This window comes from Xenopus laevis, chromosome 5L (assembly GCF_017654675.1).
Source record: "Xenopus laevis strain J_2021 chromosome 5L, Xenopus_laevis_v10.1, whole genome shotgun sequence".
NCBI lineage: Eukaryota > Metazoa > Chordata > Amphibia > Anura > Pipidae > Xenopus > Xenopus laevis.
In genome coordinates, this window is record NC_054379.1 from 83532795 (window position 1) to 83604883 (window position 72089).

Genomic DNA, 72089 nt, shown 5'->3' on the forward strand with positions numbered 1-72089 from the left:
AAAAAGAAAGCTTTGGTGGACAGGGCCCCCCAATATGTAAAAAAATATTCACAATATTCAATGAAACTTACCTTTAAAGGTCTTCTTCGTTTTCCTCTTCTTCATCTCCTTTTTTTCGGCTCCTTGCTGTGCCCCCCTGATGGCGGCCCTGATACCAGTATATAGCATGCTCTCAACCTCCGGCAATCTCCTTCCATTGTTCTTTCTGCCAGTGTATTGCAAAATTATAGGTTGATTATTATAGTGAACTCTATGGTTCTCCTGAGAATTGTTGTGTTTTTGATCAAACTATCCTTTCTTATATTTGCCCTTTCACTTGTCTCTACTGATCTCTTTTCTCAAACACCTACATTCTTGCCTGCCCTCCAAGCTTTTCCTTCCAGCCCTGCAGTGTACTGTTTTTTTTTTCTTCATCTTCTTTCTATCAATACACATTATTTTTTATTGTTTACCCCCTCCCCGTTTATTTCTTTCCTCGTTCACTCCCTTATCTCTTTAATTATTTTTTTTACTTATTCATTTTGACTTTTATTTCCAACATAATAGAATCATGGGCTTTTCTATCACAGCAGATCAGCATAGGTTTAATTGATGAGATAAAGGTATAGGATCTGTTATCCTGAAATCCATTATCCAGAAAGCTCTGAATTATGTGAGCTATCTTCCATAGACTCCATTTTAAGTAAATCTAATTTTTAAAATGATTTCCTATTTTTCTGTAATAATAATAAAATAGTACCTTGTACTTAATCCCAACTATGCTGCATGAATCCATATTGGTGGTAAAACTATTAGATTAACTTTATGTGTAAATGATTTTTAGCAGATTTAAGGTATAGAGATCCAAATGACAGAAATATACCTTACTTGGAGTACCCCATGTTCCGAGCATTCTGGATAATAGATCCCATAAACGTATGTGTTGCTATTTCATCATAATATCTAGTTTCTGAATACTAGGGCCTAAGTCCCAGCACAGTAACAAGATGGTTACTTATTGCAATAATCTGCATTAATAATAATAATTAATAAAGGGTGCCTCTGGGCAGATTGAAGTGGCAGACTAATGCCAGCAGAAAGAAAGGTTTTCACCTTGCCTCATTACAGAAGCGGCCCTGGCACTGCTATCATCTTCAAGGTGTCAATCCATGTGTGAAGATTGATATGACTGTCATCCAGCTGGAAGATGTAAGTTTGTTGGACCAGGAGCAGCGCCAGGGAATAAATGAGTACCAGTATTTTAATAAATAATATTGTCATGATATCCTCAAGGGCATTCATCATTACTAAAAGCAATTTCACCCCACTGACTGCTAGGTAACTTTTTGCACCTGCCTGTATACTTTCCCTGTGAAGGTATTATGCACAAAATGCCAAGCAATACACCCAAAGCTGATGTAAAGTGCAGTTAACTGCTACATAACAGACTTTGATTAGCACATTTTTCAGTAATGATATTTATAACTATTATTTTCTGACAGTATGCTGTTACTAGCTAAACTGAAATGACTATACAACATTTGACATTCCAGATGATGCCGAACTACAGCTTTCCCTATCCGTTGAGCAGGTGAAAGTGAAGGCAGGATTTGCACTTCTTTAAAGGGATACTGTCATGGGAAAAAAATATTTTTTCAAAATGAATCAGTTAATAGTGATACTCCAGCAGAATTCTGCACTGAAATCCATTTCTCAAAAGAGCAAACAGATTTTTTTATATTCAATTTTGAAATCTGACATGGGGCTAGACATATTGTCAATTTCCCAGCTGCCTCAAGTCATGTGACTTGTGCTCTGATAAACTTCAATCACTCTTTACTGCTGTACTGCAAGTTGGAGTGATATCACCTCCTCCCTTTTCCCCCCCAGCAGCCAAACAAAAGAACAATGGGAAGGTAACCAGATAACAGCTCCCTAACACAAGATAAGAGCTCACTGGTAGATCTAAGAACAACACTCAATAGTAAAAACCCATGTCCCACTGAGACTCCTTCAGTTACATTGAGAAGGAAAAACAGCAGCCTGCCAGAAAGCATTTCTCTCCTAAAGTGCAGGCACAAGTCACATGACCAGGGTCACCTGGGAAATTGACAAAATGTCTAGCCCAATGTCAGATTTCAAAATTGAATATAAAAAAATCTGTTTGCTCTTTTGAGAAATGGATTTCAGTGCAGAATTCTGCTGGAGTAGCACTATTAACTGATGCGTTTTGAAAAAAACATGTTTTCTGATGACAGTATCCCTTTAACATCTATAAAGCTGGAGTTAACTGATCCCTTGACTAAACCTTTAAACCTGACTGCATTCCATGAATATAGTTTTACATGGCAGTAGCACTGATGTTATCTTTATATATGTTTGTTTTCTGTTATTATTTACCTTTAACTAAGGTAACATCTTAAATATACAACATGAAGAATGTTCCTGGATGCATGCTAGTATTTGCTTTCTGACCTTCCACAAGGCTGCATAAAAAATAGTGCGTTTCTTCCAAAACTTGAGACCATATTTCATCCATGACAGGCTGTTATATTTAGACTTTTCTTTCATAATTGTTCTTACCTGATTGGCCTGAAGCCCCTCTCCTGGGAAGCTGTTTCCAGGATCCAACACCTGTCTGTGATAAAGTTTTTTATTAATACAAACCTTAATTCATTGGAATGACAGGGTATTTGCAATACTTGTCACTTCTGTATTTAGTATGTCATAAAGCCCATTAGTGCCTTATAGTATGTGCAGTTCCCCCTTTTTAACATTTCTTTACATCCTGCAGTACAACTACATCTCAATGCATCTGTTGTTACAACTCATATATGAATATGAAACTCAGCTACAGTTCTGAAAATTGCTCATGCATTGGCAGACAATTCTTTCTAATACAAAGAGCCTGTACATGGAGAGATATTGGTGTGTGTCCTATATATGCAGGGTTGGCAGACAAGGTATCTGCCTTGAGCACTGGGCAAGTTGGGGTACAGTCAGCAGTGTTCCTTGTAATTCTCTCCACATTTTACTTGTCAAAGTAATGCCCTCCATATACTAAAAAAGTGTGCTATACCACAGTCATGTTAAACTTGTGCTTGGCCCCTGGCAGGAGTGGTTGCTTTAACTATTGGTTATGCTTCCTCAATCTGAATTCGTATTGGTGGGTCTTCCTATAACTATGTACTGTATATCTGAGTCCAAAGTGATTATTTCTAAGTCTATTCAGATGCAAAGAAACTGGTATGGAGCACACTTCTTTTTAAAGTAAAAAGTGAATGTAAAAGAGTGCAAAAAGGACACAAGGAGGCATTACAGATTAACAGAGCATTTGGTGATATTTGAGAGAGCAGCCCTTGTGTGTGTGTGTGTGGGGGGGGGGGGGGTTAACTGAGCCAAACAAAATAAAAAGGAGAGAATGGTACATATGGAGAGAGAAGATGGAGAATAAGCAAAAGTGGTATGGGGTAAGGTGGAGAATATGTGCAAAGTAAGGAAAAAAGACAGGAGAGGAGAAAACAAAAAAGGAAGAAAACACTAAGGGGCAGATTTATTAAGGTTCGAGTTGTGTTTTCCACAAAAATGCGAGTTTTCGAGGTTGTTTTGCAAGTTTTCTGTTGAGGTCATGTAGAAGTCAATGGCAGAGGTCGATAGCCTTCATGATGTTCGAGGTTTTTTTCGGACGGTTTTTGCCCAAAAACTCAATCAATTCAAGCGATTCAAGGTTCTTTCTCTGGGTTTGTTAACACCAAAGTCATGAATCAGATTTATCCCATTCAAGGTTTTTTCTTAAATAAGAAACCATTTGAGTTCATTAGCAGTAAAAAAAACCTCTAATATTCCCCTTAAATTGGAAGGGTTTTAGGGTGTGATTCTTCTAGTAAAAAAAGTTTTAATATCTATTTTTTTCAGTAGTAGATAAAAAAATACATTGGGGAAAGGGAGTGCAGTTACTTAGAACACCTAGGGGCCCATTTACTTAGCCCGAGTGAAGGAATAGAGGAAAAAAAACTTTGAATTTCGAATGTTTTATTTTGGCTACTTCGACCATCGAAAGGACTACTTCGACCTTCGACTACGACATTGACTTCGAATCGAACGATTCAAACTAAAAATCTTTTGACTATTCGACCATTCGATAGTCGAAGTACTGTCTCTTTAAAAAAAAAACTTCGACCCCCTAGTTCCCCACCTAAAACCTACCGAAGTCAATGTTAGCCTATGGGGAAGGTCCTATCTTTTTTTGGTCAAGGAAAAATCGTTCGATCGATGGATTTGAATCGAACGATTCTAAGGATTTAATCGTTCAATCGAATGATTTTTCGTTCGATCATTCGATCGAACTAATTGCGCTAAGTCCTTTGATATTCGAAGTCGAATCCTATGCCAATCCTACGGAGGCACTGCAATGTTGTGAAGCTGTCATATACAGTGGCACAGTCAAAGTTGTAAACTATTCCTCAATCAATGAAGGATTTCTGAAGTAGAAATAATTCTAAAACAGAACACTTTTTCAAAGTTTAAAGGGACTGTTAAACTTTTGTAGGAGCACATAGGCTCCTTGGCCTCCAAAGCCATTCATTTATTGCGTTTGCTATAATGCAATTCTAAATGGTCCAAACTACTGACCTTTCAGAATACATAAAATGAGCATGAATTGCATTCCTGGATGGTTTGTATTGTATCAGTTCCCCCCCCCCAAAAATATATAATTTTATTAGATTACATAAACTGAGAATCCTAGATTTATTACTCATTGCTCATGAAAGCTTTGGGTCTTACTAAAACCTATTGACAGTTGGCTGACTTATACCTAAGGGGCATATTTATCAAGAGTCGAATTTCGAGGTGACAGGAGTTTTTTTTTAACTCCCATCAACTCGAAATTTGAAAAAAAAAAAGACCAATCAAGAATTTATTAAAAAACAATCTAAGTTTTTAACGTTGGGTGAATAAGCTGTATTCGAATAGTTCGAAACGAAGTTTTACTCCCATTAGATTTTTCAAAATCCACCAAATGACTCCTAGGAGGTCCCCCATAGGCTAAAACAGCAATTCGGCAGGTTTTAGATGGCGAATGGTCGAAGTGGAATTTTTAAAGTACATGATAAATTTTATATATTCGAATAGTCTAAATTCGAACTAATTTTGTACGATTTGATAGTTGAAGTACACTAAAGATAGCTCAAACATCTAATTTTTAAATTCGCATTTTCACTTCGACCCTTGATAAATCTGCCCCTTAGTGTTAGGTTTGTATTGTATCAGTCCGCCCCAAAAAATATATAATTTTATTAGATTACATAAACTGAGAATCCTAGATTTATTACAGCTTGCTCATGAAAGTTTTGGGACTTACTAAAACCTATTGATAGTTGGCTGTCTTAAACCTAAGTGTTAGGTTAGTCTTGAACATTATATTGTTTCATTCTGGACCTAGTTATTATTTCATTTTTATTTCATCTAGTTGTCTTATGCCAACAATCTGCTGGATTCATTTGTCATCTATGACATCTAGGGAAAACAGAAAATTTACATAACAAAAAGCTTCATATTTCTGCACAGTAAAGGCTGGAAAATCTGGCAGAATAGTAAATAAATGAATTGTTTAATCATTGTTTTTTTACCCAAGGGAAATCCAAATCATCATGGCCGCTTTGCTGTAAGACAAAAGATTCAGGGATGTTTGACACCAGCAGCTGGTTTAGTAATTGCTGTCTCCAAAAGAAACAAAATATTTATCACAATAGAAGAGTGGCAATGAATAAACATTTTTTTTTTACTATAAAGCAAAAAAAAAATTTGGGCACGTGTTTTAATATGTAATTACATAACATATCTGAAAATGGTTAAACAAAGTCTGTGATTTAACTGCTTTGTTTTCAGCATTTAACCAGTGTACTTTTATATCTAACATAAGTTTGGGTTTTTTTCTTTGCTCAAGTATATGGGCAGTTATTTGTATTGTATCACACTGTGCAACAGGAAACATCTTGCTAAATAAAATGAAAAAAGCCCCAGAGAAATAAGCACTGTGCTAAATGAGTTCTGTGTGTGCAAGGGATAATTAGAAATCAGTACAGGCAAGGGCTGGGGTGGGGAAATTAAATCATATAGATCTTGTTATCCAGTATCCATCCATTGCTAATTCTTGCTCCACAAAGCATATCACATGCAAAGATTGAATGGAATAAATCATTCCAAATCATAACAAATTTAAAGCAGGAATTTGTTACTAATTACTACTACTTACTAGTTACTAGACTTAATATTGTTAACATTCTTTTGAGATATATATATATTTTTAGGTGGTCTGTGCCATTTTGAAGCACCAATAAAGCCCCTAAAACAAACTTTTTCCACTTATTCATCTACTGAAAATAATGTGTTATGTTTGCCCTTAGGTGGAACAGTATTTTTAGGTTTGCCTATATGCTGGTATCTGAACACAAGCATGCACAACTAGCAGTGATGCCACTTTGCATATTTGCAAGGAAAAGAAGGCATAGAATAGAAATAACTGCAAGCAATATGAAGACAGGTTTTACTTTCATTATAAGTATGATGAGTAGCATATTGACAGAGCGCCAGACCCCTCCACAAAAAATCTTTGGAGGGACCCAGCTTACACAGAAACATGCAGGGGGCATTTGAATGCTGAAAAGAAGCAGTAAAGCAAATAATTCAAATACGGGTATGGGACCTCTTATCTAGAATGCTCGAGACCTGGGGCTTTCTGGATAACAGATCTTTCTGTAATTTGGATCTTGATTCCTTAAGTCTACTACAAAATCATATAAATATTAAATATACCCAATAGGCTGGTTTTGCTTCCAATAAGGATTAATTGTATCTTAGTTTGGATCAAGTACAAGGTACTGTTTTATTATTACAGAGAAAAAGGAAATCAATTTTAAAAATTTGGATAAAATGGAGTCTATGGGAGACAGCCATTCCTTAATTCGGAGCTCTCTGGACCTTAAGTAGACCTTAAGTCTACTTAAAAATTATGTAAACATTAAATAAACCATATAAGCTGGTTTTGCTTCCAATAAAGATTAAATATATCTTAGTACAAGGTACTGTTTTATTATTACAGAGAGAAAGGAAATCATTTTTAAAAATCTGGATTATTTGATTATGATGGAGTCTATGGGAGATAGCCATTCCGTAATTTGGAGCTCTCTGGATGATTGGTTTCCGGATAACGGATCCTATACCTGTACTAGAAAAAAGATAAAATTAGGACCAAATAAAGTTTTGCAAACAGGCTATTCTTTAATCTACCAGTAGTTAACCTGAAGCTGAAACACCCATTTAATAATAAACACAGACTGAGGCTATGGGTTCCAATATTAAAAATACCTTTAACTTACAGATCAGATCAACAAAGTTTTTAAATTCTCTGTGGTGCCCCACAAATGTGTATATTTTAATAATTAATGATTTAGATAAGTTGTTCTATGTGTACATGTGAATAGAGGAGCTATTTTATGTTTTTATTTGAGTGAATCAATGTAACAGACTGGTCAGTCACTAACTATTTATGTATATTATAATGGGTATTATAGCAAGATTCATATTACATTTTTTTTTACATTTATATTTGGTTTAGTGTTTGCGTTCGACAGATTCAAAATTATAACTCAGTATGCCTACTCTAGTTTCTGCCTAATAAGCATGCATACAAGCTAACCAATATCAAGCTGTTCTGATCTAAGACACTACAGCCTTGTTTTGGCACTTGAATTTGTATTATTTCAAATGCAAAATGCATACAGGAAGCCTATAGCAAGGCATAGATCCTGGGGAAAATGAGTATAGGAGAAACAAAGTCCCTGCAGTTTTCTATCAAGCAGGATCTCTGGGTAGGGATGGGGTGTTCAGCGTTATCCATAAATGTATGTGAACTCTGGAAATCTTTCCCTTGTCAATATAATTTCATTGTTGAAACCTCCTAATACAAGTTTAATTAATCTAAGCAACTGTAGTATATTAAGAGCTTTGAATGTTGCCTTTAAACCCAGTGCTACAGTTTGTAGATCTTTTACAAACGTTCAAGTGCATACTAGAAATGTAACCCTTTATCGACTGAAGGAACCAACTGTGATTCAGAAGGGTTACATCTCTTTTAGGCTTGCAACTGTTAACTGTAACCAAAGCATCAGTCACTCTGCATACGCAAAATCATCCGGTGAAAGATGCTGATTTTTATTGATGATATTTGCATCGGTTGCATTTTGTATAGCTTCTGGCTTATTATTTCCTTTTTCCCCATGTGTACAATACTGTGCATAAATCCATAAGTCAAATAGGAAATAGGGATTTGTACTGATATGTATACATTATAATATACTTGGGTAAACTTTTTTGAGAGACTGAAACAACCCAGCAGTTTATATTCATATTATTACGTGATTTTTGTTTTCTAAAAATGAATAGAAACAGAAGTGCTTTCTATACAGTTTATTTTCTGTCACAGAGATCAAGTGGAGATTATTCGTTCTGTATGTTATACTCTGTTCCTTGCTCACAGAGAAAATGTAACACTTAGGGGCAGATGTATCAAGGGTCAAAGTGAAAATTCGAAGTAAAAAAATTCGGATTTCGAGCTATTTTTTGTGTACTTCAAATTCAATTCAAATTTTTGAATATCGAAATTTATCATGTACTGTCTCTCGACTTCGATGTCGACCATTTGCCATCTAATACTTGCCATATTGCTGTTTTAGCCTATGGGCTATGCGGGGCCTCCTAGAACCTATATGGAGTCAATTGGTGGACTCTGAAAAACCTGTTTGTTTTTTTTGGAAAAACTTAAATTCGTACAATTTTGAATGAGCTATTACTCAGATTTGTACAATCCGAATTCGGCCAAATTCGAACTAATACAGACTATTCACCCGCAAAAAAACTTTGATTTTCTTTAATAAATCTCGGTTGGTCTTTTTTAATTCGAATTTCGAAGTTTTTCAAATTCGAAATTCGACCCTTGATAAATCTGCCCCCAAGTGTACTATTGAGGACATTCTTAAATAATTGTTAATTTTTTAAAGCTTCAATAGGTTTTTAATACAGTGCTACGTAATATGTTGGCGCTATATAAATACATGTTAATAATAATAATGATCTCACCTCAATCCCCAACTTCTACCTTGAGCTTGTATTGTGGATAGGGGTGACCAACAAGCAATCACCATATGATATACTTACAACTCTATGAATGCATTTTTGTTAAAACATTACATTTTTATGTTTTGCAGACATTTTTCATATACTGTATACAGCACATCTGGAAAAATGTACTTCACAATTTACTACATCTAATAAAAATCTAATTCATTTGCTCATACAATGCCATTCTGCCTCTTAGCTTTAACAATATCTCAATTAAAAGTTAATTTAATATGTTTATAATAATAAAAAAACACTGAAATGGAACATATTTTTTTTATAAAATATTCATCAGTAGAGTAATCATTCAAAATATTCTGTTGGATTTTTGTCTTAAAAACTACAGAGACACAAATTTATATAATGGAGGCTTACTATCACATAAGGCATGTGTAGGTGGTCATATATTGGGAAATTTGGCATGCCCATTTTCAGCTTTCTTGCAATGATGTACTATTATCCTGTATGTCTGTCCAAGCCTAAAATGCTGCCTGGTAAATCCAATTTGAAATCCTATTGGCCAATAAATGCATTATTATGGGAATCTGTTTACCAGCCAACCATTATTCTGGCCTAAATTACAAGTCAGATGAGAAAAAAAATATTTTATGAGCAATTGTTTTTTAAAGCAGAAATTTAGAAGGCAAGAATAGAAAACAAGGGTTTGATTGCTTCATTTTCAAAGCTCTGTCCCAAAAGAACTTTAAAGTATAATGATAATACAAAGATGTAGGTCGAGATTAACGGTCTATAGAAAAAAATATATAATTGTGTTTAAAGTGCACAGTGAAAATACAGGGAGTCCCCAGGTTACAAGCATCGACTTACATAGAATTCACACTTACAAACGGAGGCTATACAGTAATGTACTGTGGTTTGCTTTTCCTTGGCTTTAATAAACCACCTGCCCCAACCCCCTATGGCAGAAATGTAAACATAAATATGCACAGAAATGTAAAAATGAATACTACGTGTCACGATCGGTACCCAAAATCCAGAACAAATGCTAGGCTCCCTGGTCTCGACTCTTGCTTCCGCCTTTAACAGCCGCCTTTCACCTCGGAAGGAGCCCTTGGCTGATTGGATGCTGTCAGGTCTTATTAAGAGAGGAGCCAAGCTAAGGGTTCTGGACGAGCAGAGGGACACGATCGTTATCAAAGTCTTTTTAGGCAGAAAGTCACAGTTCAAGGAACCGACAAAGGTGTAGTCAAATCACCCCGGGTCAGTGCGGGCAGAATACTAGGAACTCGGACAGGCAAGGGTCAAAACCAGAAGATCAAATCAGAAGAGTCAAGCCAGGCACGGGTCAGATAACGGATTTCAGAATAGTTGGATAACAGGCCAAGGTCAGGATTACAGAAGTCAAGGAAAGTCAGGCAGGCAGGGGTCAAAACAGGATTCAGATGACAGAATAAATATCAGGAACTCACAAGTGGAACCAAACAATGGGCAAAGATTTGTACGATGACGCAATCATGCTAGCGTGATTGCGCACAGAAAATCCAGAAGTGCGTGCCACGCATGCCCTAAGGCAGAGAAACGCAAGACACCAAAGAGGCAACACCACACGGCGGCCGTCCCCGCCAGGGTGAGTGCCCCTTATACTATGTTAAGACAAACATCTGTCTAAGTTGTATTTAATGAGTAAATGTACTTGTTCCAATTTATATACAAATTCTCTCAAACCTACAGACCCTATCTTGTACATAACCTGGGGACTGCCTGTATGTATAATGGATTATATTCCTGAAACAAATTGTAAGCAGCTAATACACAATACTTATGCACTTAAGCAAAATTAATCTCTGTGTTTAAAGAGATTAGTTCAGTTTTAACAAGGCCATTAATTCTAATTTTCCTTGACTCTTGCCTAGAATAGTAACAATGGAGTTGCAGAAAGCATTATAATGCCTCAACCTGGAAATGTGAGGAATTTATTTGAAGAGTTGTTAAGGGATCACGTGTATTGAGCATTTATACCCCTTTGTCCAATATAAGTTTAATTGGCACAGCTTGTGCTCAACATACTTTTTGCATATTGTTTTTAATCACAAAAATATCTATGTTTTGTATTATTTCTTGAACTGGGCAAACAGGGATACTAAAGCTACTCCATGTTTGGTCAATGCATAATTAGATTACTAGTGCACATTATCTACCTTGCAAGTACATAACTCAGAGAACCTTTTTTTCTCTGGTTGCCCTGTTCAGTTCAAAAAATTACCAAAACCATTGATTTTTTTATGATAAAAATTAAAAAAGTGTGTATATGTTTATTGTACGTGTGTTGAACTAGGGGGTATACTGTCCCATTTGTCCTAGAAATGACATTTTAAGCAATAGTATGAAGTTATGGAGGAAATATGATGTCAAACACTTTTACTGGCTTTTATGATTAATAAATAGAAAGTTTGGTATTGATGTTGCAGTAGGCAAAAGTCTTCTTTTCTTGTGCCAAGGCATTTTGCTGAGGTCTTGCTGGTGTTCAGTGTGCACGGGTAGGGGCAGGGGCAATCCGCGGGCTGCTGCTGCCTGAGGCAGCAACCCCGATGCCGCCCCCCTCTCCCGTTCCGCGCTTAAAAGTTTAGCGTCGGAGCGGATCAAAAGGGGCTGCATCGCTAACGCAAAAGCACGTACTGCACTTTCTGCACTAGCAGAGCCGAATTTCCGGTTGAAATCTGTATACAAAAAAATATAGGGGGCATTTAAAGAAATAGGTTTGTGTTTGTTTAAATATGAAAATAATACTTAACCAGTAAATCCATGCAGGATGTGTCATGGTAACAGGGTCATCTGGTCAAACTAATAAACTGGGTGGCAGATAAGACTGTCTAAATCAAAGATTATAACCGTAGAATTTAAAAATATTCAAGCTATTTATACCCTTTAGGGAACAGGTCAGTGTAAAACTAGATAAACAGGCCATGCAAAATAAAAAAATGTTTCTAATATAGTTAGTTAGCCAAAAACGTAATCTATAAAGGCTGGAGTGACTGGATGTGTAACAGAACAGAACAGAACAGATCTTCCTGCTTTTCAGCTCTCTAACTCTGAATTAGTCAACAACCTTAAGGCCACATAACTGTTCAGTGAGTTTGCAATTGATCCTCAGATTCAAAAGCAACAGATATGACCTATGTGGCCCCCCCTCAAGTAACTGATTGGTTACTGCCTGGTAACCAATCAGTGGAAACCAAGAGAGCTGAAAAGCAGGAAGTAGTGTCCTGGCTATTATGTTAGTCATCCAGTCACTCCAGCCTTTATAGAAATATTTTTTTATTTTGCACAGCCTATCTATTTACCCAAATTGTATTTTTATACTAAACAAATCCTTTAATGGTGCACTGGTGAAGGATTTGTGATTACTGATGGATAATACATTTAGCTGTAGCAAGCGATACCAATCAACAACAGCATGCAATATAATGTCTGGCATAAAAAGGAATATAGATTCATTGGAAAAGACTCCTGATACACCATATTAGCAAACATAGGCTACCCATTATGACCAGTATGCTTTTTTGTAACCATTTTATAACTTAAAAAAAGCAACTGAAATTTGTAAGCATGTCTATTCTTGTTTGGTCCTTATAGAATCATGGAATATTCTTTTTCCACTGTTATACAGAGTCTGTAAGGAAAATATAGTCTGTTTTCTGACCTACCAAACATCAATATACTTGAAGAAAACACTGAAAACCCTTCACAGAAGTCACATAGCTACAGTAGTGGCTTAATGTTCTCATGCTATTGCAAGATTTCTGAATTTCTTACAGCAGATGAGCCTAAAATTGATGTAACACAATTATAGAGAAAAGAACAGAAAAAAATGAATTAGCTCTAATTAACGCTGGGGAATGTTAGGCTGTTCCAGACATTTTTCTTCATGATGTACACAGTTGCAATCTTGTTTTCTTCTAAGAAAAGGTATTAATACTAGACACGGTAAATTAGAAGATGCAATCAACATTTTAGGAAAACATATGCAAATGTTTCTGCATACAAATTCACTCCACAATATACAAGTTTATCCTGCTTATGTTTACCAGAGCAAGTGGTTAAAGAATCAAAGTTGTCCTCTTCCAGGATAGTTGCACCTAAATAGGTAAATTACTTCTTATTTAAGACAGCTTTTGAATCTTGACAATAAGTTACCACAAAAAATCCAGGAGCTTTTTTTTTAGAACTTTACCTCAAACACCATTTTACTGGGGGGGGGGGGTTAATTTTCCAGTTATTTAACCAGAAATTTGAGTTTAATGCAGAGAGTGTAATTGCGCTTCCTGCTGTAATGATGCCGACCCCCACTACACTCTGTTTGCAAGAGAGAAAAGCATAATGGAGTGAGGGGTGGCGTCTTTGGGTTACCTAGAATCATTCGGGTAAATCACTGTGGGTGATTTACCCAAATCTATGTTCCTGAGAGTCTCTTGTGTGCTGTCATACAGTAGATGCCCAATTCTCAAAGACAGCAGGAAGAAATATTATGTCAAAAAAATGATCTCAGTGCAGAAAAGTCTACCTTAACCCCACCCATAGTCACAGTGCACAAAGGAAAGCCCTGTCTGCTGACATTTTGGCAAATAGAAATACAGGCAAAAATGTGAGGTTGCAACAACCTAGAGGTCATTTAGGGACCTATTTACTAAAACTTGAATTAATCTCATTCTCTTACAACAAAGTCAACCAAACTCCCTACCACAAATGAAACAAATGTATCAATAGAAAAAGTCTGCGACAAAATCGATCAATTCATATTGTACGATTGCCGATCCGAAAACTCAATTTTGTCGAATTTATGCTGAGAAAACTCGACTTTATCAGATTATCCAGCACAGATCCCGATGTCAAGAAATACATAACTTCAGGGACATCTGCCATTGCCTTCTACATGACCTGGAAATTTTTGAGATGGGAGTATTTTCTGGATTTTTAACAGCTTTGGGGAATGATACATTTCTTAAATGTCTGAAATTAGACTGCTCTAAAGAGTTATCGGTAATGGTACCATTCATTATACCAGAAAAAAAGTACTAGGGCCACAGGCACTATGAGAGGCTGGTGATTTTGTGTTTAGTTAGAAAGGCCAAGACTTTGTCATACAGGTATGGGATCCTTTATCCAGAAACCCGTTATCCAGAAAACTCCAAATTACAGAAAGGTCGTCTCCCATAGACTTCATTATAATCAAATAATCCAAATTTTTAAAAATGATTTCCCTTTTCTCTGTAATAAAACAACAGTACATTGTACTTGATCCAAACTAAGATATAATTCATCTTTATTGGAAGCAAACCAGCTTATATGGTTTATTTAATGTTTACATGATTTTTAAGTAGACTTAAGGTATGAAGATCCGTTATCCGAAAAACACCAGGTCCCAAGCATTCTGTATAACAGGTCCCATACCTGTATATGCTTTATTTTACTAAATACAAAATAAAATTCTCCTTATCTGCTATATGCGAAGCACACATGCTTTCCTGTAAAAGGCACACTTAAGCAAATAACATTTAGTGATTAGTGTCCCTTTATCTGAAATTGATTGGAATTCTAATTTGTAAAGAGAAGACAGACTGAAAACAATTAAAAACAGTTACGGGGTTGCTTTATCAGCAAAATACATTTAATTTATTCTGCCTTCACTTTAGTGTGAGGCACAATCAAAACATACAGTATTTAGCCTGTAAAATAATTTTCTGGAAACTCCTTTGCAGTAGGTTTTTAGGCTAATTTCATGTAGCAGTAGATACTACATCTAAAAGAGGTATATATATTTTTTTAAATCTAGTTTACTTAACTGTGCTCTATTGTTTCGTATTAAGCAATAAAGTAAGTGTATAGATCTAGCTGAAGCAATCAGTAAATGACAAAATGAGGTCTCTGTGCCTTCGTTTGTGGAATGTGAACCATCATGATTAGAAGTGAAACATGTATGACCTTGGCAATCCGCAATCTCGGATGCCCTTACAAGGCATTAGTTGATCTTCTGTCTATAAGTGCTAGACAAGAAGAACCACAATTCAAGCTATAGACAGAAAAGCAATAATAGGTTCTTTTTAATGGGAAGTTCACTAACAATTTTCCCTGTAACAATTCAAGAACAAATAGGACATGTAACAAACTCTCAGTCAGAGGTTTCAGTGTTGTTTAATGAATAGAAGTCGTCTGTAAAGAAATGGAGAACTTCCATGCTGATAAAGACAATTTTATACATATATTCACTACAGAAATGTGTTATATTCTCTATTGTGTCTCTTGGACCAGAAATAATAGCTGGAATATTTAGTTTATCTGTGTACCTAATGTACTGACTGGCAAGTGGAAAGTGCAGCTGATATTTTCCATGTTCAGATAAACTGTGCTCTTTTTTATAGATCAAGGTCTCAATATCTCTGTCCCCCCACCAGATTCAACTTCAGTGGCTGCCACTATGGTTATATAGCAGATTATTGAGATCAATTGCAGTTCAAAACAAATACATAAGGGGATCAAATTTAAGCCTGGGGCACAAATGCATGCTCCTTAGTGGTGTGTGCGTGTGCGTGTGTGTGTGTGAATTATAAAAACATGGAATTTAATTTTATTTACAATAAAACATGGATATTAGCACAACTTTTACATTGATTTTAGAGCTGTGCAATATTAATAATTTCATTTTTTAATACCATATCCTTTTTACACTGTTCTAATGTGAAAGACAGGAAGATGCCGCCAGCTTTAGATGACACAGAAATAGGTCAGCTAATCCACGTTTACCCAGAAGGGTAACAGAACAATATTCAATAAAGGAGTTGTTATGGCTAATGCATTATTAAAGGGGAGCTATCGCGAAAATGAAAATTTAATATAAGCGTCATCATACTGAAACAAGAAACGTTCTAAATATAATCAATTAAAAAATATGTACTGTTTTTGAAATAATCAAGTTTATCTTCACTATCCCTCTCTCAGCATCTGTTTCACTTCATTCTGTCTTCATTCAGGAGTTGGGTGTCAGATGAATAATCCAATATATCTTATAGGGGGGGCTCCCTTTCCTAGCAGATGTATTAGAGCTCACTCAAATAACTGATTCCAGTACAAACAAAATCTAACAAAATAACTGCCTTTTGCACAAATCCTGCATGTAGAGAGACAGGATTTCTGGTGATTTTAATAGAGTGATCTCTAATACATCTTCTAAGCAAAATGAGCCCCCTCCTATAAGATATATTGGATCTAACTGCCAATGAATATCTGACAACTGCTGCATGAAAATAGAATGAAGAGAAACAGATGCTGAGAGAGGGATAGTGAAGATAAACTTGATTATTTCAGAAACAATGCAGAATTTTCATTTGTATTGTATTTAGAAAATGTATTATTTCAGTATGATGAAGCTAATATTACATTTTCATTTTTGCGCTAGTTCCCCTTTAAAGACTAGGTCATTAGAAAACGCCTGAAAAAAATGCATTCAGTGATGCAGCACTGCTGCATCTCCTGTATAATCTATAGAATGGCCTCCCTTACATACAGGAACAATCAAGGTTTAGTGTTCACCTACTACACCATAATACATTTTTCTAGCCATTTTAAAGTCAACATTGTTAGGTTACACAAGATCAATTGGAGAGCCTATGTCTCTATAAGCTTCAAAAGGTCTGATTTTTAACTGTTTTTGTTTTGTCTCAATACTCAAAACTGATCTTCTATGCATAAAATCTTTCATACTTAATTGGACACAACACCAAATTTACCAAATAACGCACCCATATTGACTTACACGTGTTTAATAAGTGCTAGTCCTTTTCTTGAATTTTATGGAAGATGAAACCTATTTTCTAATTGTAGTATTGTCATATATTGCAAACAAATCCCAACCCAAGGGGAGTGACTGGATTCCTGGCTTGCTATTCTGCCTATAACAGCCACCTTTGGCTTTGGGCCTGGCCCTCAGTTAAGGTGGCCGTAGATGCAAAGATATGCCATTAACAAACATGGCTATATCGGGGGGTAATCTGATTGTTCGGCCATACGGCTGAACGATCTGATTACGATGTGCCCTGGGTTCCGGCGGGATCGGTCTCGAATCCTCGATTCGTACGATAGGATCTGTGTGTCTATGGCCACCTTTACTCGGTACCACCATGACTTATTGCATGAGAACCATGAAGCCCATTGGAAGTTACAATTTTTAACTTCTAAAACCATCTGTGAGCAGCGGTGTTCTCCAGGAAAAACAATTAGCACCATGGGAATAAATCATTTTACATATCTTGGATTGCTGCAAATGAAAGGCTATGAAATGCCACGGAAAGATTTGAAAATCCCTGTCCAAGATTACAATAGGGCTCATTTATCAACACTGGGCAGATTTGCCCATGGGCAGTAACCTATAGCAGCAAATCAGCGACTTGCTTTTTTCAGCCAGTTACAGGTAAAGCAATAAATGCAACAATTTGATTGGTTACCATGGATTATTGCCCATGGGAATATTTGCCTAGTATTAATAAATGACCCCCAATATGTTGCAAGGCAGGGTGGTCACTACCTGAGTTCTGATTTTATTTCAATGGATCATCCATGGTGCAAACATCAGTATTACTACATGTAAAGGACAGGTATTGCATTGGAAAAGATTTTCTTTCTTGTGCCTCACACAGAATCAATAGCCTTCAATACATCTGCTAGACATAAGCTAATTAACTGTTCTATAATCTTGAAATATATCTAACTGCTGTGATACACTATTCTTAACAAAACAAAGGGGACATATAACTTCCATAGCAGCGGCACTCCACCTAAAAATGGAGCATTTCCCAGATTTTCAAGGTTGAAAGCATGAGGGGAGCTGTACTAAAAATATAGATACAGATTTTGAGCATCTTCCAGAATTTCGAGGTTGAAAGCATGAGGGGAGCTGTACTACAGATATAGATTCTTAAAGGGATCCTGTCGTCGGAAAACATGTTTTTTACAAAATGCATCAGTTAAAGGGATCCTGTCATCGGAAACATGTTTTTTTTTCAAAATGCATCAGTTAAACATATTGCATGCCATTTTCCTGAGTGTTCAAGGATCAGTGGTGCAACTAATGCAAAAGAATCCTCCAGTGGTTTGCACATGACACTCTATTTTTGATTTTATGTAATCATTGCCATTAGAGACATAAGACATTATACAAATATTTTCTAGCTCTGAATATCTAATCAGCCTTGGTTCCCTTTTGTTGGGGAGCAGTGTGTGTCTACTGTTCAGGATAAAGTTGGCCACACTATGACCACTGGTTTTTTTTTGGACAATAAAATGTAAAAGTATTAATTTTTGTGCTGAAATCCACCCCGTGTGTGAAATTAAACTAATAAAAATTTCCAACTGTTACTGACTTATCTAACTTGTTGCCTGTGAGTAGCTGCATCATTGTCTGTCATCTTCTAACAGCCAGTGGGATAAAGAGAAATGTACTTCTGACACATCTGGACAGCCACATATTTGAAACTGAAACTAATGGTGAATCCCTACCCATAAGTCTTAATGAGATATGCATAAGAACACATCTATAATAAGAGACCCAAAGCAGAAATCTATACTGTGTGAAACTCGGACAAGAAACAGTTATGCATATGTAATGTGTTTTTTGGCTCTGAATTAATTTTCTGCAACCCTGCCCTTCATCTTAGAATTTCCTGTCGCAGAAATAGATAAATTGAGCTGCTGAGAAATCTTGAAAGGTGGCATTTAGTAGGCCAAACCAGAAAAAGTTAATTGCACTAAGCTTGCTGTTTTGTCACTGATGTAAGTGTGCTACATTTGAGATGAGTCTTTAGAAGAAAAAAAAACCGGGGAAGCCTGTAAGTGATATTACCAAGGGAGGTGGTTCAGTCACAGGCTCTCCTCTTCGTGCTAATTGTGTTGCAAGCACAAAAGACACCTATTCATATGTTTTAATTAATAATGTGTGAATCTTAGTTTAACTTCGGGAAGCTAATGTAAAATTAAAAATAGAATCCAAGCTCAATTGGGTGGAATATTTGTGATGTTAAGGGATGGATTGACACATTTGCATATTCTGTACTGCTGTCTTGCCAAAATGCCCTTTTACATGAGGCGAGTCTCTAAAATTCAATCCCATTAGTACAGGGAATGTCAGCGGGGAAAGTGAGTGCAGAGCAGTTGTGGTTGCAGAACTTTAGGCACAGTTGTTTTGCATTCATTAAAAGGATTCTGTCATGATTTTTATGGTGTCGTTTTTATTTCTATTTATTTACACTGCAAATAAATCACTCTACAATATAATGTTTTATTCCTGAACCAGCAAGTGTATTTTTTTAAAAATTTATAATATTGGTGTGTAGGCAGCCATCTCAGGTCATTTTGCCTGGTCATGTGCTTTCAGAAAGAGCCAGTATTTGGACGTAACTGCTTTCTGGCAGGCAGTTTTTTTATCCTACTCAATGTAACTGAATGTGTCACAGTGGGACCTGAATTTTACTATTGAGTGTTGTTCTTAGATCTACCTGGCAGCTGTTATCTTGTGTTAGGGAGCTGCTATCTGGTTACCTTCCCATTGTTCTTTTGTTTGGCTGCTGGGGGGAATGGGAGGGGATGGTATCACTCCAACTTGCAGTACAGCAGTAAAGAGTGACTGACGTTAAAAAGATTACAAGTCACTCGACTTGGGGCAGCTGGGAAACTGTCAATATGTCTAGCCCCATGTCCAATTTCAAAATTAAACATAAAAAAATCTGTTTGCTCTTTTGAGAAATGGATTTCAGTCCAGAATTCTGCAGGAGAAGCACTATTAACTGATGCGTTTTGAAAAAAACATGTTTTCCCATAACAGTATCCCTTTCAAGGTACTTGTGTCTAAAGCACACTTTGCGTATAGCACTTGCGCACAGAAATGAGGCCTGTGGTCTTCCAACCTGCTGCACACTCCAAATGCTGGGACTTGCTGATCACTACAGCTAGATGGCCAAGGGTTAAATTCCCTTTGTTTTGAAGAATGAACCCAAACACCTCATAAATTTGTTTCATTTTAATTCTAGGGAAATGCAACAGACTTAAGCATGGGTGACTTGAAAGGGGATTTAAATTCTGATTTAGGGATATTAGAATCCCTAAAAATAAACCCTTTCAATAGATTATCCATATATTAATTATTTGTTACAAGATATGACTCCAGTCCCCTCCACTGCCTCAGATTGCCTTGTCTACGATGCTTAAGAAAACCAGTTGATCTCTATGGAGTTGAAGCCAATTGGAAGCAAGTAATGGCACCATGGCACCACTTAGGCATTATGTATATTTGCTTCCAACTGCACTTAAAAGACAGTAGAGGTCATTTACATTACTCTGGGGTGCTAGAGTGTTAGGAGGCCCAAGAGCATGGACCTTAGTCCTCACTAAGCAAACACTTGTATTCTGGGGAAAGCTGTGCTCTGCTCCTCAAGCTGGATTGAAAATCTGCAAGGAGTGGACTGCAAGGGCCCCATTGAAACCTGTGCCTCCTGCCTCTCACTAAGAAACAATATACATATATATGTGTATATTGGAAACTGTCTTATTTTACACTTACCTACTGTAAAATGAATGTCATTGTCTGTAAGCTACCTAACAACCAGCTTTAATAATTCTAAATTTCTGGGTTGCTCTTTGATGAATGTTGTAGTAACTATTGTTGGGCCCGGCAGGGAACGAGTAAACTAAATAAAGTATACAACAAAAGCCTTCTGAATGCTGCAGGGTTGAGCAAGGATCACTGCTCCCTAAAGACACATTCAGAAAGGATGTTGTTTGCTTTGGAATAAAAAAAGAATGTAGACATATATTCAAAAAGTATTCTTTGATTTATGATTCATCTGACCATCATCAAGAATAAAGGTGCTTGAGTTACAAAGGCTTCACAAGTAAAAGAAAGAAGTCAATGGCCTTCAGATCCCCACTATAGTGAGAAACAGCAATGCATGGATCAGCTACATGGGATCAGGTATGACTTAGATAGACACAGCAGGAAAAGTCAACAAGATGAAGTGCATCAATATATGCTTCAAGGTGATGGAGGATCTGGCACTTGTTATGCTTCATAATTCTCAAGCCAAGGCTTCCAATAGTGTTTCCTGGAGATTCATAGAGTAGCCTACTTCCCCTTTGTCCATAACTGACCCAGTGAGGCTCGGTGTAGCGGTAACCTATGCTGCCAGCCTGACTGCTTTTAAAAGGTTTTGTGCACTGTAAATGATGTGCAAGATGTAACACCAAGGTGCACACACAAAAAGACAAGTGCATGTTCCTTCCAGGATACACAGGGGCTTGCTGGTACATACATGTATCACAATCACTTAAACAAGCATTGGCATACCAGCACCCTGTCTGACACACTGTGAACTGCTAAGTAAATAATCCAGGCCTTTTCCCAGTTGGGTTATATTAATTTGCCCAGCCAAATTTTGCTTCAGTGGAGGCATCCTTCATACCAAGAATTCCTTTTCCTGGGAATTTGGAAAAAGCTGTCTTGTTGACATGGTCTATTGTGCCTCTATTTTGCATTAATGCTTTATAAATCTGTATAGAATTTGTGGGGAATTCCTTTAATACTGGCAAGCCATTCTGATTGTTGATGATTGGAAAATCAGTAGTCACTTATTTACCTTTCATTGTTGCATCCAGCAGTCTCCTACTTTTTTTCAGCATGCTCATAGTATTTTCTCCGATGTTTTATTTTTAGTCTGGTTCCATGCTTATTAAAGACACATTTTAGCACTTGCTTTAATTCTTCCAGTCATACATCAGAGGTGTGTTCAAGATGAATGTCTTCATTAATACTTGCTTTGGCTCTCTCACCTGTCATTGAGCCTCTATGTACAGGCCCTTTCTGTTAAGTCTGGCAGTGAAATTGACAATATAACAGGAGAGTGGTCTCATTATAACTGTGTAACTACAGAGCATCAGCTCACTATTTAAAGAGCATCATAGAAAATCAATACGTAATCATTCTGGTTGTAAGAATTGGGTGCCTCGAACAATAAGTGTAATCCTTATTAGAGGGGTTTCTCATCCTCCAAGGATCAGTCAGTTGTAAATCTTTCAATTTGTTTTAGAAAGAGATGACTGTTCACCACTTTGAGGTTTCTGTTAAGGAATCATTAAAGGGTCATTTTTGCCATTATGATCATGCTCAGTGTTGAATAAAGTATACAGTATGCAAGAAATACTGCTTTATTCAGAATGTCATGTTTGAACTGTTCTAAATAAGGAGCTGTAAGATGAAAAATTGTGGCACCACACTGATGAAAGCTGAACAGAACAATCATATTTGAAGAATCAGGAAAATAGGAGGACTAAAGATTGAAAAGATAGAAAAGAAAGCAAAAGGGGAAAGCGTGAAGTGGAAGGTAGGAAAGCAAAATGGACAAAGGGAATTAACAACCAGAACATTAAACATGAAAAATGCTGATAGGACAATATAAAATGCACCAAAAAAGAGAAAATATAGCTAATAATAAAAAGACAGCTAAATACCAAGTTCATATTTTATTAATACATTCTCATTTATTTTATATTAATATTTATAAATAACTGGCAAGAAATTTTCCACAGATGCTTCTGTCGTGAGAAATATGTCATTCTATTGTTCACACTCATTTGCGCATGTCTGTGCCCACGTGCGTCCTCGTATACGCACGACCGTGTGAAGCAGCCGGCTATCCCAGCACTGGCCATCAGAGTTGCCAGGTTGGCTGTTTTTCCAGCCAAATTGGGCTACTCATTTTTAAGCCCAGGCAGTTTTTGAAAGTACAAACTATCCAAGGTATGGATTTGGGCTACTTTTTGGGCCTTTGGCTGGTTTGTACTTTGGAATCCAGCCAAAGTTTTTTCTTGCTCTAACCTGAATCTCCCAATGCATGTTGGGTAATGTCATTTTTATTTAACAATTTGCCAACTGCCACGTTTAATGTAAGACTACAATACCCAGCATGCCACGGGACTGACTTATGTAGAAGTTAATGTCATATTTTGCTTCATGGAACAATTTGCAAAGAGTGAAAATTTTAAAAAGGCATATTTTCACATATATTCATTTATTAAGACATTTTTTTCACTGCACATATTGTGCTATTTTGGGGCTACTGTTGAAGTGCCTCTTGGCTAGTTTCGGGCTGGTTTTGTAGCTGACTTTGGCTGGTTCTGAAAATAAGACCTGGCGACCTCGCTGGCCATACATAACTGTGTTCCAATGGAACATGTGGGGCTGGGCGTGTTTATTAAAAGGTGAAACAGTCTGCCACAGTTCACCAGAGAGAAATTATGAGGTGAACTGTACATGGGGTGCACAATTGGTACTTGATACAGAGGATAAAAGTCAGGTAGTTTCCATGGGACTTTGAGGCACAGTGATACTAGAAAAATTTTGGATACTGTGACTGTGAGCCCTGAATTTGGGAAAAGGAATGTTTCTCTTATTATCCTTCCTTTGTGACGCTTTAATTTCGTTTATAATAGAACAGCGTCTATATGTTATTCACTAGAAACCCGTTCACCTTCCATTAAGTGTTGGCTGCCAGGGCGCTTATTATTCTGCTGTGAAGGAATTACTAACGCCGTGTATCAAATTGTCGACTTGTAATTTGGCCCGAGTTATTGTACTTATCTAACTCCATTATCCCGGCTCCTCCCTCCCGCTGTCCCTGTCCGTCTCATCTCCCGCCCTCCCTCGCTGCCGTGTGTGTGTGTGAGAGAGAAGCAGTGAGAGAGCTGCAGGCGCTGCTATAGGAAGGGGAGTGAGCTCAGCTCAGGGCTGCAGCCTCCCCTCTGCTCCTTCTTTGCCTATTTTAGTCACATCTCCCCGCTGCTCCCTGTCACTGACACAAGTAACTTTCCAGGCGCCTCGGCTGCACATCCAGGTAAGTGGTGGCAAAGCGCGGCAGCCAGGTGAGCGGAGGGGAGAGCCGGGCGGGAGGCGCGCACCTTCTTGCGCTAAACTTGGGCTAACGGGTGTTCTCTGGTCTGGTGGGATAACATAACAGTATGGGAGAAGTGTATCCTTGCGCCTATTCATTCCTATGCACTATTAGTGAAGGGCAGCCTGACACCTTGTTGTAATCCCATAATGGCAGCAGGTGTGCGCCGGTAATGTTCATCTTTCACACATGATGTGATTGTGGTTAGGGAAGAGTAGTACTAACTAGTAGTATGGCTTAACCAGTGGGCGGCCTCAGAAGAGAACAATTCTTGTAAGCGGCAGCCTTGGAAGTAACATGAGAGGATGCTGCAAGTGATGAATGTTTCATGAGCTCAGAGCTCAAAGCTTCCCTAAAGTTTCACACACACACACAGCTCAGACAGGTACCTGCCTGTTCCTCTTCCTTCCACCCTCTTCCCTCCGCCCTTGATGCTCAGCACTCCCCCCTCAGATCTCTCTTTTCAGCCTACAGTCTTATCCATAAGTTTCTAAAGTGGCGAGCGAGGGCGGAAGGAAGAGGACTGAAGGAGGAGGATGGAGGGCTGAGGGGAGAAGGCTGACAGCGGAATTCGTATGACTGACGGCTGAGAAGGGAGGGTAGAGGATGGAGGTGTGACTGCAGATTTGGACGATGGTTGACGGCAAAAGCAACCGATGCACCATTCCGAAGGCATAGGACATTGCATGCAGGACATGTATTTTGCTGCAGAATGTCCTAAAATGCATTCCGTATGCCTGCTGGGACTAGTCATAGACATAAAGGGGGGGACTTTATGGTGCCTAGCTTAGGAGCATGCCAGTCTTGCCTCACCATTGAATCTGCCCTGTCTGACTGGACACTGTTTTGGATATGTAATACATAGCATAAGCTGGGCATCTAACATTGAGCCTATGAATAAGCGCCCACACAGGCATGAAACGTGTTAGGCCTATGCATGTCCTAATAAAGCCTTTTAAACTTATCAAGACTACTGCTTTACTTGGAAATGGACCTCACTCCATTTGCACATTTGAAAAATTGGTTAGCAACCCTTGGACTGGTTACCTTTTTTTTAGTTTCTTTATCTCTACATCATTGATTTATTGACTTTGTCCTTATGTGTGTGTTCAGCATCTAACATTCAATTCAACTCTTCTTGGATATTTATATTTTACCTTTTGTAGTTTATAAAAATGTTGGAGTACAATACCTAGCCTCAAGCATTATTCATCCCTGTCAGCTATAAATAAACCATTAACAATTTGTCTTGTGATAGGGAGCAATATATGTCTGTTTTAAAGAAAAACTTCACCTAAAATGTTTTTTTTTATTGTATTATATGCTTCAGCTCTGTTAAGGTGCATTATTGCTTGGATCCCAGTTTGGCATTCTAACCACTGCCTAGTACAGGTATGGGACCTGTTATCCAGAAGGCTTAGGACCTGGGGTTTTCCTGGATAACGGATCTTTTTGTAATTTGGATCTTCGCACCTTAACTCTATTAGAAAATCATTTAAACTTTAAACAAACCCAACAGACTGGTTTTGCTTCCAGTAAAGATGAATTAAACATGTTTGGATCAAGTAGAAGGTACTGTTTTATCATTACAGAGAAAATGGAAATCATTTTTATATATCTTTGCTAAGATATATAAAAGAACATATACACATACACACAATCACTGTGTATTGTATCAGTCCATAATCAACCTCCAGAGGGCTGATTAAAGCTAATCACTGAGTATGTGGCTTTCCTGTACTGATGCAAATGACTTCCAGTGTGTCATTAAAAGCTGCAATTATGGGCAGTGTATGGTGTATTAGTAATGTTATATTAAAGTTACTCATAAATTCATTTATATTTCTTCAGTGTACATTTCTGTCTAGTCTACATCTACAAGCCCATGTGCAAAATTTGGACGTGGTCCCCTTTGCAATCACTTGCTGCCTGGTAGTTCTGCCACTACTATTTTGGATAAATGATCGAGTGTTCGTAGTACTTCTTGAACCACAGCTATACCTTATATTATTTATGTCCTGCAGGTGGTTGGTGGGTGCATTTGGGCTTATTATTGTCTGTTTTACTCACTTAAAATGATTTGTGGTGAACCTTATAGCTTTCAGCATCTCTAGACATGGATTTAGTTTTTTCGTGCTGTTTATATGTTCAAGAGGGAGCTTTTTTTTTTTCTTTTTGCATGCCATTTACAACACTGAGCACAGAGCAGGAAAGCCTTGGTATATTTCAGCAGTAGATCCATATGACCTTGTACCACTTATCACCTTGTCATTTAGGCACCAAAAATAAAGTTGTAATCACTACTTATCTGTGAGGCAGTGTGCATGGCAGGGTTTTTTACAGTGCCACATAAGATTATTTGAACTGCACAAGTAACAAAAGTATTGAAGGAAAAGACTTGCACCATAAAAGGAATACAGCTAATATGTCTCCTGCTGTTATTTATAAGACTATTGATGTGTTAGGAGTCACAGAGGAGTTCTGATACCACCTAGAGGTGCAAGGTCAAACTCTTGAGTAGATAGAACTATTATTTCAAAGGCCTTGTAAAAGGCATCATAAGACACATTTCCGATTTCTTTTGTAACTGAAGGATGTTTGGTATTACTTTGCAAAAAAAAAGTACACCTAAGTTTAACAGAAGTGCACTGCAGTACTTGTGTTTGAAAATGTAATTAATTTTATAATAAGCTTTTTAGTTTTCTTAATATAGAAAATATGAAATAAAAATACGTAAAACAAGGATTTTAAAAATGTCCACAAAGTAATTTTAAGTGTCAGCAAATTTCCATCTTATGTGTGAACGGTTTTTTAAAATAATAATTAGTACTGTAATTATTTTTACAACTAGTGTTTTATTACTATATTTTGAAAGGGACTGTTCACATTAAAGTTAACTTAAAAAAAAAAATCTCCAATCAGGAATTCTGTTGAGAGAAATTAAGACTGTGTATTGGTTTTTGATATGTTATCTTGTTCTTGATGAAAAAACTTTTTTTTAATGTTTCCTTAACTAACTGTCACTGGACCTTGCCACAAAAAAAATGTTTGGAGGGGCTCGGCGCATAGCGACTCTGTTTTCACCTTCGCCCCTCACACCCCATACTATCATGCTCAAGCGGGCATGCAGACAAATTTTAAGATTTAAAATTGGCTGTGGAGAGGGATTTATGTGCAGCAGAACCCCGTGGAGGCCACGATAGTTACACCACTGTTTCTTGGGTCGTCTCATCAAAACATAACGGAAGCTCAGATATCCCAATACTTCCAACACTTTTTCAGTCCAGTTGCTTTCAGATAGATCACCAGAAATAAAACCTTTTTGCAATTCATTTCTATTATTTACTTGAGACCATTTTTATAATGTTGAAGTTTAAACATTCACTTTTTGCCTTTTTATGCCTTTCTTAAGCAGCTCTGTAAGTGGGTCACCAACTCTGTAAACTGTTCTAAATTGATACATTTGGGGGGTTATTTATCAAAGGTTGAGTTTGTGAGGTTTTGTTATAACTTGAATGTTTGCTTATTTATGAAAAAACCTGAATAAAAAAAACTTGTTTGAATGTAATCAGGGTGAAAATCTTGAATACTCGAGTTGGTGGAGTTTAAACCATGAAAAAGCCGTAAAAATCATGAAGGCTAAAACATCTTCAAATGGTTCAAGGGACCTGTGCCATTGACTTCTACATGACCCGACAGGTTTAAGATGGAGTATTTTCGGATTTGGGCTTTTTGCAGCTTTGGGGCATAATAAATTATGCAAACTTTTTTTTTTTTTTATTATCCTGAAAATTCCAGTTCCCTCTAAAAACTTGAATTTTTGGGGAAAAACAGAACTCAACCTTTAATAAATAAACCACTTAGATGATACATTTCTTATCATTGTCCCTACTGAAACGAGTCCCTGAGTTTCCAGCAGCTATTATAACTGATACAATCGTTACTAACATTCCACAGATGCTGCTGTGAAATATATCAACTAATGTAGTTAACTAACCGTTCAGAATCTGCTGAGCTGCCAGACTCAAACACCAGCGACATGAACATTAAAATGTAATTTTGGGAAAACGATAAAAAAATGAAAATCAATTGAAAAAAGTCTTTATTTCTCGAAGGTGAACAACCCCTTTAATTCCATGCTGATAAGTGTATGGAAAACCAGGGAAATTGCAAACAGATAAGGTGGAGCCTTGGTAATTGTTTGGAGAACTGAACATTTTTTGTGAGTAATCTGTAACCTCTATTGTAATTCAGTGGGTATCTACAGTATATATACAGTAAGCTCAGCCTTAAGCTGGCCATGGACATGCAGATTCTAGCCACATATTGTACAAACGATCGTACAGTACAATCTTCTGCAACTAACCCTTCAGATTAAATACAGTAGTAAAAGAACAAATCAGACAATGTTCTAGTCATGACAGCCGACATAAACATTCTAACCTGTCCGATCGAGTAAATGACCGATTGCCATGGTACGAAAAATGACGGGACAATCCACACACAGTACGAAAACCGTACAAAAAAATATATATTTGCGTCATGTCCAGCTTTACACTGATCCCTGTCCATTTGGTAAAATGCACTGTTACAATAGAGACTGTGCTCAAGGTCAATATCTAGTAGCAGGAGCAACTGTTTCAGTTAAAATGAAAGTGTTTGCCTTAAATGGAAATAAAGTTAGCTTACTGTAATTTATATAGATATATTGTGTCTGAATGAATTTCCAAACGTGTATGAATAGAAGCATCCAGTGAAGGGTTTTATTCACACAGCACAGTTAAATCAGAGATCAGACAATGAAATATCAATCTTAGAATGTGTTTTCTTTCTATTTCTTACTTATGGGATACTTATCAGATCATAAATGAAAGAGAATGGATTGTTACGTTTCTGTACTTTGTAGAATATTATGCTTTTCATATATAAACTGTGGTATTATTAAGCATCAAGATTGAGCTATTTTCCTGTTACATACATTGATATTTTCCAAATTAAAGTTTTCTGTAGGACGCAAATTACATTATTTACCTTTTAGGGTGAATAAGAACTAAAAAATACATAAAAAATGAAGAGAAATGAAGAAACATGAATCAATAGTAGTCATAGAAAATGCAAAATTATAGCTGGAGTGAATTGAATGAAGGGGTATTATGCCTATTATATTACAAAGAAAAGTTTTTTTGGATGTAGATTGTGTCTTGTAAGGGCAAGTAAAGCCCTATACACGGCACAGTTAAATCACTTTCCACCAATGGCAGACCAACACCACTAATCATATTGTCCCTATTCCCCCTATCAAGAGTAAATCTAAAGTTCACCAGCGTAAAAGTCCACCATTCTTCATGAATTTCTATAGGCTTTTTAATAAAAGCGCTGGTTAAAAGCTGTGTGTTTGCTTCAGAAAGACCATTATAGTTTATACAAACAAGCTGTTGCATAGCCATGGGGGGCAGTCATTCAATCTGCTGGAAGAAAGGAAAAAAGGCACACAAATAATAATAGAAACCATTTGCAAATTGTCTCAGAAAACCACTCTTTACATCATACTAAAACTTAATTTAAAGGTGAACCACCCCTTTAAGTAGTAAATTTAATAGTGGTCTCAATGCTTGCAACTAATCTCATGGTGGCTGTTGGGCTCCAGTTGGTTACTAGAACTAGTAAAATGTACTCAGCTATAAAAATATTGTCCCTTTAATTTCCCTTGTCCTTCAGCTTGGTGCAGTGCATTCCTGCAAGATTCTTTGCAGTTATTTGATGGAGGGTGAGAAACGTGACCCTCACTATTATCTAATTAACCTGTCATCAACTCTTTTTTGTATAGGTCTCCAATTCCTCCCACATTGCTCGCTCATGTTGCCAACATTTTGTTCTCAAGAAGAAAAATCTGACCATAAAAGTAAATATTAGTAATAATCTAACAATAAGACAGATGAAAGAGAAAAAAAATTAATATTTATGGACATTTTATCCCTTAATTAAGATTTTATCTAATGCTGTACAACATATTATTACATAGCTTGCTATAAATATAGATGTGTGTGGAATCGCTACTCTAGTTATTTCTTGACTTCCCACACTTTAGCATGTAGCCATTAGTTAAAAAAGACAGGCGAATACATATGGGGTTACATAATAAAAGGCACTAAGTTTGCACAGGAGCAGTAGCCCATAGCAATTAATGTGCCTGTCTCTGGTGTTGCAGTCTGGCAGCTCAGTAATCCAGGTTCAGATTCTGAATTGTGAATTTTCTACATTAGTTGATACATTTCTAAGCAGCCTTTGTGTGATATTAGCAACTATTGTATAAATTATAATAATTGCCTTTAAAGGAGAAGTAAAGCTTAACTAAAGAAGTAGCTAGGAATGTTGTACATTATGTTTTGGGCTTCTGTATCAGCCCAAGGCAACCACAGCCCTTTAGCAGTAATATGCCCCAGATATGCCCCAGATGTTCCCCATCTTATTTTCTGCTGATTCACTGCACATGCTCTGTGCTGCTTTCAGTTACTGATCTTAGGGACCCACTCACAATATTCTGTATATACAGAATAGAAATGTCACAATATAAAGCTGATTAGTAATCAATACTGATACTACTCCATGACAGCACAGAAACCAGTGCAACTCGCATCAGAATTTAATAATCAGCCTTGTAGCATAAATTTATATTACAGGCCAATCTCATTTTCTGTTTAATAATTTGCGATGACCCCTAAGCTTAGCTTCTCAACAGCTGCTCAGAGCCCGCTGAGCATATTAGTGTCTCTAAGATGGTGACCCCCTGTGACAAGTTTGCAATCCTGGATCATTGCTGCTATTGAGAAGCTGAAACTTTAGGCTGGTGCAATAAGTTCAGTATATAAAATATGGCATTTTTAGGATTTGGTTCTTCTTTAATGAAACTCATGGATTCTGCTCGGCAGGGACAAAGATAAGAAATGTGCCAACTAATGTATTATTTAGAACATTGAGTCAGTGACTAGTGATGTGTCGATCCTAATCCGCTAAAGTTCACCCCCACCCAACCCTAACCCAGCGAGCTTTCATATTTATATAGTCCTGAGCCTGCCCTTCTGTGATGTCACAAAAGCACAAATCTATAAAACCTTGGAGGCGGAAGTGGGGCACAGTTAGCTCGCAGGCAGAATGGGTGCATGGAAAAGTTATGTCCGAGACCCACAAAAGTTTTGTGGAAGTTGGCCCAGACCAGGGGGTCCTGCCGGTGTCAGACCAGCCTGAAACTTTAAACTTCAATATTGGAATAACGATCACAAATAGAAAGTTATGGCAAAACGTTTCTGCTTATGACAGTTCTAACTATTCTGCACAGTAAAGCTGGCCATACACCAATATTGAATTGTTGCCAAATTTGGCCACACATGGGCCAATAATTGAATCATATTGCAGGCTTTCAGGGACCATTTAGAAGGGACCACATCAATGCACAGATGCAGCCCTCGTCTGACTTTTTAGATTTTTTTAAACTAGCCCGATAGATAAAGTATCTGAATGATTTTCGCCAGATATGGGTAGGGAAACCCCTTTCAGAGGCCCCATACTAGAGCAATAAGCTGTTAGCTCATTCTGGAAGGCTGGAATATGTTTGCGATAAATCAAACATCATAAAGAGTCACTCATTCGTGTGCTGACTTGAATGCGTTTTGTGAAGTATTTCACATTTACTTTAAAAACTTGAGGATGCAGAGGCAACAGACAAAGGCTTGCCTGGCATGTGGGCCACAGCTGAGCACAGAAGGACCACAATGGTTGTAGACACTCCGGAGGCGTAATATATGTAACAGGTGGATGGGTTGTGGTCAGCCTTATCCTTCCTTTGGTTACTATATACTGGTTCCAGAACCCGGGTAAGGGGTCCAACTCCCAGCATCTCCCGCTAGGCACAATACAATTATACTCTTTATCTTCAGGTAGGGCCCCTGCTTATGGTATGGAGGAAGGGATTACCAATCTGGTATAAGCACACAGTATTCACTCTTGATCAAAATAACTTTGGGCGCCAGTGGTTCTTTAAACAGCAGAATGATTTATTGAACTGGTGGTACACTTCTTAATGGTCAATCACAAATTCAAGATGCAGGCTCATATGGTACACGCCATGAACAAGTAGTGACAGCAGGTCATTTACACAAATATATTAATCACGGATATTGTCTGATCCCTGTTAGTCCGCTTTCTGAATTGAGTCGCCTTGCCTGCCTTTGGTGCACAATCCCCATTGAAGGTGAATCTCATAGCTGGTCTCACACAAGGATCTCTCTATCCCTAAGCCTAACCACGTGAGTCCCTAACCTGGTGGACTTGTCACCGCAGGGTGCTAACCCTTCACTAAACTCCTCATTGGAGCCATAGCTGCTCACTGACTTTCCTGAACCTATCTGTCACTCCTATAGTGACCTATTACAGTTTCTGACCTGACACTTGCTTGCTCCTATACTGAAGTCTACCTCCCCCTTAGGCCCTCCCAGCTACACACTACCTTCTTAAGTGAGTGGGTGCACCAGAAAAAGAGGCCGAACACATGGGAGCATCCCTTTCTATAACCTCTGGGAACTACTCCCCCTTCACTCTGGGGAAAAAAGACCCAGGCTAGCTGGCTAACACATTCCCTGTGGCATAGGAAAACCTTTACAATCCTACATGTGTAAAAAATATAACTTTGCACCTTTGTATCACAGATAGTTTTCACCAAAAAAATTAGCTTTTGCCACTTGGAATGTTGTGGTTCACAATTAGCTGCCTTGGAGGAAACAGAATCTGATGACTCATGCTTTCCAAAACATTAGTAGTATGGAAATAGTCCAGTGTATATTACTGTTGTTGTTATTACTGTTGTTTTAATGAGAAACAAGAGGACTGGGATTCAGTTAAATTTATATGTGTGATATAAATTGTCCCAGTGTTTTTCTAAAGGAATATTGCCAGCCATCTAACCAAATCCACTTCTTTGTTTCTCAACTTTTGCTAGTTAAAGATATACTGACACCAGAAATTAAACCTTTTTGTTACAGCTATCACAATGTTGCATGGTATTTATAATTTTGCCTTAAAAGTTTTTGCTCAATGTTTTTGCATTATCTATCGGATCCCCTATTGACTTCTATGAAGGGGCTGCTATACCTGGCATCAGTAGTCTTATAGAATTAGAAATTCTGACCAACTTGTTGAGAACGGACAGTCGGATTTAGGCACTTCATGTAACAGGTATTTGTGCTTACAAAAAACAGGCCTATGAGGTTTGTGCAAAGTGCACAAAATGCTTGAATATCTGTGATGTACAGGATATTTGGTGTTTTGCCATCCAGGTTTTCAGCACCTCAAAGCCCAAAAGAGATAAACCATGGGTAAAGTAATAAAGGATGCAAATAGCTTTCTTATAAGGGTACATAACATTAATTAATATGAAAAGGCAAACGGCCAATAGATAATCATGGCCCTGCACACAAGGCCTTACTTGTCTCATTTGCTGTCTACAATATCTCTAGAACATAGCAGGGTTTTTGTTGCATCTATGTTTTCCTATATCTGAAACCTTGTTATAAGGAAAGGTACGCCTGTATAAATGCTGGAATACAAGTTGGCTTGCAGTTGGCTGAAAACCTCTACCAAAAACAAAGCCAACTGCCTAATTTTCCTTCATAGAAGCAATGCTGGGGGAGACAGAAAAGTGTCTCTACTTTTCATGTTCTCCTTTGGTCTACTAATGAGTGCCAGATGGAATACTATTTGGGAGGTAATTATATTACTTACTGAATTATTTATATTTAATTTTGTAAAAAGTTATCAGTAATGTTACTGTTGCACTTTTAGATTCCTAAGAATGTTAGTAATGATAATTTTGAAACCATTTTATATGAAGAAGAGAATTGAAAATGTCTGTCGATCTCAAAAATGTACTCCGACTCAGAGAAATTGTACCACAGCCAGTTCCCTTGGAGGAGCTTGCATATGAATTAGAGCTTATTTATTCAGGCTTTAGATAGAGCAACAACTTTCCATCTTAAAATTTGAAAAATATGTATTGGTAAAGTTTTGAAATATCACAGTGCTAAAGGCACACCATTTCCTAGGAATTCATTCAGGACTGAATACTAGATTAAAAATGTGTAACCTACGGCAGGTTTTGATATATTTGACATAGGAAGACTTAAACTATATTAAGAAATGTTGTTTTATGTCAGTACCTAATAGAATCTGTGTAATATTAAAGAAATGAAAAGGCCTTTAAATATGATTACCTACCGTAAGTAGTATTTCTATAGATTGTTTTTTGGCGGTAGAACCCTTGTTTCTTTCATATTGTATTTGATTTTGTGTTCATGAAATGAGCCCTGCCAATCAAATAAACAAGATTTCGAGGTGTTCAGTTTGAGTTTTAATTATAAAGGCACAACATTTACAAGTAAGTAGTATTAATCATTAGTTTGTTTTCAACTAAATAAACAGGATGGCAAGAAAACTTTGGTTGCAGGGGTGATGCAGTATTTGAAACCAAGGTAGAAGCAAAATGTACATTAAAATGTGGCAAAATCCCACATAGAGAAGCTGAAGAATAATGGTGGATAGAGACATTGGGTCGGGTTTCAAGGTTTTTAACAAGGCCTTCACTTGGAAGAAGTTATTTCAAATTTTCTCCTTAACCATTGTTATTGTTAGAAATTGTTTCCAGGGAACTGTTTAATTTAACTTCCCTCTACGTAAGAATTTTGGCCATTGTAATCATATCTAGTCAGAAAGAGTTATTATTACTATGAAACAAAATGTTCTGACAAAATAATATATGTTTACAGTGGTGTTCCTTTTTTGTACCCCCCCCCCCCCCCCGTTAAAGATGTTTGGTAGCTGTAGGTTTTGTTTTAATCCATTCTCATGTTCTATTCTGGGCCCTTTTTCCATTTACTTTCATTTTCTGTTTTAAGCCATTTAAAAAATATTACAGGTGTGGGGTTGTAGGAAATACTTTACCAGAAAGCTCCAAATTACAGGAAGACCATCTTCCATATAGTCCATTTTGAGCGAATATTTCCTTTTTTTTTTTAATTACCTTTTTAAAACAGAACCTTGTATCTGGAAAACCCCAGGTCCCAATCACTCCAGATAACAGGTCTTATAAATGGGGCTCTTGACTGAGTAGCTGGAATATGTTATATGTATCTCCAATAAATAACCTTGGTGATTTGGGAATTGTAGTAGGTAAAGGGGCTACCGTCCTCCCTACATTGACAGTTTCAGGTCCATGTTAGTCTGCTGGAAGCTTACAACAAATATTGAGTTAAGGTGCACAGGGAGGGAAGCAGTTCTTTCCCTACAGCTATTAGTACAGATCTAAAATTGTGTTTTAAACACCTACACATTGATAAAAGGGCATCGTTGTCAAGTTTACTTTGTTTTTGGCTTAGATTGTGCATAAAATGACAACTCGACTTTGCATCTGAAAGCAACTCTCAAGGGACCTGAAAGGATCGAACTGATTTTGTGTGACATGCTTTTACTATAATTCAGCACTTGAACATGTTGTAGATCGGATAATCAGCCCACTTCAACTTTGAAAACATGTCCAGATATGTGTTTGTGTCTCCGTGCATTGATGAGAGCAATGTGTTATTGTTATTCTCCCTTTACATTTTCAGGGATTTTCTTTTTTAATTTTCAGGCCCAGCAATTCACTCTAGCCTGTGTACTTTATCTTTCCTCTAAATATGATGTTGGATAAACATTACAATTATTTTCATCTGCTAGCGGAGTTTGTACATACTGTATCTTTCCTTTTATGTTAATGATTAATGGATTCAAACTGCTGCACTGGAATGGAATCATAATTCAGTTTTCCTGACAGTGCATGGTCGTTAGTACACAAGTTGCTTTGTCTCCACATTTTTCTTGCTGCAAAGAATAGATCCTGAAAGGTTGCCATGATCCTACACCACATGAAATGCAAGTCCTTATCTCCATTCTTTTTGTCCAACTGCCAAAAGATAATAGTTTCTGTCTAAGGGCCAGGACAACCACAAATCACCATTTCTTACAGGAAGGTCTCATCTTTAGCAATGTGTCAATAAACTTTCTAGAAACAAGGGCAGAAGGTTTCAGAAGCCATTTCTGTTGAAACAGCAGTAAATAAAAACATAACATGTTATTCACCAAAAATAGAATCAGATGTAATAATTCGTAAACTTAATGGATTTAGATATGCTTCCCTTTTTCAGCACATACACAGTGTAACACATGCCAAACCAAAGATGGTCACCATAGACCACCATAGCAAATTTAAATGGTATTGAAAAAATTCTGAAGGTTGTCAGTTTATTGAACTGAGTGCTTCTAACTGGATCTTAGGTTTCTATTGTTTAACATCCAAAGTTTGTTTATGGATGGGGTAACTGTTCACATGAGAGATGCAGTGCCTTCCTCTATAACAGGATTTAGCTTTTCCCAGCCAGCTGCAGGTAGAACAATGAAATCTTGCATCTGATTGGTTGGCATGGGTTACTGCCTGGGTGCAAATGTGCCCCCTCTATTAATGAACCCTATTGTCTGCCCAAAGCAACCAGTCAGCAGGTAGCATTTACTTGTCACCTGTTTAAAAGCAAACATCTTGACTTGTATTGTGCATTTAAAGAAGTACTGTAATGGCACATTCCCATTTAGTAACTGTGTCAGTACTGTACTGGTTTCTTGTTTTTTGGGCAGTCTGAAGTCCTAATAGAGAGAGTTGAAATTTATATAGCTGTTCTTGGGGGTTTCTAGAAGATGTATATATGTGCACAGACAGAGGCTTGAATTTAGGAGGTCATTAACATTTTGAATAGAGGAAGACCAAAGGATTTCATGTTGAGAGCAGAGAATGATATATCTGAAATAAATCAGTAAAAAAAATATATAATACTAAGGACTAATTTTAGAGCTGCCATCAGAAATCGTAGTGGCATTCTAATCCAAGCAAGGGAGACGTTTTCACTGGTTTCATTTATCTGTAAATGGGTAGAGTATGTCAAAAAGTACTATACATATGTTGATTTTTACTTTTGGCTTTTCTTTTTTTGTTTTTTTTTCCCTAGGTATAAGAAAGATGGCTACTGAAAGCATATTCATTACAACTTTGCCAATGGATTTTAATTCTCAGTTTGATAACATTACAATCGGTTTAAATGACAATGAAACACTGTGTGAAAACTGGAGAGAAATACACCACTTAGTTTTTCATTTGGCGAACACATGCTTCGCTGCAGGGCTGGTTATTCCAAGCACTCTGAACCTTCACATGCTTTTCCTGCGTGGCATGCTGTGTTTAGGTAAGGGGTCAAGTTCTACTTCCAACATGAAAGCATGATTATGTGTTGTTATTAAGATTTGTGCTTCCCAACAGTTTGTTTTAGTAGCTATTACCAATATGAAATAGTAGGAAGCAACAGCAGACAGGCATTGAAAAATTGCTTTCTGGGGATAGGAGGATACTGATGCCCAGCACAGGCTTTACAGATGTTATTACTATACCAGTTTAGTCACTATATAGTGACTAAACCAGAAGCTGCAGAGAGACCAGGAGAGCCCAGCAGGACTATGGGCCACCTGGAAATTTCCAGTTAGGTCAATCCATCCTTGGGAATTATTTAATGAAGAATGCCAATTCCAAATAATTCATGGAGATGGCATGAAGAAATGAATTAGAGAAAGGTATGTTTACAGTTTTGTCCTGTTATTGGAGTATAGGACAGTTGAAAACTTTTAAATTGTAAACTTTTGGCTTTTGATAAAGTAATAGCGCAAGACTTTAAACACAACTGCCCATTTCTAAACTTAAATCTGCAGACAGCAGCAGAATTTACAGAACTATAGCTATTTGAAAAGCTGTTTAAGCTAAGTGAAACTCGAGGGATTTGTTTTATTAAAATGGGTCATTTTCAATACAGAGCGCGCTCGCCTTTCTATTACCTTGTACATTTTGCCTCAGCAAGACATGCCAAACTTTTTTGCCTCCATATTAATAGCCTCATTTAATTCCCTTGAAGCAAAGAACACATAGTTCTTGTATAGGTACATGAACAATAGACATTCTTCTAGGGCCATTATTTCTCCTAACTGTGTGTGTGTACTTTCTGCAAGTAAATAATGAGCCAAACACTATCATTTTATATTTCTTTCTTTTTTACAGGTTGCACTTTCTTCATAATTTGGGCAGTTCTCTTCCGATGTGCTTTGGACATAATGATATGGAATGCTACCTTCCTTAGTATCAACTTCATGCATTTTGTATATCTCGTGTATAAAAAAAGACCAGTGAGTATTATGTTGAATAAAAGTTTGCAGTACAGTCTAGTCCATGGGTGATGTGCAAAAGGGTTTGCTGGCAATGACAGTGTACTGTATAGCATTTAAAGGGAAATTTGATGGAACTGGTAAAAAATCCAGGTTTCCAGGTAATGGATCTCATACCTGTACTTCAATTATATATCTTGTATCATTTCCCTCTCTAGTCCAATAATAAGAAAATTCCCTTACAGACTCAAATATTTTCAGTGCAGCTAGTTCAAAATAATCGGAACTAAAGTACCCACAATTTCCCAACTTCTATTCCAAAGTGTAAAGTGATTGTGCTCTGTCCTCGCCAAATCAATGTTTAATTAATTCATTATCATGTGTATCTAAGTTAATCACAACAGTTCATATTAACTGCAAGTCATTGGTTTATATATATAAATTAATTAACACTTATGTGATTTTTAAAGTGACAGTGCTATATAAATTAATTGTATACTAAAATATATTAAAAATATTTTAAAAAAATGTGCTCAAAAATTCATCAGAATAAAAATCAGGTAAAGGAAAATAGACAAAGGGTGGAGCTGTCCCATAGACAGAGGATTGAGATGTCCCGATTTCTACTAACTCAGTTTGTTTCTATCTAACCCTGAGACACCACAAATAATGAGAATGCAGAACACCAAGGACTGTGGTCATATAATTTACCTTGCCTATCTGAGATAAGAAACTAGCTTCCCTGAAAGGCCACAAATCCATGTTACCTTAAGGTGGCCATAGACATAATAATTAAGATCTTTCTTGGAAAAGATCTTTCCAAGAAAGATCATTCGTTTCAATACACACGAGTAGAGCTGAATCATCAGATATACAGATAGAAACAATAGAATTCTACCTGTATCTGACGATTCAGCACTAAAAGTGAGCGATGTTCGGGTGCCTTCAAAGGTGCCCGATTAAAATTTTCCATCTGGGCCAATCAAGGAGCCAACTAATATCCAAGTCTTCTGCTGATATTGGTCAGCTTGTCTCCCGCAATACACGCACGAATATCATATGAAGATTTGTTTCCTACGATATCTGTGCATCTATGGCTACCTTTAGAGTAAAAGAAGATTGATGAGTTAAATGAATAAGGCACATAAAATCCTGGGTTAAATTGGCGCTGTGTATCTATTTGTAAGCAGTATAGATTTAAAATCAATTGTTATACTAAGTTTTAAAAGAATAGATTAGGAGTTTTGCTGACGCGCGTTTCACTGTAGGCTTTCCCTCTGTACTTTGCTTCATGTCCAGTAGCTGCTCTAAAATACATTCATTATATGTACAGTAAGTAATATTACCAACAGACCCAAGCAGGTAGGAACAGAATCCCTTTACTAAACCCAATATTGTCTAGATTTTCAATTCTGTAACATTATCTTGTTAAATCTTGTAGGCACAATGTTTCATGCCTTAATTTTCTTCATGAAATTGGAGACGGTTCTAGCTATTGCCATTTTATAAGAGCTGTAATGTTTTCAATCACCCATCTTTTGGAAACAGAGAATTCTTTTTTCTTCCATTTGTGATGCCAAAGTATATGGCATCAGTGAAAATATACAGTATTAACTTTAATAGAATGTGACAGCAATTTGTATTATTACTGTACTTGTTTCAGCTGCAATTTGAATTATTACTGTTTTAGACATTTTACTGTTCTGTCGATTATTAGGACATTCTATGTTTTTAATTCTTATTGAACTGTAGCTTGTGTGAAGCTGGAAAAAAATCGGCATCATTTACACTTCTTTTATTATTGTATCCTGTTAAAAAGGAAGGCTAATTTTCTCCACTAACCCTGCAGCTTCATATAGATGTACTGAATCCAGGCTTCCTAACCATAAACAAATAGCAAAGAAAAAGTGTTTTATTTTTGTTAAATATAGTGTGCTTTTACCCTGTACTGGTAAAATATTGTGTGTATGCCTCAAAAAATGACTGCAGTTTATATAAATTTACACAGCAAATAATCTCTGTACAATTCAGTGGGCTACGCTAATGTTGGACAAGGTGCAACCCTTGGCTTCTCTCTGCCCACATTTTCTCTGCAGGCGGAGAGTATCCAGTGCATTTCTCACCGCTCCTCCATGTGTTTAGATACATACGGAGCAAATATCATTAAAAAAACACTGAACTATGCTTTTCTTGCCAATATCTGCTCAATGTGTCTGCACACAGGCCAACACCATGTCTGTCCATACAGAGACATGGCAGAGCAGAGGGGTGCACATTGTCTTCTCTCCACCTGCAAAGAAAACATCTGACATTAGCTTTGTGCTAAAGGCACATGGGATGGTTTCTTTGTACAGATTCAAGAAATAGCTAATCTGTAGGTGAGGATGAACAGACACAACTTTCAAAAGTAAGAGATCTTACTGTACATTTTTGACATTACTTTCCCTTTTCTTTAAAGCACTGTGCAACAAATGAGAACATTATGATTTATCATATTAAAACTGATTTATCATGTTACAAATCCATAGATGCATAATTATGACAATGATATATTCATTCAGTTTCATTAGTGGACCAGAATTAATTCATTTTCTCATGCCCTCCTCGTACTGATCATAGTGCATATGTGTATTGTATGGACTGTAATCTCCACTGGGCCGGGGACTGATATGTACAATGTATATGAAAGTAAGACTGACATCTCTTTTACATTTTTACACAGTACAGGGCAATAATTTTAAGCGGTCCTTGAACATGTTGAAAAGATGGTAAGCAAACCAAGAGATGTTAGACCTCAGAGTAGGGCTTAAGTAACCAACTAACTAAGCAAGCCAACAAATGGTTGCCTTGTGTTCTTTTCTTTTGTTTATTTCTATAATTCTAATATATTTAGCCCTTTAAGTGCCACAGATCATAGAATCCATGGCTTTGTCATGGATGTACAATATAACATGTCTGTCTGGACAAAAGATAATTACAATAATGCAGTTTCCTTTTCTGCGGAGTTCTAGTGCTTTATTGCTTGATGGTAGAAGACACTCTTTCCAGTATTACAGGATTGCTGGGACCACCTTTGCTCGTGTTCTTTTAGTTGCAAAATCATCTGCATTGCTCAAAAAAGTGATATCTCCATGCTTGGAAAATGTGATTCAACAATTTTTTTGTTTATATGAGAATTAATTTCAGTCAAAACATTTACAAAATAAATTTGTAAATGGAAAAGTCAAATGCTATTGTATTCTCTTCGATGTACTACAGCCGTATGCAGAAAGGCCATCAGGGCTTCCCGTTATCATGTTTAATACCTTTCCTGAAACGAAACTCTTATGCGTGTGCATTATAGTGCAGATACAACTGCCAGGTGCCACTCCACGCATGAACATGAAGGATCGGGATGTTCGACAGATACACCAGGGGGCTGATCTTGCTTTTTATCAGAAAGCCAATAGCAGTTTTGCAGACTTAAACCATCGGTGGCTTTTCAGTTTATCACGTCAAAGAGTATTCCCCATTCTTTTTTTTGACCTGCATCCCCCCTAGTGCTCTCCAGACATGCGGCACACTGGTGTGATATGCATTAACTTTCCTGGGACCCAAGCAAAATTATTGTTGCCCCCTTTAAACAGAGGAGACCCATGATTGCATCCAAACCTATACATCTGGGGACCTCCTGCTCTCATGGGGTCTCCTCCCTTTATTGTTAAGCCGCTAGTTATGTGATATAAAGATCCATATTCATTTACTAATGTATATTTATCAATGTGTAATTATGATAGATGCTTGGCAAAATACCCCTTAAATTCTTAGGTAAAAGAGGTAGGATAAAACGAGGAAAGTGTTTATTTTTCCCAAACATTGTAGCATACGGTATACTTGAATTTTATCAACTTGGTCATTTTCCCAAAGGATTATGCAAACAAGGCAAAAATACCAACATATAATTAGACCATGGCAATTACAAAGTAACCTGCCTAGAGAGCTGAAATTAGTGCCTGTTTCGGTTCTACAGCCAATATTGATGTACTTGCTGCAAAGTGTAAAAACACGTAAAGGTATAAAAATATGTTTTATACATACTTCAAAGCTTTATGCAGTTTTCATTTAGCTGATATTTCCTTTATTACTGGCAATTTCATGCTCTCCCAGTGCAATTTCCAGCAGGGTTTCACAGTATCCTTACTATGGACAGGCAGAGGAGCTTCCTGCTGTGACAGAAGGTATTGCTAAAAATGTTTTCTCCTGTGAATAAGCAAAAGCAGATTTAGCAATCTTAAAGATCAACTAAATCATAAAATATATATTTTATGTACCAGGATATGCAGAAAAGTGGTCTAGTTGTGATCTAATATTATGTGCTTTTATTAAAAGGGAAAGGCACTGTTTGATGGGTTCAGCTGTTTCATTTGTTTGCTCTGTTGCCCTTGGGAAGAAATTATTTGATCAGATCTCACTCGAAAGATTTTAATTTCTAAAATAATTAAAAAACAATTTTTGTGCGTATTGATTTGCATAATGCACAGCCCACAAAGTCAGATGAACTGTGACTTTATTATTTTATAACTGCTTTATCAACAAATGACTATGAATGTCACATGGAATCCACACATAGCTATTAATAAAAGTAAGAGTGCAGTGATTAAACAGAGTGGCATAGATATTTAATAGACAGGTTGGACCAAGGGCAGTATTTGAGTTATATGTAACACTGAGGTTTTGTGCCATGGCGTTAAAATGAATATTTCATCTTGCATGTTTGGATCAGAAAAGAAACATGCAGTTTTACTTCAGTGTCCTTATGTTCCTCTCCCGTCAAAATTAAATTACTGTTGTATCCCAATGGGATATGGTGTAAAAAATTGCTCTACTTTTTGATTTAAGGTTGCTTGAAATGTATTAAGCTTGAAAAATGGGAATTGCTCCGTTTGATTTTTGAAGAAGTGAACACAGCAAGTCACACATAAGCTAGTTATTTCTATGCAGACTTTACGGTCACTGGTTCAGGTGTGGGTCACTCTAGCAAACAGTTTGGTTGGTTATGTTGTCACAATAAAAAGGGCACAATGGAAAACTAAGTTGGACCATGATCCCCATCAGAGTGTGTTACTGATCAACTAGGATCAGCATGGGCTCCTAACTTTGCAGATCGATTGGACATCCACTTATCTGGCCAAATTTTATCAGTTGAGTGAGCAGTTAGCCCTCTAGCTGAAATTTCATTTGAAGGGATACAGAAAATATCAAGTATATCTTCAAATCCAATGTGAGTGTTCTGCTTCTATTAACTGTAATAAGAATCTGGCACAGGGTTCATCACAGATTTAAAAAAAAAAACGTCTTTGTTGCCCAACACTTATACACCGTGAGACCTTTGCAGATACATTGTATGTATCTGGCAGTATGACCAATTTTCAACATGGCCTTGATGAATAGGGCCTGTGCTGAACATACTTTTTCCTTATTGTATTAATTAGGACATATTTATGGTTTGTGTTACTTCTTGCAGGATAAAACCTAGAATTGCAAGTAAAGTCACACTTGTATTTCGAGTTCTGAGCACAATTAAAACAAATCAGTAGTCCGCCTAGAAGCTATTCTATATTCTATTTAATGAGGTACTCCTTATCTTACAGCCTAACAGGCTGCAGCTGGAGGAATTGAGGGGAGTTGCTAATACAGAGGCTTCTCAGTGAAAGCTTGATTTGTTTTGATTGTGTCCAGAAGAGCAAAAAATTGAGTGTGATTTTTCTTAATCGTTTTCACAGAAAAATTAGTAACAGAAGGGGAAATGGTACTCTGCTTCAATATAAGGTTAGCCAGGTACCCAAGATGTAAAACTATGGCCCTTTAAGCATTTTAATTTTGGATTTGCATTTAGATACAACCGTACCTGCAAGTAAATGTTTTTATTCTGGTAAACTAATTTCTGATGTCAGTGATATTGTTCTCTGAATACAAATAAAGTGTGTGTGTGTGAGATATATATATATATATATAGTGAAATAAAGAAACGACTAACGTTTCGGCTCACACTCAAGCCTTTCTCAAAGTCTTTGAGAAAGGCTTGAGTGTGAGCCGAAACGTTAGTCGTTTTTTGATCCAAATAAACACCTTTTTTGATTTTGATAAGTCCTGTGAGTGCAAGCTTCTTTATTTCACTACTTAATTTTTGGGCTTTTTTGCACCCAGGCAAATATGACCTCCTGACGAGTTGTGCTGGCCTCTACACTACCTTTTATATGTGTGTGTGTGTGTGTGTGTGTGTGTGTGTGTGTGTGTGTGTGTGTGTGTGTGTGTGTGTGTGTGTATATATATATATATATATATATATATATATATACTATGTATATGAAATGTTTTTTGAAAAAGCACTTGGCACAAGTGATTTGGCTTGTGCTTACTTTAGGGCTAACAAACAGCAATCCATTCAATATTTTTATTAGAAAACTTAGGACTCATTTACTACCTCTGGGGAAGGGTGCAAAGTGCAACAAACACATGCAAAGGACAATGGTGCACCCTATTCCATGCTGAGCACCCAAAGGTGCAGGTTTTAAAGTTCATGGACCTGTGTTTCAATAGGGTCAGGCAGGGGTTATTGACTTATTGCATTATTCATTAATCAGCACAAGAGTGCAGGTATGTGCTGGACACAAGTGCTTGTACTAAGGGGCATGATTTTGTGACCCATAGTGTTGTTTTCCCTTGCATCCAGCGAATGAAATAATTACCCCTCTTGGAAGGATCCTGAAACTAACCAAGCATTGTTAAAATTCTAAGCCTTACATTTTACCCTTTAAAATGAAGGGTTATGATATGATTCCGACCTCATGTTTATACTAAAATCTTTTCAATGTGTCTTTCAGTGACATGCAATATTTGCTTTATTAACAGATCAAAATTAAAAAGGAATTGAAAGGTATCTATCACCGGATGTTTGAACCTCTCCACGTATCTCCAGAGCTATTCAATCGACTTACTGGGCAGTTTTGTGAAATTAAAACCTTAGCAAAAGGCCAGACATATGCAGTAGAAGATAAAACATCTGTTGACGATCGTTTAAGTATATTACTTAAAGGAATGTAAGTTTTGTTTTTTTCTTGGGGTTTTTAAACTATGCTTAATTATTAAATTGTTATTCTTTTCTACTCCTAAGATAATAGCTTGTGTTGTATGTAGCTTATTACTGTGCTAATGTGTCCAGTGCAAGATAGGTTGTCAATTTATTTTACAGTTCAACCACTAGCAAATATGGAGTCTTCTTCATATATTGTATTGTTGTATGCAAAATAAGCTTTCATTTAATTTGTGGTCAGGAGAATAACAATAAAAATTACAAAGCAAGTCAAACTGAAGAGACAGACACACCAGTGCATCTAATACTGACAACACATGGACCTATTCTCATCAGATCCAATTTTCTATTCTTAGTTAAAATGAATACTGGCATGTAATCTAGGCACACATTTACGCACAGTATGATCATACTATGTGATTTGCTCACATGAATACCCAAGCAGCACTGCAGCATGGGAAACATGATAAAGGTGCGGGAACAGTCAACTCCTGCTGGTGGATAAGAGGATACAAGAGACCAATATTCCGACCAAAACAACCAAATATGATTAGATCACACTGAAATAGTCGGCAGGGGTTGTACACACAGCCATCTTGCTCCACATGTTGCTGTCTTATTAACCTTAAAATAATGCAAAAGGACAAACCACTTACAGTTTGCAGTACTAGTAAGGGACCTGTTATCCAGAATGCTTGGGACCTGTGGATTTCTGTAATTTGGATCTTCATACCTTAAGACTACTAGAAAATCATGTAAACATTAAATAAATCCAACAGGCTGATTTTGCTTCCAATAAGGATTAATTATATCTTAGTTGGGATCAAGTACAAGCTACTGTTTTATTATTACAAAGAAAATGGAAATCATTTGGGTAAAATGGCGTCTATTGGATATGGCCTTTCTGTAATTTGGAGCTTTTTGATATTGGGTTTCTGGATAATGGATCCCATACCTGAAATAGATAAAAAAAACTTCTATCACCAGTCCCTCAAGGTCATGCATTTACAGAGCCTCTTGTGTTCATTTCAGTTGTTAATATTACATGTGAGGAAATCAAGGCAAATCTCTTACAAATTAAAAAGTATATTTTTATTGATAAAATAGTTACAGTGACAGATTTAGAAATTTATTGGTATAAGGATGCTTTGCCTGGATTTCAAGGTCAATCAAGGGGTGATTGCCCAAAACAAAGGAATAATGTTACTGCCAAGTCAGAATTCTCACAGAGGAGTCGAGTGAAAGCCTCATTCCTTGGGGATCCATGGCTGTGACTACTCTCTGTGACCTTACAAATGCACTGAAAGAGAAAATGTAAAAGCAGTGGCTTAGAAAAAAGTGTAACTATAACTACTAGAATGGAGGCAATAAAAAATAGGTAGACAAAATATCCCCCTCACTGTTAGAAATTACTTTTATTTGAAGGGCAAATAAAAAAAAAAATCACACTAAATGCTGCAGCTAAATGTTGATTTTGAAAGCCACTTCATTCCATAGAACACATGCCATGCCTGGCCTAATTTTATTTGCAGTTATGTGCCGCTTTATCAGAAGCACTGAGTGATTGCTTTATCTTATCATTTTGTATGTAGAGGGCTTTCATTCTAGCTCCCATGCTGTGATCAAGTCGTGTCACAGAGGGACGTGTATAGAATGAAAAGAGAACACCATTGATTTTCGCCACCTTATTTTTCAAAACTTTTCCTATATTATCTTGCTACTTTTGTATTTTGTTACTATTATATTTAATATTAGAACGGGTTCTTTCCTGGGTTTCTTTGCCAGAGGTGGCTGATTTTCAGCTGGCATCAGCCTTTTCCTCTGCATGCACACAGATCCAATGCATCGGCCCAGTTGCAGGCACACGGAGTGGATTTCAGCTCTAAAAATGCAAGGGGCACCTGTCACCTTAAAATGCAGCATAACTCATCATACTCCTCCCATTCAGTAGCAGTAGCTAAAACAGATAGTGCCTGTTTTAGCTCAACAACAGCCAATGTCTGTGCCATCCACATAGGGGCACCATATAGCTGCAGCCTCAAACTTACATGTACAGATGGATTGCCACAGCCAGTATTGTGGACCATTAGGCCAACACTTTTGTAACTAATAAAAAGCACAATGTTTACCCAGGTCTAGTCACCCACAGCAGCCAATGAGATGTTTGCTAATACTCTAGAAACACACTAAGGTTTTTTCTGGGAGCTTAATTTGATTTTTATGTGAAAATTATTTACCTTTAATTATTAAAGGAAAGTATGTTCTGCTGTGTGGTGTATAAGTGTTTAGAACGGAGCACTGCATAGAACTGATCTCTATTCTATTGAATCATCTTAATAATAAAGTACATTATTTCAGTGATTAGTCAGGTTTTACATTTAATACATGTAACATCATAATTTTGCTCCAGATGTTTGCTATACACGATGTTGGTATTTAGTGCTCACATTGTACAGTAACATATCTGTTATCTGGTCCGCGTATGAATATCTCCAGAATGAAGGTGTCCTACCGAGGCCATTTTCTGCATACAATTTCTGCGAATGCTTACATTGATTCTCCTGAATTTCGATCAACAGAAATGAATCGTGGGGAAACATTTCAGGTAATTCCTTGAGTTGTGAGATATATATTTGTCTTTTTCTGCTGCAGACTGACACCAATAGATTGTATTTGTATTAATTCTAGATATGTTAGATATCTACTACATGTAGGGACTTGTTTAAAATGCTATTGGAACCCTGAAATAAAAAATGAATACAATATTACTGAAAAAACGGATATCTGTTTTAAGCACAGTCCTATAGCAAAAATGTCATCTTGCAGAGTTGTTCCTTAGAAATTGCATTAAGCTGGCCATAGATGTAAAGACTTTTAAAAGATCTTTTTGTGATCGTGAGACCACAATTATTTTGAAACAATCGTTCAAATGTACGATTTGTCCATCAACTAACCATTTCAAGCGATATTGCCAGGAAAACTGAGGGAAGCTGCCTGCTTGGCCCTGCAAACATAGATTGATTGCCCAGGGACCGATAACATTTTTTTAACCTGGCCGATCCGTTTTCAGATGTCGGACAAAAAATTGTAAGATGCACGATCGGTCAATTCCCACCAACCTCACAATAATTTGACGGATTGGTTGGATTGCACTGAAATCGATCAGAAATTTTTTACGCCTATGGGGACCTTTACACTTAGAAAAGAATGGTCTGTTTCACTGTTATCTCAGATATGCGCCTTGGGTCCTAGAGCCCCCACTGTTGCTACTAGGGTGGCATCACTCAGCCCATATCTCCACTTGCAATAAATACTGTAACTGCTTAATATCATGGGCTGGCAGGGGAAGGGAGATTGCTGTAGTGCATCATAAAATGAGTGATGGTCTAGCCCATAGTGCATAAATGCTTGCCACCTTCCCTTGGAGCTTTTCTCTTCCCCTGTGTGTATTTTTTTGAGGGTAAATGGTGCCCACTAAAAACCGTAAGAGATGTCGCAAGTGCAACCTAACGATGGGCACTTTCCTTCATGTCTTCTGGGAATGCTCAGTCATCCGGCACTTTTGGTCAGAGGTTCTGAGGTACATTAATGAGAAAATGGCCCTCCCCAATAGCCTATGTCTGAAAGTATGTTTACTCTGCGTTCTGGAGGATTTGGGTCTTTCGTCACATCAGCGGCCAGCTGTTACCTCCAGCTATTGTTCTTTGTAAAGAAAGCAATATTGTTGACTTGGAAATCCACATCGCTCCAGCATTCACCCTCTGGAAAAAAACAATTAATGATGTGTTACCTAAACAAAAATTGGTTTATTTGTCTAGAGGATGCCCATCTAAGGTTAATGCAGTTTGGGGCTGACTGCCCAGTCTGTATAAATAGATATGACTCGCATATGTTTACTAAGTCTTACTTCTCTTTGTCCTAGTCTTCTCTTCCTTCTCACCTAACCTGTTTTTTTTCATGTTGTTATTGTTTAAGCATAAATAAAAACTTAAAAAAAAAACATAAGAGAAAAGGCCCATTCGTTTTTTACTTTTAAGGACCTGTACAATATAATCAGTTTGATTACTAAGGTGTAATGGTTGGGGGGGCACTAGGCCCCTGGGTATGTACCTGTCCTGGCAGCTGGGGTTAATAACAGGGGGTTCACCTTGGTTGCCTTTTCCTTTTGACCTGGCTCTGGTGGTAAGTACCTTAAGTAGTCCTCAACCTGTCATTGGGAAAACAGCAGCATGGCTGGTCAAATACTTGACAAGGACCTTCCATTTGACTACAATTGAAAAGGACCCATTAAAATGATCAACATTTGAGTGACTTACTCCTCATCTGCCATAGCCATTTCTTGAATTTATTAATGGATAATGCCCCTGCTAAAACAACCTTAATATAAGCTGCACATATGTGCACATTTCGCTGTATATCCCAATACTTTACTTGGGCAAATTAATGAAAACCTGCAACTAAGCAAGAGAGGTTTTATCTTTAAATATTCTGTATCTATACTATAGCTACTTAGTAAAATTCACAGAGACAGTTTCACCTCTAAGCCAGTATTCGTGATTAAAGGCTTCAATATTTATCAACTTCTGTAGCATTTTTCATGAGAATGAATGTGTTCATTTTGAGCATTGTTTATCAGCTTGGAATGAACATTCTGGGCAGCAAATCTGTTCTATTCTGTCAGTTAGTTGTAGAATCAAATCTAAGTTATTTATTGAATGCATTTATTATACATCAGTTAGCTTATTCCGGAAAAATTACTTTATTGATAAAGATATCAGTCAGACAAATTATGCCACGAGGGTGGCAGATGCAGTTTTCATTAACAAACCCATATGAAATATCACTCCCTTCTTTTATACCAAAGGGCATATGTGTAAAATGCTAAGGTACATAGTTATTCACTTAGAGTGGGGAGAAAAATGATTATTTGTGCAGCTTTGTTTATGTGATGAAATATAGCCATTAATGAAGAATATGTACTGTGAATTTAGTCCAGATTAAGATAAACATTAGACTCCCAAAGCTCAATAATTTCAGTGATAAGTTACCGCCTATATCTTTCAGAACATAAGGCAAAATACATGCCATCAGACATTCCCTTCCTCACGCCCAAGCAAAATATGCTATCAGTGCTAAAAATGTATGGCATCATGTAATAACAATTTATTATTGTTAGGATAAAAAAAAAAATAGTGACAGAAAATTTTCTTAACTAAACATAACTGTTGACTCCAATATTGGGCGAGCTCCACTTTTGTTCATTCTTACCTTAGTATTATATAAAGTTGTGCACAAATCTAAGACCATATTCGATTTTATGAGGAAAGATTATTTCCTTATTCAATTGCAGATTGTCCCATAGAGCCAGAGAAAATTCAATGAGAAAAACGTATCTCCCTGTTTATCACATAAAAACTCTATTGAAGTCTAGGGGGAAACTGGAACTGAATCTGATCTAAGTTTTCATGTGATCAACCATAAAATAACCGTTTCTCATTAATTTTAAACTGGCTATTAATATGAAACCATAAAAGAGAATGGTTTTATTGTTAATATTTGTACCTTTTGTTTTATTAGGTCACTATCACAGCCGATGACAACTGTGTGTTTTTGTGCTGGTCTCGAGAAAGGCTAACCTATTTTTTAGAATCAGAACCTTTTCTTTATGAGATCTTTAAATATTTGATTGGTAAAGACATTACAACCAAACTATACTCGCTCAATGATCCCACACTGGGAAAGGTAAGAGTAATTTCTTATAGTATTTGCAAATTCCTGTCGTCATTTCCTTGTGCTAGGGGGCAAGAAATGGGTCCACGCAATATTTAAGATCATTTTTTTCCCGTAAATACAAATATTAAGCTTTGAACAAATTACTACTTTTCTGGTGTCATTTTTAGTGGTGTTGGCGGGGGTTACCTTTCCTGGGTTAAAGTTTAGTATATGGCCTTTAGGGAAACAACACAGCAGTCTTCATAGCCATTTTTCTTTTTAAAGGAAAACTATACCCCCCCAAACAATGTAGGTCTCTATTAAAAGATACTGAGTAAAAAAGCTCATGTGTAAAACCCTGCTTCATGTAAATGAACCATAATCATAATAATATACTTTTTTAGTAGTATGTGCCATTGGGTAATCATAAATAGAAAATTGCCATTTTAAAAAATAAGGGCCGCCCCCTGAGATCATAAGATTCACTGTGTACACATACAAACCATACATGTTCGGTCACATGAGCCAATTAACAGACAGAGTTCTGCCTTTTGCTTCCTCACTTCTTCCTGTTACAGTTAGTGTTGTAGTATTTCTGGTCAGGTGATCTCTGAGGCAGCACAGATAGAGTCACGAAATGGTGGTTCAAGGCAAGAGATGTAAAAGGGCAATATTTATGTAAATATATATTCCAGTTTGGTAAGATTCTTTAATATGTCATTCAATTTGATATAAACTATCTGTTGCTTAAGTATTCATTTTGGGGGTATAGTTTTCCTTTAAAGAAAGTTGGTGGGCTAAGCACTTTCCAGTTGAAAAAGCTTGCAATTGTTATTATAGTTCTTCATAACGTATTTGCATGTAATAAACGAGCCATGAATATCCTGTAAAATATCCTGTAAATTCTAATCACTTCCAGTAAAACACAACTGTAAAAGATCGCTCTGGCTCCCCATAATTCCTTCACCCAGGTGCTCAGTCCTCAGTGTCCCCACTGTTTAATAGTAACAAACTTGGAATATTGGACGGAACTTCTGGAAAAGGCTTTATTGTAGGAGGCTGCTAGTCAAACACCTAACGCGTTTCGGGATTATCTCCCTTAATCATAGGCTGTGGTCAGGCCCGGACTGGCAATCTGTGGGTTCTGGCAAATGCCAGAGGGGCTGCTGTATGTTGTCGTAGAAAGTCAATATTAATTGGGCTGGTGAGGGGCTTTTTGGGCCTCTGTATACCTGAAATGTGACAGGGCCTATTTTGATTCTCAGTCCAGACCTGGCTATGGTGTTTGACCAGCAGCCTGCTACAATAAAGCCCTTTCCAGAAGTGCCATCCAATATTCCAAGTTTGTTCCTGTAAATTCTATCGTTATAAATGGTGCTTAGTGATGTCATTGGTTATAATCATTGCATAGTGATGTCATTTGTGACATGCGACCCTTGGAAACTTTTATAATAAATAAACTACCTCCTGTTGTAAAATATGAGGATACTGGACAGAATCAACGTAGTCTTCTCAGATTATAATGCCACCCACTTTTAATTGGTTAAAACTGCCAATCTTCCCCCAACTATGGTTTGATAGGCTTTCTCGTTGGCTATTTAATTAAAACATTAATGCTTCTGCCAAAATTGAAGGGCCTGATTGGCCTGTAATTGCTATTGTCTGATGTTTAACAGTTGGGAATGCACTGGGTGCCCCTTGGAAACTGTTCAGCCATTGACTACATTACAACACACTGACAGAACTATTATGTAGACATTCTGAATTTATCTTTAGAAAGAAGGATGTGACGAGTTTAAAAGGTATTACAGTAAAGTCTAATGTTAAAATAAATGCATTAAAGGGGATGTTCGCCTTTCAGACAGTAGTCCAAGTCATAACTAAATTATCTTTATTATTTTAAATGTTTCCTTGTAAAGATATAAAAATACACACCAAAGAAGCCATGGATCAGCGCTGCTCAAGCTCTCTCAGCTCTCTTCTCTCTCTCTGGGATCGACAATACACTAACTGTAAAGATATGCAGGCTGCGGAATAAGGAAGTTCAGGACTGAATCTGCACTGCACATGCCCTTTCTCTGCTGCTTCATTTGCATATATTTGACCAGATTAGCTCAATCTTCCCAACCAATAAAAATAAAAAAGATACATTTTAAAAAATGTTTTTTATGACACGGGCTGTTAATTGCGCTTACTATTGTCCAAAAGGTTAACATTTCATTTAACTTTTATAAATTGGTCATGCTAAGCTGTTATGAAGGGGTAACCATGCATCCCATAGCGAGATAAAAGAAGAAGAAACATTCTCGAAGACATATGAACTAAGATGGAATTTGTTTTGTTTCACATCTGTACAGAAGAGAAAGCTAGACACACAGCCTAGTCTCTGCTCCCAGCTGTCTGTAATGGAGATGAGAAACAGCTTGGCCAGCACAAATGACAATGAAGATGGCTTGCAGAACTTTCTGAGAGGAACCTCTACTACCTCATCACAGCGTAAGTAGCACTCTATTAAATTGATTTTATACCTGTCCATGTTTTATATAATCATAAATATAAACAGTTCGTATGAAGCAGGGATAAGTGTTTGTTTTATAATTGAAGGCATGAGCTGGAAACCCTCCCACTAGCACAGATTTCAGTAAAACTTTACCGAATGCATTTTGTAATAAAAACATGATGTATGCTACAGGCTACTCTAGAGTGCTTTGGAAATTGAAATCAGATTGGACTGAACAACTGAACTAACACATCCGGTATCTTTTTGATTTTGAGTTCTATCGTTCACATAAGAAAAATGAACCAAATTGTTTTACCTATAAGTTTTAATCTGTAGAGGAATGTTTATGTAAACACTCTACAGGTTTATGACTTGTTAAAACTGGAAAGGAAAAAATAATACGGGGCTACTTCACGGATCATGTTTTTTAGTAGCTGAAGGCACAGCACTAATGTGCACAGAGCATCACTCTATAGACTGTAAATTGTCTGTAAAATGCTTGTTGTCCGATGATAGTGGCCTGTATAAGCACTTCTTAGGCTATTTAGGCTGCTTTGGTCTTTTTGGCAACTCATTTTTGGGCTGCTTAAAATGCAGCCCTCAAAGTACCCAAATTAGCCTCTTGGGCAAATCTGATATTCATGTGTTTGCATTACTCTGCCAAGTGCTTACATAATAAACTGCAGATGAGATAAGTCAGCTAGTATGGTAGATCCCATTAGTTCAAAATGTCATTATAAATCACAGATTTTAAGATATATCTAGTTACTAGGTCTGATTAACTCTGTACCCAACAGGGGTGTGCTCTAAGAACATCTAAAGCCGTATAGTATGCTGTTTGCACATATTTAACCATCTAATATTCAGGTAGATCAGATTTGAAAAAGGGTGATATTTCTAGATGGAAATTTGGACAGACTAGGGGCATTACTGTTTATAACTGGGGTGATTATTTTTTAATAGTGGGTATGGTTCTGTACTGCAGTTTATTTTATTGTATATCTTGCCCTACCTTTTGCTGTGTCATTGACCCATCAGCTTCTGCAGATGGGCGCAGCTTATGTGTAGTAAGTTATTTATTTTTTTTAAATATATAATTGTTACTTAATAAATAAGAATAGGAAATATAGTCATTTTAAATATCAGACTTCAATTGTAAACCCATATTAATTGGCCATACACAAAGAAAGATCCACTCATTTAGTCCGGTCACCAGATACTGACTGCATTAATATCCTGAATCAATGCAATTCTTTGCCAAGCCCTTAATCATTTTAGGCCCATATACAGGCCAGGAGGATCCTACCTCAGACATTGATGGCTGAGTGAGTAGCCAGTGTCTGCTTGTATAGGGAAAAAGGGGGGATTCACCTCGCACACCCTGGCCTTCAGGAACTCTGCCGGGTGCTCAAATATCTGGGGGGATCGGCACCCCCCTAGAACAATGGTCAAGGAAAAAAGGCAATGGCACACCAGGCACGATCAAGCAGGGAAAACCCCTGCAGAAATTTATTTGTTTGCACATGATGTCAAGCTTGACAAAGGGGACCACCCCGAAACGTTGCATCGTGTGCAAATAAATTTCTGCAAGGGTTTTCCCTGCTTGATCGTGCCTGGTGTGCCATTGCCTTTTTTCCTTGATGCTTGTATAGGGACACATGTTCAGGCTTTGTAAGATCTCAGCTTTATTTTCCATGTACGTGATTTGATTTTTAGCTCCCACAATCCTTAAGCACCCAGAATATTTATACATAGTTCCTGAGATTTGTGCACAACTGCTGTTAAATATCTCTATAACCATAAAATTAAAATGTCAACTCAGTTGTAATATATGTAAAATGCTTGTTACTTGATTAAAATAACTAACCATCTGCTTTTATATTAAGGAAATAAGCAGCAAGAGTTCTATAATGCATATGGAGTGGGCCCTTTGTCGCATGCTGTTTTCTGTTGATTACCTCTGTGTTAAAAACAAAGAATCATTCATAAGGTATTGACTGATCATTTTAGAGTTTTATTTTGAGCTATTATTTCCTAAATTCTTACTTATTTACAGTTTAAATGAAATAAATGTATCTTAAACGGAATGGCACTCATCACGACTGCAGACAGTCTAAAAATGTCGGCCTTATGCTGTGATGGCTTTTTATTTGTAAGCTGGTTTGGGCATAAAGGGTACTTTATTTACACCCTCTATGCACATCATAGCACTCAAGTGTTCTAGTTTCTAATAGTTAACAAGACATTATAGGACTATCTGTTTTCCATAAAATGGACTATAAATCCCATACCATACTTTAGTTAAAACGAATGATAGCATTTACAGCACTTGATAGAGGCCATAAATAGCATCTGTGTAGCCTGTACGTTTCAGTCAATACTTGTTATAACATTAGAAGAACTTTCTGGTCATGTAGTATTGAAATACCTCTGTGCAGTTAACAACTTTTTACTTTTTTTTTTCCATAAGAATTTCTTTACTGGACATTGTTTTGCCCCCCATGATTCATTCCACAGTTTAGTCAACTCTTTGTTAGAAATTTAGCATTCACCTTGTGAAAATCAAGTATCGGTCTTTACCATGCTGTCAGAGGCCCCTTTTTAGTGACACGCTTTAAAACCTTTTATTTATTTTTGTACTTTCCCTGGGTATATTTATAAATGTGTTACATCGAACTCCTTTCCAGAACTAGGTGTGGGTGGGGAACGCACCTGTCTAGGGTTCAATCTTTGTGAAAAAAAGGGGGGAGATGTAGTCCAAGAAAATGTTTATTGCAGTTTGATTGCTCACACTGACTGTCAGTAGCAGTTCCTAGTCTCTCCCTTTCTTTTAACTTGGTATGTGTCTGTCACTAACACTGCCAAATAGTGGGTAATGATGTGGGAGTCCATTTAGTCCAACTGAGATCCTGAGAAAAGGAAAAATGTTCAATGTGTGTGTGTATGTGCACGCTTTGTGTTAAAAATATTTTGCTCCAAATTTTGCCAAGGAGTGCATGATAAAAGTAAGAATTTATGACTTGGCAATATCCCTGGTATCATATTGTTGTTCTGGCTGTTCTAAGCCGAGCTACTACTTTCCAGTTCATGAAATCACCAGCAACAGGTTACTGAAATGACTTATAGGCGACGTCCATGTTAGGATCAGCTTGTAGTAGGAAGGTGACATTAATATTCTGAGCCAATCTGCAGGCTTTCTTCTTTTTCAGCTAATTTTGAAGCATTATATTTTAATTGCATTTCAAGACGTATTCATCATCAAAACCCTGCCTGGTATCTAGGATAAGGACACACCCTACCTACCCCTTTACCGTTTTAATTCAACTGGATGTTTCCAATGAAAAGACTACTATAGTATTAAATTACCTTTTGCAAAGGGGAAAAGGTTACGTGAGGAGATTTTAGCTGAGCTGATCACAAAGAATGAGAGAGAAATAATGACAGATGTAGGTATCCTGTTTCTCAAGATGTTTTTCACAATAGATTACATTTTGGAAATTTTTCATTGGTCTGAAAATGGAATGAAATCCATGTTTTGTGCTCAACCCCTTTTTTTCTGGATCTTCCTGTCGTAATAATTACTGAGTATGAAATATGGTAATTGGGTCTAAATCATTCTCAAGTGAGTTTGGTATTTGTGGCCTGACACAGAGTCTCACCACTTGGATATCCAGTACACCTATGAATATGAGGTTCAAGGAGCTTGTATTTAATCTAGGAAAAAAAACATTTTCAAATGATAGCTACTTTTCTAGTATAAGGATTTCTGCTGGAAAAGCAGGCTGGATATTGCCACAATATCACAATACGGACTATTAAATTTTAAATTAGATTAAATACTTTTTCCAATAACTTTAACTTTTCTGAAATCTGTGCTTTGCATGTCTCTTTTCCCGATTAATGCTAGCTGCTTAAAGGAGAAACAAACCCTTAAAAAAAAAACCCCTATCCCCTACCCTACATAGACCCCCTCCCTCCTCCCCCCCCAGCCTAGCTGCTACCCCTGGCAAATGCCCCTTACTCTTTACTTACCACTCCATGCAGATTCTGTCCAGCGGAGTTCACAGGCGCCATCTTTTTCTCTTCAGTAATCTTCGGAATGAGACCGGCGAAGTGGCTCATGCACAGTTGGAGCAATTTTCTGTTTCGGGACAACTGCGCATGCGGCGAAACTCACGAAAATTTATCTCATTCCAAAGATAACCAAAGCGGCTGAAGATGGTGCTTGTGAACTCTGCTGGACAGAATTTGCATTGAGGGGTAAGTAAAGAGAGGGGGGGCAGCTAGGCTGGGGAGGAAAAGGGAGGGGGGGTCTATGTAGGGTAGGGTTTTTTTTTATTAAAGGAAAACTATACCCCCAAAATGAATACTTAAGCAACAAAATAGTTTATATCATATTAAATAATCTTATCAAACTGGAATATATATTTAAGTAAATCTTGCCCTTTTACATCTCTTGCCTTGAACGACCATTTCGTGATGGTCTGTGTGTTGCCTCAGAGATCACATAGAAATACTACAACTCTAACTGTAACAGGAAGAAGACACAACTCTGTCTGTTAATTGGCTCATGTGAACTAACAAGTATAGTTTGTTTGATTTGTTTGTGTGCACCGTGAGTCGTACGATCCCAGAGGGTGGCCCTTGTTTTTTAAATGACAATTTTCTATTTATGATTACCCAATGGCACATACTACTAGAAAAGTATATTATTATGAAAATGATTTCTTTACATGAATCAGGATTTTACATATGAGCTGTTTTATGCAATATCTTTTTATAGAAACCTACATTGTTTGGGACGTATAGTTTTCTTTTAAGGGTTTGTTTCTACTTTAACTGTTGTTAGTTAAAGTCAGTGCAAATGCAGTCATACAAAGCCTCCTCCTCATTATACCTTTCTATGTTGATCTTATGAGTTTGATCTGGAGTTGCTTATTGAGTAACTGGTCATCAGATCAGTTGCAAACCAGGGACTTTATGCAAGCTGCTGTGCTGATATTGTAGCATTCAAATGTGCAGCCAACCTAGCTGGAATATATAGAAGTGTGACCTACTTTTTATATGAACTGGTAACCTTACAATAGGCATCCCAACAGCAGTTCATTTGCTCAAGCCAACATAGTGATTTATTTTAACTTGAAACATTCTAATTACCATGCACACTGATTAACATAATTGGCCTGTTGATATATATGGAAGATGATGACCCCCTGATACAATAGTGTTCAGAGCTTTCAACCTAAGTGCTTAAAGGGAATGTAAAGTCAAAAAATAAAAGCAAATTTACAGGTTCACATCTATAGCTTCAGTTTTGTTTTATTTTTTGCATTTACAAATCTGTATTGTTTTTAAAAAAGTGATCCCCTTGTCTCATGCAGTAGTTTTGGGCAGTAGGAAAACAGCGTGTGGGGTTGTTTCTCACCAAGGTTAGCATTAGTTAGAAACAAACATGAAACAAACCCTGCATTCTAATTTCCTGCTGTCCAGAACTGGGAAAGATTCTGATCATTCAAGTAGTGCAGCCGATGGCCATCAGAGAACTTTCAAAATTGGCTTTAATTTTTGACATTTCACCCCATATAAAATCGTGGTTCTCTAAGTTACCATGTAAGAGCAGCAGTCAACCAATGCTACCTCAGTAAATGAGAAAATATAAGTCCTAATATACTGTTTGTGTTCACTTAGCAGGTTATTCTCCCTCAATGAGAGCATCATCAAAGATGAAACCTATTGAGGAGGATGCTGAGGATGACGTCTTCAAGCCAGCATATTCACCAAAAATCTAAATTTTCACAGTCACAGAGTCCACGAGGCAGTTATATCTAGCAGAACAATGGCTGATTTCAGAAGGCACAACAACTGTTCCATTGTTTCTTCCTTTCTATTCTAAAAATGCTTTCCAAGCAATATACAATATTGTTTTGGTATACATAATAGAAATAATACACCAAAGCCTCATGTATTTTACACTTTTTGTTTTTCTTCACAGAAATACCTTATGAAATATATCACAAGCCTTAAGTTGCTATCATATTGTCCTTAAAGCACATATAGATATGTTGGGACTGTATTTTAGATGGAGCCAAAACGTTTCACATTTAATAATGAATGCAGTGTTTTAATTTTGTATTTATTTATATAAACTATAGTAGCTGATTCAAAGGGCTTGACACTGTGTAACTTATTTCGTTTGGGACCTCTGCTATTTCCTAAAGCAAGATTTGTCTCTGCTCCTAGAACTCCTTATCTGTTTATTAGACCTCATTTTTCTGTTTATCCCCCAGTAAAAATTAAGCTTTCTTTCTAAAGAATTTCTGGATACTGGCAGCATTGAGCCTGGTGATAACATAGAGGTTGAAGCTGAATTGTGCTGGTTGGTGCACAGATTCTCTATAAAGCAGAGGGACTTGAAATCCCAGTATCTATCCCAGTATTCATCATGGAATAAGATGGGAGAGTGGTTGAATAACTAAGTCAGAGAAACCTGTGTCTCAACCACTTTAGTTATTGTTAGTTTGCTGCTTCCTGGAGCTATCTTCCCCCTCTTCCCTTTTTGTAGTTTTCAGGGGTGTTTGACAATTTTTAGAATCTGTTTGATAGGATATAAAAGGTCCAGTCTCTGCTCCCCAGGTGTCTTCCTTAGCCTGTGCATAGTGTTCTTATAGCTACTTTCTGACCACTCTGCTTCTATTACCCCTGCCTCCACTGCAGGCAGCTCACTCATATAAAAACTCAGCAGCATTGCTGTAATGCACATCTACCCAATATAAGCCCACCTTCAAAAAAGCTGGGAGCTGGAGGACTGTGCTTTGTGATTCTGTGCTCCGAAAGCAAGTACAACGCAGAATGAATAACCACTCATCCAGAATGAAGAGTATAAAACGAGCAACGCTAATAAGTAATAGGCTTATTTCTGCATTTACCAGTGTAAAATACTTTTACCTGAGCAGTTGATTGCTGCTCATTATAGACCAAAGTGTTACAGACCCTAAGCCCCCTGGCTTAATAAGGACACAGCCCCTTCCACAACATGTCACTGACGCATCTTGCTGATCAGCAAGCATTGCATGTTCACTGTGATTCTCGACTACTACATATGTTCCGAATTAAGATGGGAATGTAAGTTACATGGCCAAAGATGGGGGTCTGACTCTGCAGTTTTGGCTATACAATGGGCCACAGTTGAGTTGGTGCAAGTATATCAAATGTGGCTGGGGAGGTGGGATGGAAAATATGTACCCTGGTGCTAAAGCTGAATATATGCCAGTAGTTTTTACTTCCCCTTTAACAGGAGACAACGCCTAATAGATAAAACTCATGTGGTGTTGCATTCATCAATTGAAAATAAGAAATTACCTGAAATTGTAGGTGATAAAGAATGTATTTTCCTGTATTGGCCTTTAAAAGAGGCAGTGAATCTCTTCTTTGAAGGCAGAATCATTGGTACAAGGCACATGTATTGCCAATAGATTAGCTGCAATAATGCAAGCTAGAATGCTATATTTATTCTGTAGAATGTTTTATCATACCTGAGTAAAAAAAACTCTAGAAGCTCTGTTTGTTGAGGATATCAGCTGCAGTATTAGCTTGATGTGACATCACTTCCTGCCTGAGTCTCTCCTTGCTCACTTATAGCTCTGGGCTCAAATTACAGCAGAGAAGGGAGGGGGAGAGGTGCAAACTGAGCATGCTCAAGCCCGGGGCAATGAGGTTTAAGCTGAAGGCAGGAAGTCTGATACAGAAGTCCATGTATACACACAATAGAAGGAAAGAAATGTGGTGTTTCTTTTGACAGAGGACTCAGAGCAGCATTACTTTGAGGGTTTACTGGTATATTTCCTTCAGAAAAAAAGGTGAAAGCCAAAATCTGCCTGTTTAAAAGAACAAAACAAATTCACAGAAGTGGATTTTATTTTGTCTCAATATCCCCAGTTTGTGAATTCCCTCCACTGAATTTAACACAGACATGAATTACAATTTTTAATTTTAATTTACATTTTTTAGCCCCTAACCATAGACAAAGCTGTTTCTGATGTTCTTCTGTGATATGAAACAGATTAAATTAAGTTATGTTCTTGTGCTCAGAAATGATTCACTAGATCATGAATTATAGCTACTATTTATGCAAATATTTTCAGTTTCCTCTGTCTTGGAGCAAAACCATGTTTTAACTGCAGTGGGTACCTCAACATAGGATAAAAAGACACAGAAATAAAAAGAATTGACTTATTAGTTGCTATAAATGCAGTTTTTAATTGGTTGAATGTGTGCAGGTAGGTGTCCAGATGCTGCTGTTCAACAATCTGAGAAGTAGTAATGTTCTCAACTGATATAGGAGCACCAATTCTAGATATCTACAAGACCAGGGCCCAATGCTCCAGTCCGACCTTGTACAAGACAGTATATAAACTACTTCTAGCTGTTAACAGTATTGCAGTGAACACCTATAAGCACTGGCTTGGCTATACCCATGAAAATCTCTGTAAAATACGTGACCTACAGATTTTTTGGTTATGAAATGATCATTCAAGATTAAATCTTCATTTTTTTCTGTCTTTTAATTATTAAACAAGTACAAAAGAATGGTGGTGATAAAAGGGCCCATGGGGAACGATCTCAATAGATGAGAGACCTTAAGGGAGAGACAACCGACTACAGATAGTGTACTTGATAAACAAGTTGACGTAATATCTTCTAAAGGGCACACACATTGTATGGTAAATTCAATAAAGTGGGTGCAACGTTGCATCCTACAGACTACCCAGTGCAAGCAATAGGTCAAATGCCCGTCTAATAATAAAAATCAAATATCTGACAGGTTGTCGTGTTATGATAAGGAAATGGCCCTCTGTTGCACTGCTGACTAGTTATGAGAAACAGTAGACGCCATGGTTACAGAGAGAGGGTTATGAATGTAACATTAAACATTTCCAGAATTGCATATCCAGGTTATTAATAAAGTTGTAAATCATGTGAAAATGTGCCTAATTCACTGTCCTTCACATATTAACTATAGGAATTCAATAAAGCAAGATAATGACCTTTATCATTGCCTGTATATACAGCAGGACAATTTGGTCCAGTTAAGGGGTTTGCGATTTACTTAATTTATACGGAGACTTTGTGATGGAAAGTGAAATAGACGTGACAGTGGCCTGTGGTCAGACACTATAGTGAACAGCCTTTTATATGACATTAGAAAAACCTTAGAACGGTTTCTCCTTCACTGCACAGAATGACTTGAATGTTTGGAATATTTTCTTCCCCAGTAGAACTGGAAACGCTTCACAACTTGGCTGCTGATCCAGTGAAATTGCTTTTGGCGACTATTTATAGAAGGCAAACATATCTGCACAACAGCTGACTTAACCGTGCTCAGAAAAGAAACGTAAATGAGCAATCCCCAACCAGCGGGCGAGTACAAAGCTTCCGTAACCTGTGCTCTGGCTCATCAGGGAGACGACTCTATGGTAAAATTGTAGTTATGAAAATGTGCAGCCTGGACCAGAAATATTCCCAGGTGTTATACTGTAGGGAAATTACAAAATTCACCTTGTACAATAACATCAAAAACACAGCACAGACATTCCCTCACGCTAGAAAGACACACAGCAATCTTTCAAAACATAAATAGCAGCAGCATAGAAAGAAAATAATGTAGATAATAAGTACTCAATAGCTTATTTGCTGCTGAATATCTAGATTTTTCAAATGTAATTTGAATTGTACACATTTTAAGCAATTTATTTAATGTACTGTAACTTAAATTCAAAATTTAAGGGGGGTCCATTTTTAAGCTGCCTCCCAATATATTTCTCATATAAAAATATGTTCTTGGAATGTCATTGCTCACTTTTTCTACCCCTCCTGTTTCCACTATTAACTCCTCCATTACCTATTTGTTATTCTCTTCCTTATCTATAGGTATCAGATGTCCCCTGTCCTTTACACACAAGTTAACTGGTTCTTCCTCAGGATTAAATCATAACCCTGATTGTTCCCCTTCACATATTGTACGAGCTCTTACTCCATAATACACAATACCTAATCCTTATAAATAATCAGATAATATTTCTAATTTTTATGTTGCTTAGCATTGATAACATGTAATACAGTCTTCACTTGCATTACAACTCTCTTTTAGGCCTGCCCTTCAAGTAGGTGGTGGGTTTATGAATTGGAGTTGTTCAATCCATGCCTGGGGTTTCACATTGCAATTGGGTTGGGCATTAGACTGAGCTATTTTCAGACTAAGGGGGATTATGGGCTTGATTCAATCCAAAGTGATATGGTACATTTTGTATGATAAGTGTACCTTTTTTTCGTATGTCTGCTAATCAATTCATTTAGCTAAACACTTATCATGTTAACCGATTTGTCGTTGCATTATATAACAGCCTATTAAAAGTGCTGGGAATGCTTACATTTCACATTTCCATTCAACCTGAAACCGCTTTTGCATTACCTTCCGGTTTCCCTTACGTAACTTTGAACTGGTGGAAATGCTCTTTCTCCTATTGCTAAAGCCTTTTTACCCTCTTTCCATCTTCTATTCTCACACATGTGCCTTATTGCACAAGTGTTTTAAAGGCACTTACAGCTTTGCCTTTGTGTATTTCATTAACAATGACCCTTTTTATTTCTTTTTCATTCATGTCTTTTGTGTGTATAACTCTTTACTAGTACTACATCACTTTAATTCCTTTGGACCCTAGCGACCATCCAGTGTTTGTACCAGCAGACTGAAAGCTGACTTGGAAAAGGACCTGACATAAAGTCCAATTTGTATTCAACTGCCAATAACACTTTCATGTTCAAACTCACATGTAAATATTTTTTTATTTTCAATATTGTTTTTAAGACCCAGCTTTACAAGTGTTAATGCCAAATTTGGCCACGGCAAACAGGACTATAAAAAAAGTTCACTCCTTGGAGTATATTTATCAAAGAGTGAAGTTAGAGATCGCCACAGTCGTTCAGAGAGAAATTCCGCCTCTCTCCATTCATTTTTATGGGTTTTTTAATAGAGTATTTATTAATGGGTGAAAGTGAAGGTTCATCCTTTGATAAATACGCCTTTCAAAATCCCATAGAAATGAATGGAGAGTGGCAGAAATTCACTCTAGAGGACTGTGGTGATCTCTAACTTCACTCTTTGATAAATATACCCCTTGGCTTCTTGCCTTACATCATGGAGAATTTTGGTGCTCCTGTGTTGCTCAGATGTGTCTGGAGTGCTGAGAAAAGTTAACAATTTTGCAAGGAGACTTCTCTTAAAGAAAAATTCAACCTGCCTAGCTACCCCCCCCCCCCTGGGGAAATGCCCCTGACTTTTTACTAATCCCTCAGTGCAGATTCAGGGATTGCATTTCACGGCAGCCATCTTCCGGGTCTTCCCCTCGTGGTGAGGAGCAAATTTTCCAGAACAACAACTCCTTTTTATAGCATTGCTATATCTGAGTGCAGTGTTTAAGTAATAAACATTGATTGGTTGGGATGAGCCAATAGAAGATGTTCATAGAAATCTTAGGCAGGGTTGACCGGAAGTTGTTTTCCGCACCCAAAAATGTAAAAATGATGAACTTGACATATGTTGTATTTATGCAATTCTAGACATAGGTAGAATTTTACATGTTAAATTGCGGCATGATTTCCAAAAAAAAGAGCGATAACCATTTCTGCCAAAAACAAGTAGTAAAAACCATTTACCATGCACCCTGGTCTTGTTGAAAATGTAATGGTGAGCACACTTTTCCCCTTGTTTGCTATAGTTATACAGGAGCAGTGACCAGCTCCTTGTTGTAGCTCCCACCCCCTCCAACTATAGTCAGGTGATCCCACTGGTGTCTAATAAAAGGGCAGCCAAGTTTGAGTTTTACTTTGAAAGCAGCTAGTAAGTTGCAGGTAAAACGTATTCGTCCCTTTTATAAAATGTATAATTAAACCATAGAATTCTTAATGAATCAGATGAAAATTGAGCATAGGACTGGCCAGATATGGGATGACTTTGACGTAGTTGGCCAGCTTAAATATATTGCAATAAATGGACAAACAATCCCTGTTTTGTTTTAAGGGTAAGGCATTTTTAGTAGCTTAAGGCATAATGTCTTAATGTCCCTAATGTATTGATAGTGCAGGGGATCTCTTGTATCATGACTTCTAGGCAATTTTTAAAGTACATTAATATTTTGAGGATTATTTTATCATGTCAGTATCAATTTAACTAAGTTTACCAGCTTTACAAAGCAAAAGCTGGGGACACTATAAAAGGCAGCATTAAATCTGTAAAATGTTATCTACTCAGTGCCCTCCTCCAAACTCAAATCTAAACTCACTGTTAGCTTAGCACTTGTTTCATTGCATTCTGGTTCTTTACAACTTTATAACAGAGCAGTGGAAATACTGAATAAGGACACAAATCTGGCCAGAGAAATAAAGGAGGATGGGGAAAACTGATAAGCAAAAATTGAATGTAAATTGGCCTTTTACTTCCAAAGGCTTTTTCATGTCAGTACAATACTATTAAATGTAACGTTTCTAAGAAAGGACTGCTCTCTAGTGGTTGTATCTACAAAATACATGCATCATAAACAGAATTTTTCATTTGTGTCTATGTGTCTCTGTGCATATATATATATGATCTATAGCTAGATAACTGACAATGTTGAGCAGGTCTGATCTAAGATTCAGAATAAACCAAGGCATTATAACACACAGTCCCAAACAGCCCCCAACAGACTCAATAAATAGTGACTGTCTATGACATCTTATAACAGCCCTTTCTGGGATTTGCATGGATGTACAGATTGCCAGTCCTGGTCTGGTTTCCTATTGTCATTGTAATTTGAAAAGTATTATGGACATTATAAGGTAGAATTTAGATGAACTTGAACAACTCCTGTGAACCAGTACACACCATAATCTTCCACATATCGGTTATATAATTTGAGGTTTTGGCACAAATTCAGGTTCATATTATGCATTAATAGGTTGGTGCCATGTTGGCACCCATACTGGTACATTGGACCTGTGGGTACAAATCCTGTTCAAACCAAAAGTAGTTGCTTTTTAAGATACTTTTCAAACAATCACAAAAAAATCCCAACTATGGCAAGCCATTGGCAGTAAAATAATGCCTAGTACATTCAATCCCTTCTTCATGTCAATTTAATAATTCTTCTTTTATACACAACTTCCATGTGTCATTACTAAATGGTTTCTAAAAATTATGTTGTATCTTTAAGAGAATACAAGAGTCCTCTGCACTCAACCCATTATCAATATATGTAAGACAGCGACATTTTGTGCATACTGCTACTAAAAAATGCCTTACCCTTTAAACAAAACAGGGATTGTTTGTCCATATATTGCAATATATTTAAGTCATCCCATATCTGGCCAGTCCTACGCTCAATTTTATCTGATTCATTAAGAATTCTATTGCTTCATTATACATTTTACAAAGGGACTAGGTTTTACCTGCAACTTACTTGCTGCTTTCAAAGTAAACCCCCATACTTGGCTGCCCTTTTATTAGACACCAGTGGGATCACCTGACTATAGCTGGGAGGGGTGGGAGCTACAACATGGAGCTGGTCACTGCTCCTGTATAACTAAAGTATCTTTAAGAGAGTCATCTAATTTTGTCAAATTTCTTGTTACAATGTATCCACATAGAATGGTTAGAATGAATTGGTCTTCCCAGAAGAAAAAGTAAAAACTTGTGGACTGCGGGGAGGATTCTGCAGTGACTTAAACCCATTCATACACAGGAGCTTCTGTCAGGTCAGACACTGGTGTTGTACTCAGTTTTCCAATACATGCAGAGTTGTTTGGTGGTTTGGTCAGGGGACTGATGAAATACTTTCCTTACTTACTAAAATATCTTAGGTTTGGCCAGCTAAATGGGCCCTAATCTAAGATTTAGTGGGGTCCTTATCATAGCTGAATATTTTCCCTTTCCTGGGTTAATGTATGCTCCCAGCAGTCAATGAACTAGCTTGTTTCATTGCATTCTGGTGCTTTACAACTGTAAAGCAGAGCAGTGGAAAAACTACTAGAGTATAAAAGCTGGAGTTCAGGTGCTTTTCTGATAATACACCTGAGTAGGCAGGTGGAGACAGAAGGGAACTTAGGAAGCTCCACCAAGGAGATTGAATAAAGATTTGAATACTGGGTTTGCTACTGCCCAGAGTAAGGACCAAGTATACAGACCTAGAGACTATGGTAGTGCTTGTCTAAGTTTCACTTGAGAGGGATCTTATTTCTGGGAGTAACACTTTCAAGATGAAATAATCCTGAGGAGAAAAGAACTGAATGCTTGAAACAGTTTTTGTGAGTATATGCTGAGCAATTGTATTCGATGTCTCCTGTAAAAGTAAAACGTTAGGGGTATTTGCCCGGGGTAACACTTAGGCTGGGGGGAGGAGGGAGGGGTTTTTTAATGTTAGGGTTGAAAAACAAAAGGTGCACATTTATTGAATTATAGTTCTGCTACACCCTGCCTCCAACATATGGGAGGGCCCAAACTAACAAATGAATATTTATTGGTAAAGCCGATTTTGCTATTTTGCTTTGACTTTAAGTCTTGTAAATTTTCACTGGGCAAGAAAGACAATTTGACAATTGTAAAGAAAACAATGTGCTTAAAGACAAAGGATGGTGATTAGAAAGAGGCGTTAATGAACTGGGAAGTCTAAAATAATGCAGGGAGGGGTGAATACTAGGTGAAAACAGTATTTACCAGTGTGTGTTTGGTATTGGATGGGGATATTGAATTAACAATTAGAATATTGCATTTTCTATGTGTTTAAATATTTGATTTGATTTTCGCATTAAACAAATTAAATCAATACAACAGCAAATATTATGCAGATAAAGAAAATATGTTACATTCGACTATCAAATATATGTTATTATCAAAAAGGTATACCATACAAGAATACTAACAAGAACTAACAAAAATTAACTAAGCCAGTGGATGCAAATGTAATAAAAGAAAGAAAGAAAGAAAAAGCCCATTCATCATCTGGAATGTCGGATAGATCTTCTTACAATTGAAGAAACCGCATTATTTGATCACCAGAATTAGAGTTACATATTTCAAAATAAAGAGACCAAATCAGCCTAAAAGAATCTTTGGAATTACATCCTTGAGATTTAATTATTAAGGCTTCTTGCCAGCTAAGCTGATTCATATAAGAAATGGTGTCCGATAGTGAGGGGAGTTCCTTTTGTAGCCAGAAAAGGAATGTTCTTGGGTGCCAAATAAGGGCTGTGATTGGTCATTTAGTAGCCCCAATGTGGATTGTCAACCTACTCTGTTTGGCAGTGCACCTGGTTTTTATGCAACCAAAACTTGTTTCCAAGCCTGGAATTCTAAAATAAGCTCCCGCCTTGAGGCCACTGGGAGCAACATCCAAGGGGTTGGAGAGCAACATGTTACTCACGAGCTACTGGTTAGGGATCACTGATCTAGATGCAGTAAAGCAAAACAAATTAATTTTTATCTTCAATCTAGAATTCAAAAAACTAGCGACTTCCCTCCAAAATAGATTCAACTTTAAACAGGACCATACAGGACCATAAATAATGGAAAAGTGATACATTAGTCTCATCACATTTAGGGCAATAGGATATAGGAGTATTAGAGATACTTTTAGAAAACATTTTCCCATAGCCTAGATGGATAAGCTTAAAATGTTGCATTCTCCAACTCTCTGCTAGAATTAATTTATTATAATTATTAATAGATTTCACCAAGTCTAAGGGAGATACTTGAGTTTGTAAAAACTCAGACTATTTTGATTATGGGTGTGTTCCAAATTGTTTTTAGATAGAGAGCTAATAGAAATCAAACAGGGGAGTTCCAAAAAGAGAATATTGAATTTTCTTACAAAAGAACAAGCAGGTCTGATGACTGTAGAATAGGAATGTAAGTTTCAAAAGTGAGTTACAGATCCTGAATGGCAATAGATTAGCACCGCACGCAAGGAATAAATGGTTGTATATACTTAGGGGCATATTTACTAACATTCGAATTTTTTTCATGAATTGCATTTTTTCCTCTTAAAATTTGTGGGGTTTTTATATTTCTCAAACTCTCCAAAATTTGAGATTGATTAAGTTTAAAAAACACAAAATACAGAGCAAGTAAAAGCAGTTGAGGTCCTATAGAAGTCAATGGGAGCTGCGCTGATCCTACTGGACCTTTTCTTTAGCTATTTGGACTTTTACAGGTTTCTCATTTTTCTCCCTAGTAATTGTCCAAAAAGAGGTTTCATATTTTTTAACGCAACGTTAAAATTTGTGCTTTTTATACGGTTATATGACCATGAATGCCATGAAATAACAGGATGCAATATAAGTATGATACAAGAATTTGGCACTTCACAACAGCTTCACTGCTGAATAGTGTTTTAATTGCTGTGGAAATACAATTCTTGTATCATACTTATATTGAATCCTGTTATTTACACCCAAAGCGGAGGTGCACGCAACAACAGAGGCACAATAATATTGATCAAGAATCCAGGATTAACGATCGATCCTATAATTATTGCCATGAAATTAAATGGCATTCATGGTTTTAGAGAAAATTACTTTATTTGTGGTTTCAAAAACCTCTAAAACTACTAAAATGAGAATGGTGACAAATGGGCCTCTTAGTTTGGACCTCACAGTTAGCGTAGAAAAGGGAGGAGCCACCGACAATGACAAGGAAGATAGACAGGTGAACTAATAGGTCAGGGATGTCATTCTCTTCATTGACTCCTGCAATGATGTAGCGCAAATCAGACTTGGAGAAAAATTGAATTCTACATTGTTTCAAGAGCTAGGACCGAATAAGAAAAAGGGATAAAAATACTGCTTTCAATTGCATTTACACTTACAAATAATGTTAAAACCATAGAATATGTTTAATGTAATTTAGAAAGTAGAGAATAAAGAATGACAATTGTTTTAATTATGCAAAATAATTGGACCCCCTTTAATAGCATCTTATCTGCATTGTTATTAGGTTTTTAAGATACACCATCATAAAACGTCAGTGCTGGCAGTCTTCTGAACAGTTTGATGCCCTCTGTGGATAGTATTTGGTTTATTAAATGTTTACATGATTTTCTAGTAGACTTAAGGTATGAAGATCCAAATTACGGAAAGACCCTTTATCCAGGGAAACCCCAGGTCCCAAGCATTGCTGCTAACAGGTCCCATACCTGTAACTGCAAAGCTGCAGTAGTGTTTCCATGATATTTCTGAAAATCATCTTATATATGCCTCACATATCCTAACTTAGCAATAGGCAGGCAGAATGTAGTGGTGAGCTGCTAGCACAACAGGAGGGTTATTATATGGTCCAAGATGGTTTTGGGGACAAAGCTGGAGTCTCTGAATGGTCACCATGTATGTGATGCTATTTTGCTCCTTGCCTAGGGTTAGGGAACAAGTTACAAGCACTGAACTTGTGTCTGGTGTTATCACTTGCACAATCAGAACTGCTGGCACTTAAAGGGATACTGTATAGAAAATTAGCCGAACAACACAAGCTGGTGTAGCGGGGATCTCCCCTGCAAGTTTATTTAGTCAAGTGATGTAACGTTTCGGGGGCGTGCCCCTTCATCAGACATCTGATGAAGGGGCACGCCCCCGAAACGTTACATCACTTGACTAAATAAACTTGCAGGGGAGATCCCCGCTACACCAGCTTGTGTTGTTCGGCTAATTTTCTATATAGATACGTTTGGGAGAGGTGCCGACCCCTCCAGCCAACACCAGGCATCGACTATCAGGAGAGACTCTGGGGAAATTAGGTAATATATTCACTTAAAGGGATACTGTCATGGGAAAAAAAAAATTCAAAATGAATGAGTTAATAGTGCTGCTTCAGCAGAATTCTGCACTGATATACATTTCTCAAAAGAGTAAACAATTTTTTTTATATTCAGTTTTGAAATCTGACATGGGGCTAGACATTTTGTCAATTTCCCAGCTGCCCCAGGTCATGTGACGTGTGCCTGCACTTTAGGAGAGAAATGCTTTCTGGCAGGCTGCTGTTTTTCCTTCTCAATGTAACTGAATGCGTGGGACATGGGTTTTTACTATTGAGTGTTGTTCTTAGATCTACCAGGCAGCTGTTATCTTGTGTTAGGGAGCTGTTATCTGGTTACCTTCCCATTGTTCTTTTGTTTGGCTGCTGGGGGGGGGAAGGGAGGGGGTGATATCACTCCAACTTTCAGTACAGCAGTAAAGAGTGATTGAAGTTTATCAGAGCACAAGTCACATGACTTAGGGCAGCTGGGAAATTGACAATATGTCTAGCCCCATGTCAGATTTCAAAATTGAATATAAAAAAATATGTTTGCTCTTTTGAGAAATGGATTTCAGTGCAGAATTATGCACTATTTACTGATTCATTTTG

At 37.1% G+C, this 72089-nt stretch overlaps 1 protein-coding gene across 4 annotated transcripts; it reads left to right on the top strand.

Annotated features, from left to right (window-relative positions):
* Positions 1-23834: 23834 nt before the first annotated feature.
* bves.L (blood vessel epicardial substance L homeolog) lies at positions 23835-59830 on the top strand. 4 transcript variants are annotated; one of them, NM_001087672.1, is given in 9 exon segments: positions 23835-24044; positions 37184-37417; positions 38278-38402; positions 45273-45460; positions 47950-48058; positions 51031-51195; positions 53523-53661; positions 55552-55655; positions 59354-59824. In NM_001087672.1, coding segments are annotated over 7 exon segments (1017 nt in total). In that variant the 5' UTR covers positions 23835-24044; positions 37184-37194; the 3' UTR covers positions 55620-55655; positions 59354-59824.
* The last annotated feature ends 12259 nt before the right edge of the window (positions 59831-72089 follow it).

Bases quoted from the DNA above. Each gene is read 5' to 3' on its own strand.
- bves.L (XM_018261694.2), top strand. From the start codon at position 37,195: ATGGCTACTGAAAGCATATTCATTACAACTTTGCCAATGGATTTTAAT. The intron at 48,059-51,030 runs GTAATTCCTTGA...TTGTTTTATTAG, and splicing joins ATCGTGGGGAAACATTTCAG to GTCACTATCACAGCCGATGA. The intron at 53,662-59,353 runs GTAAGTAGCACT...GTGTTCACTTAG, and splicing joins CTCTACTACCTCATCACAGC to CAGGTTATTCTCCCTCAATG.